A 55,643-nucleotide genomic window follows, 5' to 3' on the forward strand; every position below is an offset into this window, starting at 1 on the left:
TCAACCCCATCTGAATCAAGGCCACTACAACTTTTTTGCAAAGACTTACTAAAACTGACCTTCCTGCTTGCCCTCTTGCCCCTTACAGTCCATTCTGCACACAGCAACCAAAGTCATGTTTTAAAATGAACTCTGGGGGCTCCTGGTGAGCTCAGTTGAAAAGTGTATGACTCTGGATCTTGGGGTCATGAATTTGAGCCCCACATTGGGTGTAGAGCTTACTTAAATAAACAAAACAAAAAAAAACTTAAAAAGATAAGAAATCTTATCGCTTCTGTACAACTTACATGACTCTAAAAGGTCTGGCCCCTGCTTCCCATTTCGTACCTTCTCTCACCCTGCTCTTCCTAATCACCCACAATGATCCAACCAAGTGATCTCTTTTGTTCTTCAAACATGCCTACCACAGGGCCTTTGTACTTGTTCTTTCTGCCCTGAATGCTAATCTCTCAATTCTACCCACAGCTGGTTTTCTCATGCTTCAGGCTTCAGCTCAAATGGCACCTCATACACAGGCCTTCCTAATAATCCCTTCCTAGTGAGGCCTCCTCCTCCTCCATCTTGTTTTTTTTTTTTTTTTTTTTTTAAGATTTTATTTATTAATTAATTTGTTCATGAGAGATACACAAAGAGAGAGGCAGAGACACAGGCAGAGGGAGAAGCAGGCTGCCTGTGGGGAGCCTGATGCAGGACTCGATCCCAGGACCCCAGGATCATGCCCTGAGCCAAAGGCAGACTCTCAACTACTGGGCCACCCAGGCATCCCCTACATCTTGTTTCTGTATTTGTTTACTTGTTTATTGTCTATGTCCTCAAGTAGAAGACACCTTATCTGCTTGTCTACAGTAATCCCAGCACCTAAAATGGCCTGGTATACATTTGACACTCAAGAAACATTTGTTGAATGAGTTACTAAGTACAGCTGACAAGGCCCTGGGGAACCTGTTGCCCCTGCTGGTCTCTGCACCAATTCCAGCTATACTAGCCATCCATGTCTCAAAACATACCACACTCTCTCTCAGGGTCAGTACACATTCTGCCTATACAAACAACCATTCTCTCTGCCTCTAATGTTCCTCTTCACCTCACTGTCTAGTTAATTCAGGGCCCTCCTTAAAAGATCACTCCTTCGGGACGCCTGGATGGCTCAGCGGTTGAGCATCTGCCATCAGCTCCAGGTCCTGATCCCGGGATCCGGGATGGAGTTCCACATTGGGATCCTTGTGGGGAACCTGCTTCTTCCTCTCCCTGTGTCTCTGCCTCTCTCTCTGTCATGAATAAATAAAATCTTAAAAAAAAAAATCATTTCTTCAGTGGTGGTTGGAGGTCTTCTCTGACCCCTTGATTAAAAGATATCCATGTCATTTGTTTCTTCAGCAGCCCGGATACCTTCACACTCATCAGACTTTGCTGGGGTATAAACTCCACTAGGACAAAGTCTGTGTGTCTCTCTGGCTCGCTGCTGTAACCCCAGGGCCTCACCCAGTGCCCAGACCAGCGCAGTCCTTAGTGTTTATTGACTGACTGATGCTAACTGTGGAGACCGGGCACGTTCCCAAAGAGGTCACCGCCACACAGCAGCCCAGGCCAAGGGCCGGATGAATAGAACAATCCACTTGTAAAGGAGTTTGGTGTGAGGATGGCCATGGGTGGGAAAGTGAGGAAGAATTTAGGTAAACAGGGAGGAGACAGGAAGGCTTCCTGGGCATGTGTAAATTCCTCAGCGCAGATATACTGGGCATATTCAGAGTCTAAAAAACAGATCAGAATCACTGGAACTGAGAATTCCTGATTCACATTTTGGAGGTTCCTGAAGGCCAAGTTCAATGATCTTCGGAGAGTCTCCACCAGCTGGTCCCACAGTACCTACAACATATACCAAACAGAACTTGTCATTCTCTTTATATTCTCACATCTCTTCCTCAGAGTTCCCCATCTTGGTTAAAGGTGTTTTCAGAGATTCTTTGTCTTTTACCCCATACACCTCAATCAGTAACAAAAATCTACCGACTCAGCATGCCAGAGTAATCTATAAAATCCAAGTCTGATCAAACGGTTCACCTTGGGGACTCCTCATGGTCTATAGGGTTAAAGCCCATATTACTCAGCACACCTTTAGTCCTGTATGGTCTGACCCGCTAACCTCCTGCTGTTTATCCATCCATTCCCATGTTCCAGCCAATTCCCCAAACTGAGCCATACTCCTGAAGCTTGCTGTTTGGGATGTCTAGTGCCTTCCCAGTCTGCCTTGTCCTAGTTCATGTCCCACTATAAGGCTTTACTGACCAACTCTCTTACATCATTTCATCTGTCCTTCTGGGCACCCCATCCTGTGTTCTCTTTCTCTTTTTAAAAATATTTTATATGAGAGAGAGAGCACACAAACAGGAGCCGGGGTGAGGGGTGGGGGGTGGCAGAAGGAAAGGGAGCAGCAGACTCCCCACTGAACAGGGATCCTCTATCCCAGAACCTTGGGATCATGACCTGAGCAGAAGTCAGACCCTTAAATGACTGAGCCACCCAGGCGCCCTCTTGTTTTTTATCAGTGTTTGGCAATTATTTTCTTACACTTCTGTCTATCCTACAAATTATGAACTTCTTGAGAAAGCACAACTGTCTTATTTCATCTTTGCATCCCAGCACAGGACACTGTAAGAATTCTTACAGCATGTAATAATAACAGCTACAATTTATAAAGCACTTACGCGGAGCTAAGAGCTTCACATGCACTGACCTGTCAGTCCTCACAACAACCTAACGAGATAGGTACTATCATTATACCCGGTGACAACAGAGGAAACTGAGGCAACAGGAGTTCATTTGCTCGAAGTTCATTTGCCAAGTCCACAGATTTAAATTCAAATCTGACTCCTGTTTTTAACCACTTAGGACTATCGCCTCAATGTTTGCTGAAGACCAAACAGTCAACAACAGTCCCCAAGTGTATGATTGAGGACTTTCCTCGTTTAATCCTATCTTCTAGGGGGAGGGGGCTGTCAGACCCCCGTTCCAACACTGCAGACCCAGAGAATAACCGAGATGGAAGCGCCAGTTTGGGCACTGGTCGCGGCTAGGAAAGGCCTTTTCCTCCAGAAGGCAAAGGGGAACTCGGAGGGCGCGCGACCACGGGGAAGTACTACCCCGGGGAGTAGCGCGGGGTCGGAGGGTCTGGCCGGGGCCAGGCAGGCTGTCCGAGAGGTGGGGGGTCCAGCGTGGGTTCCGGAAGCAGGAAAGCCGAGCAGGTGTGGGATCTAAATTAGGCTGAGGGCGGGGAGGGCGCTCGGCTCAGAAGGACAGAGCTCGGCCTCCGCCCTCAGCGGAGGACCCTCATCTCGGGCGTTCGTTGGCTCGCAGGCCTGCAGTGGGCTGAGACCCGCCCAGAAACAGGGGATCGGAGGCTGGGACGAGCCCCTCTGGCTCCATAGATTTTCTGCCTTGAGGTGCTAACAGAGCCCCACTTCAACTCCGGCCTCTTCCGAGAAGTGGCTGCACGCTACGGGGTAAATGCCGGCGTTGGGGCGCCGGGGGGCGGGAGGAGGTGTGTGTGTGGGGGAAGAGCCGGGAGCCCCGAGGGAAGGGCGGGGGATCCTGGGCCGGAAGGCGTCCCAGGCTCGGCTGGAGCCGGCGCTCTCTTTCGACGCCACCCGCTGCCCCCGCCCCGGAGCCGGCCGGGACGGCACAACGTCTCCGCCCCCAGCGCACCGCGCACCTCACCTTGAACGGCGCTCCACCCACCACCATCCTATTGGGCCGGCCGGACCGAGGCGAGACGGCGATTGGCCGAGGTGCCCGCCGAAGGCCCCGCCCATCTCCCCGCCCCCGTCCCCGTCCGCCGGTACTTTGGACGGCGGCGTGGCGCCCCTCCTCCCCGCCCGGTCCCCGCCCCCTGGAGCAAATGCTGCCGAGCTGCGGCCGCGGGGCAGATGCACGCGCTCGGGCCCTTCTAGCAGGCGCGAGCAGTCGCTGGGCGCGCGAAAGCGAAAGAAGGAAGAGGAAGGGAGGGCGGGGGCGGGGTGTTGAAGAGGGGCGGGAGGAGGAAGAGGAGGAGGTTGGAGCGCGCTCGCGCTTGGCCTCGCGCCCGCGCGGAGGGAGGGGGAGAGGGGCGCGCGCGCGCACGCTCGCGTTCTCGCTCGCTCCATCCATCCATCCTCCGGTCGCGGCACGCGCGCGCGCTCCGGGCTCGCGCCGCACCCCCCGCCCGGGAGAGGCGGGCTGGAGTGGGGGGCGGGGGGAGGGGCGCGCGGACGGCGCGCGGACTGCGCGCGGGCGGGGTGAGGTGAGGAGGAGGAGGCGGCGACGGGACGAGAAGGGAGGGGAAGGGGCCATGGCCGCCCGGTGAGGCGGCGAGGCGGGGGGGCGGCCCGACCCCCCGGCCCCGGGCCCTGGGCCCCGGGGAGAGGCGAGGACGGACCGACGGACATGGGGCTCCGGAGCAGCCGCCGCCGCCGCCGCCGCCGGAGGACGCGGCCCTGAGAGGCCGCCGGGCCCCGGCGCGGCCCCCCGGGCGGGGTGAGTACGGGACGGAGACGGGGACGGGGGAGGGGCCTGCGGGGGGCGGGGGGCGGGGCCCGAGGCGGGGCTTGGGCCCCCTCCCCCCAGGTCTGGGTCAGCGCCCCTTCCCCTCCCCCCGGGCCGACGCGGAAACGCCCGGCTTCCCCCGGCTTCCCGGCCCGGCCGGGGCCCCCAGCTCTCCCCCTGTCTGGGTCCCCCCTGGGCGGGGCAGGGCCGGCCGGGGAGGGGGCGCGGGGCCTTTGTTAGGGAGCCAGGCCCCAGCCCCCGGGACAATAGAGACACCCTCCCGGACTCCTCTCCCCGGCCGGCTGGGGCTGTCGGCGGGGGGGAAGGAGAGGGGCCGGGACGCGTCCCACTCTGCCCACTCTCTAGGGGTCGGTCTGTCCCGGACCGGCGCCGGCCTCGGGCGGCTCGGCTCTCCTCCCCCCAGTCGGTATGATGCAGCAGCAGTGCCGCAGGGACGGGGGAAGAGCCGAGGCCCGGCCTCCTACCCTCCCCGGTGCCCCTGGCTCATTTGTCAGTCCCCACCCCACTCTAGGCCGGCAGCTCCTTAAACTCGTACCCACCGTTAAGAGGGGCCCCGGACTGTGGGCGCTGTTTCAGAATCCTTTGGTGGGGATTCCTGGACTTTGGGGCTCTTGGAGAGACTTCCGGGCTGGTCCTGAGGGAGGGAGGGTGGTTATCTAAAAAGAAGAACAGGTAAGGGGAGTGCCCACTCCCGGCATGCCATCCCCACCGGGCTCTACCCCTCCTTCCTGCTCATGATGGCTAGAAATGCTCCTTCAGCTCTAGGCTTCTGTGGGCTCTGTGCCCCTTCTGTAGTCACAGGCTTATTTCAAGGGAAGACACAGTGGGGTGAAGGTTGTAGGGCTCTAGGGCTGTTCCTACTTCTGGTAGCAGTACCCCCCCAAGTGGACATCCTGGCTGAAAGCAGAGGTGACTCTGAGGAGAGCCTAGGGAAGGGGGGGGGGGGTATTTAGGAGTCTGTGCAGTTCTTTGCCACACCCTGTGGGTTTGCTTTGAGGCCTTAGAGTTCCTTCTCCTCCCCCTGCTGCATTGCACCATGGGTATGGAAGAGGGGTTTGAGTTTGGGGGACCTGGGGTGAGCTGCTGCCTCCTATGGACTCAGACTTGGACTGGTAGCAGAGTCCAGGGCCTGAGTTCAGTCCTGGGAAGGACTAGGCCGCCTTTGGGTTTCAGGCCCTGAAGGACCATCCAGACTTAGTGAGCCTAGGCCTTGGGGAAGGGTAGATCCTGATGCCAGCATTAAGCTCTGGGCAGTGGGGTGCAGAGGGGAGGTGGCAGTCTCCAGAGGTGTCTTGGACTCACACCAACATCCCCCCCACCCCCATGTGTGCAGCCGTGTTGCCGCCCGCTGTGCTATGAGCAGTCAGAGCGCCGTCTCCACAAGAGTTTACAAATGAAAATGGAGGAAATGTCTTTGTCTGGCCTGGATAACAGCAAACTAGAGGTGAGGGCTCCCCCACGTGTGCCTCTAGTTCTTTCTCTTGATGTCTCTACGTCGCTATATCTGGCGTTCACACCAAAGAGGAATTTGGGTAGTCAGCCTGGTTCCTTAAAGGGAATAGCCAGCTGAAAAGGCCCAAGGCTCCGGAAGAAGAAAGGATGCGAAGTCAAGATGGGGAAAATGGCAAAGAAAGCATTATTTTTGGCCAGGGCGAGTTGGCAGATTTGGTTGGTGAGAGTTGCTCTCAGTCCAGGGGGCCAAGACTCCTGACCGTGGATGTTCTCCCCTGGGCCCAGGCCATCGCTCAGGAGATATACGCGGACCTGGTCGAGGATTCTTGTTTGGGATTCTGCTTTGAGGTACACCGGGCTGTCAAGTGTGGCTACTTCTTCCTGGACGACACGGACCCTGATAGCATGAAGGATTTTGGTGAGCTTCAGGGTTGAAGGAGAGCCATCCGGCCCCTGTCCCGGGGATACTTGCAAGTTCCTCCTCTGGAAACTGCACCAGACGTAGTACCTGGGGCTCCTGTGAGCCCAGGCAGGGGGTTTCAAGAGGCCATGGGGCCATGGGCGGGAGACAAGAGGTGAGGGTCCCCTGCCTGCCCTGATCGCCACGCCTCTCCTGTCCCCAGAGATCGTGGACCAGCCGGGGTTGGACATCTTTGGACAGGTTTTCAACCAGTGGAAGAGCAAGGAGTGTGTCTGCCCCAATTGCAGCCGTAGTATTGCTGCCTCTCGCTTCGCTCCCCATCTGGAGAAGTGCCTGGGAATGGGCCGGAACAGCAGCCGCATCGCCAACCGCCGGTGAGGGCGTCTCTCTCCGCTAGAACCAGAGATGCTGGTCCCACCTCTTGTAACTTGTGGCATGGTGTAGTCCCCCAGGGGCATTGGTGGGGCACAGAGGGTGGCTCGTGCTTGGCCTCTGTGGTTGGGGGCAGAGAGAGGTGGCTGTCTTGACCCTTTCTCTTCCCTTCCGTTGGTAGGATTGCCAATAGCAACAATATGAACAAGTCAGAGAGTGACCAAGAGGATAATGATGACATCAATGACAACGACTGGTCCTATGGCTCAGAGAAGAAAGGTGTTTGGGGATTTGGGGAAACTGGCTGGGGGGACAGGGGGATGCAGCCCATCAGGGTGAGGCAGACAAGCAAGAATTGGGTATGTAAGGGTCACAGGTCGTTATATTGAATGAGAAGGGGAGAATGTAGCTTTGTGCTTTTCTGTAGGGGTCCTTAGATTGAAGGCTTAAGATGATCCTCTCCTTTCTTTTTTGTCCTACACAGCCAAGAAGAGAAAATCGGACAAGGTGAGAGCCGGGCGAGCATGAGGGCAATTGGGGCAAAGGACGGATACCCTCCCTTATGGGCAGGGAGTCCTCGGGTATCTTGACTCAAGTCTGAGGTCATCGGGTGCCTCTCTGGGTTTCGGGATGAGGGTGTCTGTGGTGGGCAGGAGGGCCACGGAGGCCTTGGTGGGAGTAGGGGAGGAGGAAATACGGGTAGGTGGGCCTCTTACTGGGGAGCAAGAGTAGGAATTTGAGGATGTTTCTTTGTCAAATCTTTTTTCCTTCCCTGGGTTCTCGGCTCCCCCTTATCGTTACCCTTTCCCCAAAGCTGTGGTATCTCCCATTCCAGAACCCCAATTCCCCTCGAAGATCCAAGTCTTTAAAACACAAAAATGGTGAGTGGGGCTTAAACAATGGGGATGATCTTAGCTGTGTCTTTAGGGACTCATTGTTGGAGGGTGGAGGTGGGGGGCTTAGGGGACAGGGGGATGATCGAGGGAGGGCCTGTGATCCTTCTGTCACCCCCACTTCCTCTCTGGTTATTTTCAGGGTTCTCTGTCTGTACCTCTGCATCAAACACCCTTCCCCTTCTTTTTTCTTCTTCAGGGGAACTTAGCAATTCGGATCCTTTTAAGGTGAGTAGGTACTGCCCCTCTCAGGTTCTCTCTTGTTTTCTTTGTTGTGAGTTGAGCGGGATTTGGACAGGTGGGGGGATCAGAATCCTGATGGCCTGAAGCACTAGATGGGATATTGAGATCTTGCATATTCTTGTGATTGCTGGGTCTCAGCCCCTCCCTGATGCACAGGTGGGATGGGAAGAATCACTAGCAAACTGCTGGGTAGTCCCAGGGCCCTCCCATGTAGAGAAGGGTGAGAGGGACTGGTTCCCCACCCCCGTTGGGCCCTTCCCCCTCCCTCTTGGGCTGACCTGTACCTTTGTTTTTCCCCAGTATAACAACTCAACTGGGATCAGCTACGAGACCCTGGGGCCGGACGAGCTGCGTAACCTGCTCACCACGGTGAGAGACCAGGGAAGGGGAAGCCCTTGGGAGTGGGCTGGAGTCGCAGGCAGTGGTCATGTCTCTGGAGGAGGAGTGGTCATGACTATGTGACAGCAGTCAGGGCCACATAGCTCCCTCTCTCTGGAATTAGGTTTTCTGGCCAGCGGTGGTCTGGGACAGGCTGTTCTGGACACCTTGGGGCCGTTGCTGCTCCTGCGATGTAGCATTTGTACAGAAGAGAATGTCTAGGGTCTAGAGTAGGCTCCCCTCCATCCCTCCTTTCAGCTTATATTCCTCTTCCAGCAATGTGGGGTGATTTCTGAACACACCAAGAAGATGTGCACAAGGTGAGCTCAGAACCTAGAAAGGGGGCCAGGGGGCCCTCCTGCACACTCACCCTGGGCTTGGGTCGGGAGTACCCTTGGACTTGAGCAATGGGGCTCCCACCCTTCCCCTCCCTCCTCTGATGGTCAGGCCTTAGGCCACAATCTGGGGGCACTCTGTTTATCCCTTCCCCGTCTGTCTATTCCTCCCACCTCTGCTGAGGGAAGGGGTCTCACCTGAGTTCCTCAGACCCTTCTTGCTTTGTTAGAGTCTTAAGTGGTTGTCTTCCCACTAGGTCCCTGCGCTGCCCCCAGCACACAGATGAGCAGCGGCGAGCCGTGCGGATTTATTTCCTTGGACCCTCAGCGTAAGGGACCCTCCTGGCAGGGTGGTAGGCCAGGGAAAAGTAGGATGATGATGGGTAGCCCTGAACCCCTTCTGTGCTCCCTCTTTTCTTCCAGCGTCCTCCCAGAGGTCGAGAGTTCCCTGGATAATGACAGCTTTGACATGACTGACAGCCAGGCCCTGATCAGCCGGCTTCAGTGGGACGGCTCCTCTGACCTTTCACCCTCTGATTCAGGCTCCTCCAAGACGAGTGAGAATCAGGGATGGGGTCTAGGTAGGTGATACATGCGGGCCCCATAGGCTGTCTGCTCAAAGCTGGGGTTGTGGGGACACCTGTGTTACCTCACACAGCCCAGCCCTCATCCCTGGTGCCTCTTTCTCTTTAGGTACCAACAGCTCCGAGTCACGGAAAACTAAGAAAAAGAAATCCCATCTGAGCCTGGTAGGGACTGCCTCCAGCCTAGGCTCCAACAAGAAGAAGAAGCCAAAGCCACCGGCACCCCCAACGCCCAGCATCTACGATGACATCAACTGACTTGGGTGCAAGGGATAGCCATTGGCTGAGCAGAGCCCTCTCTCCCAACCCCCACCCAGGTGGCAAAGCCTGGCAAATGGACGGCTGCTGGGGGTTTGGGCTTGGGAAGCTTGGTGGGCCAGGCAGGCAGAGGATCCAAATATGCGCCCCTGGGGGGTGTCAGGGTCCTCTGTGATGGAGCATGACCCCTTGGCATGCAGGACTCAGACCTGGACATATTATGCCTTGGACATAAGTTTGGTGGGAGGCAGTTTTCCTATTTATTCTGTGAGTTACTGGATGTCCAGCTAGGCCAGGGGCCTGACCTGGGCACTGTGCCAGGGCACTGCCTGCCCCCCACCCCAGGAACTGGACTAAGCCCTGCCGAGGAGCATTGTGGCTACCCGGGAGGCTGTGGGTTGGCAGCTGAGCCTGGAGGGGGCCTCCCCCAGCTGCCCTCAGCAATGTGAATGGGTCCGGTGCTTGGAGCTGAGGGGCAGGGCTGGGCGTGTCCTGTCTGTGTGCAGAATCCTATCCAACGCCCCCAATCCCAGGGGTAGGCAGGCACAGCAAGCTGTCTGCTGAGGTGGGCGTCCAGAACTGCCACCGCCTTCCCTGCCCCGCACAGGGGCAGCCCTTTCCCCTCAGTCCCCAGGGGCCTCCTTGGCAGCAGGAGCTGTCCTTTTGTTGTTGGGTGCCAGGAAAGGGCCTCCAGCCTCTACAGCTTCAAGGAATGGGCAAGGGGAGGGTAGGAAGAGGGAGCTGTGTATCAAAATGACTCCCCCCCCCCCCCACCCTACCTTTCCTCCCTGACCCAGGGCTGGTGAGGAGTGGGGCCCCAAGGTGAGAGGGAACGGTGCTGCTTTATTTGAAATGTTTTCTTACCTCATTCCCTGCCCCAGGAAGGGGCCCAGCCTCACCCTCCTGGGGTGGCCCCATGTTCCTCCCGCCTACCCTGCCCCACTGCCCTAGCAGGGCAGTCCAAGTTCCCAACTGCTGCTTGCTACCCCCCTCCTTCACCTTGCCCAGCTTCAGTTCCTCTCTCGATGCTCCTGCCTCCAACGCCTGCCCTGTTTCCCCTTCCTTAGCCGCTTTTAAGTTATTTATTCTGTACTTGTGGTTTGGGGCTCTGAGGAAAATCCTAATCTTTTCCCTCTCCCCCTTTGCTAGGAGTTGGGGTGGGAAGAGGCTAGTCTCTGTGCTCTGGGTTGTCAGTGGAGGGGGAAGGGGCATCATGCCTAGGCATCACCCCTCTGTGGGACTACCATGCCAGTGTGCCCACCTGCCTGGTCTACATCCCGAAGAGATGTACTGTTCCACCTCCACATGGGCACCATCACTCCCAAGAGCCAAGCTGGAGGACTACAGTCTGGGCTGGGAGCAGAGCTGACTGACACAGGGATGTTGTTGACCCTGAGCCATGTTCTCTGGCATTTGCTGGATGTGAACCCTGCCCTCTTCCCAGGAGGAGCCATCCCACATTTGGGTAGCTAGTACCCAGGACTGGTCGGACTGATTTGGGTTAGGGACCCTAGAGGGTTAAGGGAACAACAAGAGATAGGGCTGCAGTACCGTCTGGAACCCCAATCACCCCACCCCACCCCCCACCAGGGGGGTTCCGATTGTGGCTGATGCCTGGTTACAAATTGGTTTTTAACCCAAGAATTGTGATTATTTTTTAAAAAGCCAAACAAATTTTGGCAGGAGTTAGAATAAATCCTGGGGCCTGGGCTCCTCTGTTCTTGACCCTCCATAGTCTTCTCCCTCTAAGGGGAAGCCAGAGGGAAAGGAGGATTTCAGCCAGCCTCCAGCCTGCTTCCAAATGAAGTCTTGGGAGTGGCTGAAGGTGAAGGGGGGAAGGTCAAGGGCCATTCTCCCTTCTGAGAGGCAGCTGCAGCTCAGGCCCTACCATACCCTTTCCCCTCTGGCCTCTCCCTTTCCCCCCCCTCTGCTTGGAGGAGGGAGAAGTGGGAAGTAGTTTGGGAACTGGTTTGTCCACATCCACTTCCCCATTGTTCCTTAGCCCACCCTCAGGGCAGAGCCCCCTGCCCAAGCTGGGTAAGTGATGGGCTTGGTCCAGCAGGGACCCTGAGGGAGCAAACCCCTTTCCTTCTGGGGAGAGTGTGCCCCCCTACCATGTAGTTGAACAGGGGCTAGGAGCTCTCCACTCCCCTCTAACAGCAGGCTGTGTGGGTTTCAATTCCCATCCTTCCCACCCCGGCTAGGTGTCGTCCACCCTGTATCCTATCATGTGTCTGAGTGTGTGTGGGGGGGTTCTGTACTAATTTCCATGGCCGGTGGCTTTTCCTTCCATGCATCACTCCCCCCCGCATGCCCAGGGGCCACCCGCCTGGCATTACCGCATGCTGGGGTCATTGGGGGAGGGGGGTGGGGCTCACGCTGTCCTGTGGTCTTGAGATTTTTATTTTTGCATATGTAATCCATCCTGTACAGGTAGCTAACTTTGTAAACGCTGTGTATTTCCCCTGCCCCCATGGCTGCTGGTGTAAATAAACTGCATCTCCCATTGGTAGCCCGGCCTACCCACCCTCATTACCATGTTGATGGGGGCAGAGCAAAGCCATTCTCTTAACATCACAGAAAAGAGGCTTTACAGCCACAAAATGGAACTTTATTTAGTCACAAACACTGACCCTCCATCCAAGAACCCCAGAGGCAAGGGCCTGGGGCCCAGGGCTCCATACCCAGAGCTCGTCCTTGGAGTTGGGCAGGGTAGGACACTGGCTGAGGGCCAGAGCTGTCTCTTGCTTACAGCCTTAGGCCTAGGGTAGCAGCAGCTGTGGCTTGGCCTCTCCCAATGCTGGGGGCTTGGCTTTGTGCCCCAATCCCCTTCCTGACTGAGCTCTATAAAGGACTATTTAAAAAAAAAAAAAATACAAGCAAAGTGCTTTGAAAAAAGGGGAGAACACTGGAAACTATCCAGAACACAGAGAACACCCTATTCCTGCTACAGGGGTGGAGGGAGAAGGTAGAGGCGGCTAGGTGCCTACACAGAAAGCTGACACAACCTTCATTCCTGCTGTGTGACTTTAGTCTCAAAAGATGGATATTCCCTTAAGAAACAGAAAACTACTCCAGGCTCCCTACAGAAGTATGCTGGGGCCATGCTGAGCTGCCCTGGCAGGCAGCCCTGGGTACTGAGGAGCAGACATGCAGGACAATGAAAAGAGCTAGGGCCACAGCTGGGAGGGAATCCTTGGAGCCCTGGCTCCCCGCTGAGCTGGGCCACCAGCTCAGCTCTGAACTTTAGGACCCTAAAAAGTGAAAGATGATGACATCCTTGTTTCTACCTGAGTTGTGCTTGCACAGAGGTGGGATGTCTGTACCCTCGTAGACGTGGAGGGGAGGCCCTGTACCTGCTTCCTATGTCCTAGGGAGGAGGACCCACCACATCCTTTCCACCCTTCCCCTCCCAAGCCCTTGGGCCCAGCTCTGGCCAGGAAAGGGGGAGGCCATTAAGGAGGAAGACCATGCCTTTCATTTCCCCCTATGTCCTTATCGTCCATACATCCCAAATACTAGGAAACTAAAGAAGACCGTGACCCCCACCAGGGAGACAGTGGCAGGTGCTGTGAAGAACTGGCGGTAATTGATACGGAAGTACCAGACCACGCCCAACAGCACCACGAACACAGGCACCATGAGGCTGCCCACACTGACGCCAAGGCTGGGGGGTTCGGTGGCTGAGGAGGGGGCCAAGGAGGCTGAAGGGCCTGGAACAGCTGACCCTGGGGGTGAGCGGTGGCAGTGAATCACACAGTTGTCGGTAATGTTCAGGGAACGCAGTGTGCGGGCTGGGTCCTGCAGCAGACGGCCCTGGTAGATCAGTTTCATCTGGCTCTCTTGTCCAGGAAAGTATTTACTGGAAGGATGAGGGAGAGAGAGAAGGAAAGACAAGGCGAGGAATGAGAAGGCAAGCAGGCCGGGACCAACAAAACAGGACAATGAGGGAAGAACTGAAGGGTGAGTTTCTGAGAAGGATCCCATCCACCCCTAGTGGGGGCTGGACCTGATAGATCCCTGCCACTCCCAGGTGGGTACCAGCCTCCTCTTGGGTGACCAAGGGCTGAGGGCATAGGGTATGAGCAGCCTCCCACTCTCCAGTCCACTCACCTCTTCAGGGCACCCACAGTATCCTCCGGCCTGGCCACGGCCAGCTCCTCGGTGTCATTGAGGAATTTGAGCCGCACACTGATGAGGCCAGGGCTGGGAGGGAGGCAGCTGCTATCCTCAGATCTCAGGGGGGCCTCTGGACTGCTGCTTTCTGGGCCCGCTTGTCTTTTGGGCAGGCCTTGGATGTCAAGCAGATGCTCAAGGCTCGGCTCAATACCACCCCCAGCTCCAGGCTCCCCTGTGGAGTCTCCCCCACCTTCGCCAGCCTCTTCAGCCTTCTCATCATTACTCTCTGATGGATGGGGGAGTTCAGCTGGCTCTGGGGTGACTTGGCCTGCTACTAGATGGTCCACATGCCCCAGGTGGAGGACGGATGAGTCTCCAGCTGACACAATGGTGCCCAGGAGCTGGTTGCTACCGCTGTCTGCTACGTAGGTAGAAAGCCAAGCTAGGACCAAGGCTAGAATCAGCACCACCACACCTGCCACCACAGTCACCTCATTACCCACACCCTCAATGAGGGTGACATCAGAGAGCTCCATGGCCTGGCTGCTGACTGGGTCGACACTGCAGGAACAAAGGGGGGCATAACATCAGCAGGGTATATAGGGTTGCAACCAGGTTCCTAGTTTGTTTAGGTCCTAACTGACCCAGTGCTGAAAGAAAATAGAATTCGGTGTCCTGTAGAAGGGAGAACAAACCGTCCTACCTCTGGACCTCCAACCTAAAGCTAAGGACTTAACCCTTTGCCTCTATTGTGAGACACTAGCTTTCAGGTTCCACATCTTCCCCCTCTCACATTTCAAGCTCCCAGTGAGCACGGATCACCAGGAAAACCTCGTGGCTTTGTTTGGTGACTGCTGCTGCAACTGGCTGTTGTTTTTTTGTAGGTGGGGGAAAATTTTTTTGCTTTTTTGCGCCCTCAGTTCCTCTGGGATTTCTTTTTTCTTTTTTCTTTTTTTTTTTTAATTTTATGATAGTCACAGAGAGAGAGAGAGAGAGAGAGAGAGGCAGAGACACAGGCAGAGGGAGAAGCAGGCTCCATGCACCGGGAGCCCGACGTGGGATTCGATCCCGGGTCTCCAGGATCACGCCCTGGGCCAAAGGCAGCCGCCAAAACGCTGCGCCACCCAGGGATCCCTCCTCTGGGATTTCTATCACTTGGTCTAGCAATGATGCCCCCCTGAGAAGCCTCCAAGGTGGCTTCAGAAAGACCAAAAACTATGAAATGTTTTATTTTAGGGTCTTCTGGAGGCATAGTGCAGCCACTCTTGCCAGAATGTCTCATTTGAACCCTACCTCATTCACGGTCACGTATTCAGGTTCTGATGTCAAGAACCAAAAATTTAATTTTCCGTCAGAAGCATAGACCATCCCAAAAGGACACATCTGTAGGGGCCAGCAGCAGACATTATGCAGCAGGCACTGTTGTCTGCCCACCTCTGAAACTCTTCTGAAAGTCCTAGGGAGCAAAGGAGGACAGGCACGAGAAACACTACCCTCCTGGGTCACCACAGGTTCACAACGGCAAAACCACCACCTAAGTGGAAAGGATCTGGAAAAGATTCCAAAACAGCTCTCACAAACCATATCCCTCTCTCTCCTCATGTACTGTATAGGTTTCCCTTGGCAATTTCTTAGAAAGGCAAGAAGGACCTGGGCTTGCTCCTTAGAGTACCTTCTCTTTCCCTTGGAGAATGTGCGGCTTTCACAGCTGTCCCCAGGCAAATCCAATCCAATGATTATCATTAATAGACTATCCTCACAATACCTATAAAAACCTCATTATACTTATCTACCTGTCCATCTCTCCCTACTAGGCTTCTGGAAGACAAGGATCACCATGTATTTTTTTATGTACCCTAGTGCTCAGTATAATGCTATAGTAGCTGCTAAAAGAATACTTGTGGGACATATCAACATCTCAATAGCTTCCACATCCTTATTTAGAACATGGGCCCTGGAGTAAAAACAAAAAACAAAAAACAAAACCACCAAAAAACAAAAAGCCTAATTATAATCCCAGCCTTGCCTCTTACTAGCTCTGTAACCTCGGACAACTTTCTCAGGGCCTCAGCTTTTTCATCAGTAAAATGGGGTTAAAAATAGTACCTACCTCATAAGGTTGTTTTGACGGTGACGGGAAATCATCGAAGCAAAATACTTAGCACAGTGTCTGGCACATTGCAGTGATTCAATAAATAAATGGTAGCAATTACTTATCGCTTCCACAACTAGCCCCTAATGGTAAGAAGGTTAATGTCACCGACCCTGATTTACAGAAAAGGAAATTGCAGCGAATAGAAGCGAAAACGACTGGCACAGACACACGGCACTTTCGTGGGCAGGGGCCAGGCAGGACCCCAGGTCTCCTGCCTCAGAGGCCTTTGCTGTCTTCTCAGTCTGTGGGCGACCCGGACCGCGCGGTGAGGAGGGGTCCCGACCCTGCCTTTTCTGAGGCGAAGGCTCCGCGTGGGGCGGCCCTATTCCCGCGGGGCTGGAGAGGAGTCCGTGGACCCACCCGAGAGAAAGGCTGCCTGGTCCCTGGCCGCCAAGCTCAATTCTCCCGGCCCGTAAGGGGTAGAGACCCGTGAGGGGGCCACAAACCATCCACACCCCTCAAACTTCGGGGCGGGGCTGGGGGCCTGGGGGCGGGGCTTGAGGGCGCGGGGAGTCATGGGAAATTAAAGGAGGACTGAACCGGTACTGTGCTTGGATAGGGAAGGCGTTCCTCACCTGAAACGGCCAGACTAAGTGTTTTGACTTCGCTAGGACGGCCCATGGACTCACCTTTCCGTAGGGGCCGGGGGAGGGGCTGGTATCCCCGATTCTGTCCAGGGTCCCGTCTCTTCCGGCTTCTCCCGGAAGCTGTTTTAATCAGAGACAGGAAGTCCCGCCTCCGCGCTGTGCACTGATGGCGTAAGTCTACGTAAGGCGGGCTGACGTAAGCGTATTCTTCAATAGGGACAGGTTTCTCAGCGGAAGGAGGGGCGGGGTTATTGTTGGCGGAATCAGCGCCCTTCTGGGGCGGGGCCACGCTCAGTGGGCGGGGCCTAAAGAGCCCCTGAGTGAGGGGCGGGGCCACATGGAGTTGGGGAGGTGCTTGGGAGAAGGCGTGGCTTCGCGTCTGGAAGACCCGCGTGCTGGCAGAGCCGGGCAGAACGTGAGCGGCGCTTGCCTCGTCCCGGCGTGTTCTTCCGGTCTTTCTCCCAGCCTCCCGGGCTGGTTGGGTTTATTATCGCTCTGTAACGCGCCTTGAGCTCCTGGTTAGCGAGATCAGTAGGGACTGGGCTCTCTGACCTCCAAAAGTTCAACTCAGGGCTAGTAAGAAGACGGGGCCATTTAGTCACCATTCGGGTGGTCCAAGATTGCGGCCCCAGGTAGTGTGAGACCTTGGTAAATAAGGCGAGAAAGCATTTCAAAGAAGGCACAGATTCAGCGCAGACTTAAGGCCCAAGAAAAGAAGCCCAGAAAGAAAAAAAAAAGGCTCAGCTCCAAAAACGTAGCCGGATATTGCAATTAAAATTCTTTCGAGGTGGGGATCCCTGGATGGCTCAGCGGTTTAGCACCTGCCTTCGGCCCATGGCGTGATCCTGGAGTCCTGGGATCGAGTCCCGCATCGGGGCTCCCTGCATGGAGCCTGCTTCTCCCTCTGCTTCTCTCTGCCTCTCTCTCTTTCTGTGTCTCTCATGAATAAATAAGGTTTCAGCTCAGGTTATGATCTCAGGGTCATGAGATTGAGTCCCCCCAAGGGGCTTCCAGATTTAGCGGGGAGTCGGCTTGGAACTCTTCCTCTCCCTTTGCCCCTCCCCCTTGCTCTTTCTCTCTCTCCAAAATAAATAAGTCTTAAAAAATTTTTTTCTTCAAAAGACATGTTAGGATTTTGTTGTTTTCTGACGAACTATTTATTGATTGAAGTATAAAAAAGGCAGACGAGGCAAATTCATAAGAGTTCAGTGGTTTTCACCAACACACCAATAGAGCCAGCACTCAGATAAAGAAATAGAAAATGATCCCAAAGCCACCCCCCCCTCATGTTCTCTTCCAGGCACTAATTTACAAAGCATAGACACTATTATGACTTCTGTTACCATAGATGAGTTTTGTTTTTGCACGTTGTATGAATGGAATCAAGCCATCTGACTTATTCTTCTTTCCAAGTCTTATTGTGAAATACACATAAATTTACCACTTTAACCATTTCTAGATGGTTTTTAAAAAAACTTTGAGAGACAGCAAGGGCGTGAAAGAGAGAGCACAAGCACTGGGGAGGGGTAGAGGGAGAAGCAGACTCCCCAGTGAGCAGGGAGCCCAATGTGGGACTTGATCCTAGGACCCTAAGATCATGACCTGAATTGAAGGCAAACGCTCAACCAACTGAGCCCTTTAGGTGTGCTCCGCCCTGCTGTTTTAACCATTTTAAGCGACTAATTCAGTGGCATTAAGTACATTCATAATGTACACCCATCATGGTTATCCATTTGCAATACCCATGCCTCCTTCCCACCTCCAATCTACTTTCTATGAATTTTCCTATTCCAGGTATCCCATATAAGTGGAATCATAAAATATTTGTCCTTTTTCCCAATTTGTATTGTATGATTGGCTTATTTCACTTAACGATGTTTTCAGGGATCATCCATCAAAATGATGGATTTGTATACCCTATCAAAATTTCATTCCTTTTATAGGCTGAATAATATTCCATTGTATGTATATAGTACACTTTCTTCATCCATCTATTAATGGACATTTGTGTTGTTTCCACCTTGCAGCTATTATGCATAGTACTGCTATGAACATTGATGCGCAAGTATCTGTTTGAGTCCTTGCTTTCAACTCTTTTGTCTGGTTTCTTTTGATCAACTGTATGTTTGTAAAATGAAAGGTATTTTTAAATTTCTGCATACATGTATTTTGGGGGCTTAAAATTTAGTGTTTTTTTTTTTTAAAGATTTTATTTTTTTTTATAATAGTCACAGAGAGAGAGAGAAAGAGAGAGGCAGAGACACAGGCAGAGGGAGAAGCAGGCTCCATGCACCGGGATCCCGATGTGGGATTCGATCCTGGGTCTCCAGGATCGCGCCCTGGGCCAAAGGCAGGCGCCAAACCACTGCGCCACCCAGGGATCCCAAAATTTAGTGTTTTTATTTTGAAGAATGCAGGAGGGGTAGAGTACCATAGTACAGTTAAACAGAATTTTGAACAGTAAATAGAGGTTTACCAAGCAAAGTTCCAGAGAGAGTAGCAAGTTCAAGGGCTTTCAATACATGCTTGATGGAATGAATAAACCAAGGAGCCGAACCACTGTTAATGCTTCTGAGAGTTGGGCAGCCCTGGTGGCTCAGTGGTTTAGCACCGCCTTCAGCCCAGGGCCTGATCCTAGAGACCCAGGATCGAGTCCCACATCGGGCTCCCTGCATGGAGCCTGCTTCTCCCTCTGCCTGTTTCTCTGCCTCTCTCTCTCTCTATGTCTATCATGAATAAATAAAATCTTTAAAAAAAATGCTTCTGAGAGTTTATTATGTGCCAGGTACTGTGGTAAGTACTTCACATACATTATCTTATGGAGCCCTATCAAATAGCTCTTATTATACCCATTTTATAGGCTTGAAAACTGAGGCTCATAAAGAATAAATAGTTGTCCAAACTATGCCACTAGTGCTTTAGCTAAAGTTGTCTAGTGCTTGTGCTCGAGCTCATTCTCACACTCTCTTGCTCTTGCTCTCTCTGTATATATATATATTCTTATTCTCAATATTTGGTCCCCTCCTTTTTTTATTCAACTATATGCCATGAAGCTTTTCCTATGTAACTGAATGTTTTTATAGCATCATAGCATAGCTTTAAGGTGCTCAGCAGTATCATCTTCCGTGTTACATCATAATTTTTAAGCTATTATCTCATTTGGATGGACATTTAGATTGTTTTCAGTACTTTGTTTTCAAAGTATTTTCATAGACATCTTTGTGTGTCTTTGATGACAGATTTTTGTACACACTCATGATGTTTTCCCTAGGATAAATTCCTGAAAATGGGATTGCTGGATCAAAGGGTGTTCACATTGTTCAGGTTTTTGATCCATGTCCTCCAGAAGCGTGTACCTACTTCCATTCCCACGGCAGTGTGAGTGGCACCAACTACTGTTTCCCTTCCCAAAAAAACAGGGTGAAAGTGAGAGAAAACAGGGAATAAATGAGGGAGGTTCTGAGAGACGTGACAATCCTTGAAGATGTTATAAGGGGGAAGGAGCAGAGGGAAAGGGGGGAAGTGAAATCTAAGAAGGAAATAAATGACTGAGCAATGACTTCTGAAGCCCAGCAGGGTAGAGCTGATGGCCATGGCTGCCCTGCTGAGGAGCCTACAAATCTGGCTTTTTCACTGCCCCAGGTACTGATCAATCTGTTTGGGATTAGGTACATACACTGTGTTTCCCAAACTGCATGGACTGACTTCTGCCAGAACACTTACCAAACTGCATTGCGGTTTTTGTTTTTAAGATTTACTTATTTATTTGGGGAAGACAGAGGGAGAGGGAGAGAGAATCCTAAGCACACTCCCTGCTGAGCGTGGAGCCTGACATGGGGCTCTGTCTCAGGACCAGAGATCATCACCTGAGCCAAAATTGGGAGGCTTGCCGCACTGTCCCACCCAGGTGCCCCTGCATTGTTGTTTTTAATTTTTTTTTGTCTTACCAAATTTCTTAAAGGCAGGTGCTATGTTTGTTTTTATTCCACTAGCCCCCAAATCAATTCCAGTGCCTGCCTACAGCAGTTACTTGGTAAAGATTTTTTTAATGGATGATGGATGTATTCAGAGAAGTTGAAGGGAAGACATGGGGAATTTGAGAGAGTTCTTCTGTCTGCTGGCCAAATGCGAAGTCTTCGTTTTTTTAAGATTTACTTATTTATTTATTTGACAGAGAGAGAGCGAGAGAGGGAGCAAGCTCACAAGCAGGGGGAGTAGCAGAGGCAGAAGGAGAAGCAGGCTCTTCACTGATCAGGGAGTCCGATGTGAGTCTCGATCCCAGAATCCACAGGCGCCCCCAAAGGTGAGGTCTTAAGATAGCCATGGCCATGAGGAAAATGAATGGAACAGAAAAGGAAGGACTGGCTAGGGATAAGCTGCTGGGATGAAGGGCTGAAAAAATGGAGTTGGTGTAACGTATGGAATTACTATGTTGTACACCTGAAACTAATCACTGTATGTCAATCATACTTCAATAATACAATTTTTTTAAAAAAAGGAAAAAGAGGGGTGCCTCGGTGGCTTGATTGGTTGAGCATCTGCCTTTGGCTCCGGTCATGATCTCCGGGTCCTGGGATGGAGCCCCTCATCAGGCTCTCTGCTCAGCAGGGAGCCTGTTTCTCCCTCTCCCTCTGCCTGCTGCTCCCCCTGCTTCTGCAAGCTCTCTCTCTATCAAATAAATAAATGGAGTCCTTAAAAAAATGAAAAAGAAGGGAGGTTGAGTCTGGCAAAGAATGCATCTTATGAATGTGTACAGCAAAGGACAAGATGTAGTTAAAAGTGTTCTGAAAGAGGGATCACTGGGTGGCACAGCGGTTTGGCGCCTGCCTTTGGCCCAGGGCATGATCCTGGAGACCCGGGATCGAATCCCACGTCGGGCTCCCAGTGCATGGAGCCTGCTTCTCCCTCTGCCTATGTCTCTGCCTCTCTCTCTCTGTGACGATCATAAATAATAAATAAAAATTTATTTTAAAAAAAAAGTGTTTTGAAAGAGAGGCTCTCAGGGTTGGGTATTTGAGGGTGGAGGAATTATGGGAGGAAAACAAGGAAAGAAGCCTGCAGTTGGGACTCTTATCACCACCCAAAGCTGGCCTCTTTTGAAAATAATAGTGATAATAAAAAAATTAACAGTATTTTTAGTTAATTAATTGAGAGAGAGTGCACATGCACACGAGTGGGGGGCGGGCAGAGGGAAAGTGAGAGAGGGAATCTTAGGTAGATTCTACAGTCAACACAGAGCCCAACTGGGGGCTCTATCTCACGACCCTGAGTTCATGACAGTGAAATCAAGAGTCAGACGCTTAACTGACTGAGCCATCCAGGTGCCCCATAACAGAGTATTTTAATGGATCTGACCTCTTTGGACATTTTTAATGATATAGTTCATGAAATGTTTGCTTTTCTTAACCCTGGAACTTAGGTGTGTTTTTTTTTTAACTTAGGCGTTTTTATAACTTTATGTGCAATTGTTTTTTTATTTTTATTTTTTTAAGATTTTATTTATTTATTCATAGAGACAGAGAGAGAGAGAGGCAGAGACACAGGCAGAGGGAGAAGCAGGCTCCATGCAGCGAGCCGGATGTGGGACTCGATCCCGGGTCTCCAGGATCACACCCCGGGCTGCAGGCGGCGCTAAACCGCTGCGCCACCGGGGCTGCCCTGCAATTGTTTTTTTAAATTTTTTTCTTTATGTGCAATTAAGATGGATATAGAATGGTGAATTATCTGTGATCTGAGAATGCTGCCTTAACCCAATGTGTAGATAGTAAATCTGTTTGACTAAAACTGCTCCTTCCCTAACCACTTCATGTCATTCATTCCATGTTTGCCAATCAGATAGACAAAAGTGTGTCTGTTCCTTTGATTTCATTCATTGGATCACTAGTGAGGTTTCCAGTTTTTCATGTTTCATCAATCACTTTGTTTTTTTTTTTTTTTTTTTTTTTTTTTTTAATTTTTATTTATTTATGATAGTCACACAGAGAGAGAGAGAGAGAGAGAGAGAGAGAGAGGCAGAGACATAGGTAGAAGGAGAAGCAGGCTCCATGCACCGGGAGCCCGACGTGGGATTCGATCCCGGGTCTCCAGGATCGCGCCCTGGGCCAAAGGCAGGCGCCAAACCGCTGCGCCACCCAGGGATCCCTCATCAATCACTTTGTAAACTAATTGTTGGGCCTTTTGTGTTTTCTTCCCTTAAAAAATTTTTACCCAGGCTACTCTTAAGGGTGGCCCCACACTTAGACACTCCTGCTGCCCCTGTCTAAGGGTCATGATTAAAGTTACTTCTCATCCTGGGGCCTCTGGGTGGCTCAATCAGTTAAGCATCTGCCTTTGGCTCAGGTCATGATCTCAGGGTCTTGGGAGTGAGCCCTGCCTCTGGCTTCCCACTCAGCAGGGAATCTGCTTCTTCTTCTTTTTTTTTTTTTTTGTTTTTGTTTTTGTTTTTTTTTTTGTTTTTGTTTTTTTTTTGTTTTGTTTTTGTTTTTTTGTATCTCTCCCCACTGCTCGTGCTGTCTCTATCTCTCAAATAAAATCTTAAAAAAAAAAAAATTACTTCACATCATCAAAAAAATTAATTTCACTAGAATCCATAGGTGTCTCTTTGTAAAAAAATTTCAAATATGAGAAAAAAAACTTAAAAAAAATATAGTGGGGGATGCCTGGGTGGCTCAGTGGTTGAGCATCTGCCTTTGGCTTAGGGTGTGATCCAGGATTCCCAGGATCAACTCCCACATCAGGCTTCTTGCATGGAGCCTGCTTCTCCTCCCTCTGCCTGTGTCTCTGCCTCTTTTTCTATGTCTCTTGTGAATAAATAAAATATTTTAAAAAAAAACATAGTGGAATTGAAAGTTTTAAAAAATTTAAAATACGGACCATAAAATGCCCCATTGGCACAGGCCTTCTTCCCTCCCTAGAGGAGAATTCTTGGGCACCTGTCTCTGGGCCTTTTTCTCTTATCTACAATCATGAGGTTTGGCTTTATTGGCTGTACATACTGTATTCCAACCTGTTTCTTTCTCCTTAACAACAGTTTTGGCAATCTTTCCAAGGCCATGTCTGTGATGATCACTTGGCATCCCTCCCCAGCTCCTTCCTGTTGTGGGGACTACCCTTTGTAAGGGCTGCATTGTATTCTAGAATTTGGATTTGTCCACTACCTCCCACTTGTTGTGCTGTTGCAGGCGATGGTGGAGTGAATGTCCCCATGTGTACCAAACTTTTATGTAACCGGGGCGGGGGCAGGGCAGTGTTTAAAGGGTGCTGCTAAATTGCCTACCAAAAAAGCAATTTCCTTTCCCACCAATAGGATGAGCAAGAATTTACATCTTCAGATCTTCATGGGCACTGCCTGTTATCAATCTTTACAACTTCCCTCTATCTACTAGGGAAACTACCTTATTATTTTTTTTAATATTTATTTATCCATGAGAGACACACACAGAGAGAGGCAGAGACATAAACAGAGGGAGAAGCAGGCCCCATGCAAGGAGCCCAATGTGGGACTTGATCCCAGGACCCCAGGATCACGCCCTGAGCCAAAGGCAGATGGTCAACCGCTGAGTCACCCAGGTGTCCCCCTTATTATTGTTTTAATTTGTATTTCTCTGAGTGCTGGTGAGGTTGATTCATTGATTCAGCAAATGTTTGAGTGTCCACTCTCTGCAAAGCCCTGTACAGGCACCAAGTCACCAGTGGCAAATAAAACAGATGCCATTCTGGGGCACCTGGTTGGCTCAGTGGTTGAGCATCTGTCTGCTTTTGGTTCAGGTCGTGATCCCGGGGTCCTTGGATTAAGTCCCACATCAGGCTCCCTGCAGGGAGCCTGCCTGTGTCTCTCATGAATAAATAAATAAAATCTTAAAAAAAAAGATGCCATTCTTGTCCTCACAGATGAAGGAAATTAAATCTTTTAGTTGAGGATTTTCTTTCCCCAGTATTTTATCTTTCACTTGTCTTTACAACTTGGTACTTTTATAACCAAATTTATTTTTTTTTCTGTATCCAGATCAATTCATCTTTTCTGTTATGCTTTCATCATGGAATATCTCCTACCCCAAAATAAATACAGATAATCTCATGTATCTTTTGTTTTTTTTTTTTTTTTAAAGTGGTATGTTGTCATAGTTGTAAATACAACAGAAAAGGTTGAGCTCACTGGAGTCTGCATCCTCCCCCAAGGGAGAGGCACCCAGCTTGGGCCAGGACTAGAGAGGATTTCCCTCTCTTCCTCCCTGCCTTTTGGCTCTGCAAAATTAAAGCAAACATTTCTTCCAGAAAGGAGAGGTTGCTGTTCTGCATAACAAGGAACATTTTCGTGTTGGTGAAATGGAATCTCCGTGGATGCAACCCTCCACAAAGAGAGTAGACTAGCCCAGCTGCAGGAGGCCGACCCTAGGACCCTTTCGCCCGTCTCTACCATGTGACTCCAAATGGTAATGGGGAGTGGACAGCCTATGGTCCCTCAGCTAAAAGGACCCTTCTGAGGTGGTTACTGCAGGCTTGGGGTCTGGCAAGGGCCTTCTGCTGTTCTTATACCCTTTTTTCCTATCACAAGAGTAACAGGTGCTCCATGCAGAAAACTTGAGAACCACAAAACAGTACAAAGGTTGGCGATAAACCTGGAGTGAAGGCTATCTCAGCCACATGTCAACCTAACACATCCACACTTTGGTTAGTGCACAAATCGTTTATTTTCATTCACAAAAACTGGCTTGAAGATGAACGATGGTACTTTTGCCTCTGGGACCAGAGGAGGAAGTGAGAGGGAGGAGGGACAGCTACTGGCTTGTCCTCCTGTCACGGGCCCTTAGAGACCACAGTGTAGTGACTATTGTTGCATCACTGGTGGGGGAGGGGTTGGGAGCGGGGAAGACATGACCATAAATGGGTCCCAAGCATCATGCATTTATTCCTTCCTCAACAACCAGTCTCAGCCACTCTGAGGCAGACACAAACTCTTAACTTAAGTAAATGCAATCCAAGGAAGGCTCTGAGGAGATGGTGCTATTGGGCTGAGTCTGAAGGATCAAATCAGCTTCAAGCAGGACAAAAAAAAAATGTGGGAAGGGTATACCAGGCAGAGGGAACAGCACATGCAGAATGCCTAGAAGCAAAGCAGAGTAGGTCATATCCAGCAACGAGCAAGGCTGGAAAATTTGATGAAGCTAGATTCCAGGAATCTCAGAGGGAGAAGGCGGATCAGAGGGGGATCAGAAGACCAGAGAGCAAAAAAAAAAAAAAAAAAGAAGACCAGAGAGCTTGGCAGAGGCAGGGGGAGAAGATCTGTCTTACTGAATTTAGATTTTAGCCTGAAGATGGTGAGGAGCCTGGGATGCCTGGGTGGCTCAGCGGTTGAGCATCTGCCTTCGGCCCAGGGCGTGATCCTGGAGACCCAGGATCAAGTCCCACATCAGGCTCCCTGCATGGAGCCTGCTTCTCCCTCTGCCTATGTCTCTGCCTGCCTCTTTCTGTGTCTCTCATAAATAAATAAATAAAATCTTTAAAAAAAAAAAAGATGGTGAGGAGCCACTGAAGGGCATGAACAGAGTTGAGATTCCCAAAGGGAGTTCTAGCATTCTTGCAGGACATGGGCTTCAAGACCAATCAGTGAGGTCTTCCCTTCAAGCGACAAAGGCAGTTTGGCCAGAGCCAGTGCAACTAGAGACAGAATCTATCACTCTTTAGAAGGCCAAACAGGCACATAGGTGGCAGGTGAGGGGGGGCAACAAGGATCACTCCCACCTTGCTTGGATAGTGGAGCCATCACTTAAGCAGAGGAGATGGACATGGGTGAAGGTGGAGTCTGCACACCTTCCCATTGGACAGCTGAAGCTCAGGTTGGGCTGGAGGTCAGCAAGTAACTCAAGAAGCCAATGGAGGGATGAGCTGGCCGGGGAGGGCATGCTGAGTGGGGAACAAGAGAGCCAGGGATTGGTCCTCCAGGGTTGTAGGGAGGTGACAGAGGGGGCAGAGCCAGCTCCAGGAGCACCCTGGCATGGAGCTCACTGGATCCGCCCCTCAACACGCAGCAGCAGGTAGTCCCTAAGGACCGGGGGCAGTGGGAGGCGGGCAGTGGCCTGTCGGCAGTGGCTACCCAACTGAGCACGCACAGCCAGCCGGGCCAGGTGCTGCAGCCTCCTCGGCTGGTTCACCATGCTCAGAGCCGAGACGTAGAAGGCTTCATGCTCCTAAGCCAAGAGTGGAACAGGATCAGATACCCAACACTTGACTCTGCCCTTCCATTTGGGACCACCTAGCACTGGGGGCCCCAGGAATTTACAACATGCACCCACCAGGGGGTTTGATGCAATTTGACTCAGATTCAGGGCCCAGAAGCCCTGCAGGGGTCATGGGGGATGGGACCACATTGTAGGGCAGGGTCTTGGCCATGTCTCCACCCACCACTCCAAAGAAGCCGGCACAGTGCCCGCTGTGTCAGAGATACCTGATAAATGTCCACGCTGGTTACAAGTGAGAGAGGCTGGTGGGGTGTGTGAGATTAGAAGTTGTTCTGAGCTGCTAGGGGGCAAGAGACTCCAGGAAGCCCATCCTGGAGGGAATAAGGCCTGGGGCTCATCCTTCCTCTGCATCTCTCCCAGAGCCCAGGAAAGAGCTGCGGCCGGGGTGGACATACCTGCCACAGCTCTGGGAGTACTGCCTCCACCCAAGTATCACAGGTCGGGACGCAAGGGTAGGCATTTAGCAGGACTTCCAGGGCCCGGGGAAAGTTGGCACAGTGTTTCAGCATCTAGGAATCAAAAGACAGTCTTAGGGTCACCATGGCTCTCCCAACCAAGGGCAGAACCAAGTTCAGTCTAAGTCAAAGGTCCACTCACACTCAAATTTGGGAGGCTAAAGGTCTGAGTCTCTCCTCATTCTTTCCCATTCCTCAGTTTGCCGCACCATCTGTGGGTTGCAACCTCTTGGTCCTGGCCAGTTGCCCTGGGAGCCCTTTCCTCCTTAGATATGCTCCCCTATAGCCTTCTGTGGTCCTTCCCAAGATGCGGACAGACCTGTGGCTACAGGACCAGGCTCTCAGTCTCTTCCCCACCCCCACCCCCGCCGGCTTTTCTGGCGGCAGGGCAGTTGCAGCCACAGGCTCCCCGCCCACCGGGGCCTCTGTGCACGGGCCTCCCTGCGCACCTCAGGGCGCACCGGCTGGGCCCCGTAGTCCAGCAGCGCAGCAAAGAGGACCTCGGGCTCCCAGTTGGGGGCGTCCTGGACCGCCTGCAGCGCGCAGTCCATGGGCGTGTGGCCCGCCGCGTTGGGCACCCCCGCGCAGGCCCCGTGGCGCAGCAGCAGCTCGGCCAGGGCCCCGCAGCCGTTGGCACAGGCGTTGTGCAGCGGCGTGTGGCGCTTGCGCCCAGCAGCGCGGGCATCGGCCCCCGCCTCGAGGAGCCTGCGCGCGGCCGCCTGGTGCTGCCGGCCGCCGCCCGGGCCCTCGGCCCCCGCGCACGCCGCGTTCAGCGCCGTCTCGCCCTGGCTGGTGCGCAGGTGCACGTCGGCTCCGCGCTCCAGGTAGAGGGCCACGTGCTCGTCCAGGCCGCGAGCGGCCGCCACGTGCAGGGGTGTCACCTCGCTGTCCTGTGCCGCCACGTTCACGGTCGCTCCGGCCTCCAGCAGCAGCTTGGCACACCTGCGGGCGAGGCGCCAGGCCCGGAGAGACGAATCCTGAGGGCCCGGGCCCAGCCCGCTGTCCTCCCCTTCCCCCTGTCCCCTCACCCCGCTCGCCACCACCCGGGGAGCCTGGCTCCCACGTTAGACTCACAGCAGCCCGCGACAGCAGGGCTGCGAGGCCCGTGATGCCACCAGGAGCGTCCTCAGTTCCCAGATGAAAAACTCAGCCGAGGAAGGTCGCATCCAGCCAAGGACGCACAGCAAGTTAGAGGCTGCTACAGAATTAGTACTCGTTGTCTCCGAAGCTCCCTCCCAGAATGTTTATTTCCTTGGTAAGTTATTTTTTTTTTAAGATTTTTAATTTATTTATTCATGAGAGACACAGAGACAGAGAGAGGCAGAGACATAGGCAGAGGGAGAAGCAGGCTCCATGCAGGGAGCCCGATGCAGGACTCCAGGATCACGCCTTGAAGTCTGACTGAACCACTGAGCCACCCAGGTGTCCCTGACCCTCCTCTGATAGTTCTAATCACTGGCTAATTTTTGTTTCCAAAACCTGACTCTCCAAGCGGATTGGGACCCCAAGGCCCGGTTCTGAATCACTTGCCAGTGGTCTCCTGATGTTTTGATAGCACAAAAACTTTTGAAAAACCCACTACTATGTCCACTATGAATGTTACACCTAGAAAATTGAAGAGTATGAGCTGTAAAGAAAAACAGACGAAGTCCTGATATTTTCTTCCTGCCTCCAAACTTGAAGTCCACCCTTCCAGACCAGTGACACCCACTCAAGCAAAGGAAGGCACTTGGGGATCAGCCTACTCCATTTTCCCCTAGAGAAAACAAACGGAACCAAAGAACAAAAACAAGACTTTAGGGAGCTGGTGTTTCACTTGTCTCCCAGTTCCTAAGAAACTATAAGCCAGGGATCCCCGGGTGGCGCAGCGGTTTAGCGCCTGCCTTTGGCCCAGGGCGCGATCCTGGAGACCCGGGATCGAATCCCAAGTCGGGCTCCCGGTGCATGGAGCCTGCTTCTCCCTCTGCCTGTGTCTCTGCCTCTCTCTCTCTCTCTCTGTGTGACTATCATAAATAATAAATAAAAATTAAAAAAAAAAAAAGAAACTATAAGCCAGAGCATGGGGCGCCTGGATAGCTCAGTGAGTTAAACATCAGATTCTTGATTTCGGCTCAGGTCATGATCTAAGGGTTGTGAGATTGAGCCCTGTGTTGGGCTCTGTGCTGGGTGTGGAGCCTGCTTAAGATTCTCTCCCTCAGACAGCCCCAGTGGCACAGGGGTTTAGTGCTGCTTGCAGCCGGGAGTGTGATCCTGGAGACTGGGGATCGAGTCCCATGTCGGGCTCCCTGCATGGAGCCTGCTTCTCCCTCTGCCTGTGTTTCTGCCTCTCTCTCTCTTTGAATAAATAAATAAAATAATCTTAAAAAAAAAAAAAAAGATTCTCTCCCTCTCCCCCTCCCCGTTTTCCCCCCTTATCTCACGTGCACACATGCTATCTCTCTAAAAAACAAAACCAAAAACTATAGGCCAAAACACTGTTGAGATAAATATGCACATTAACCACTAGGGGTAAACCAAACTTGAAACAAACTTGATTAATGATGCAATTAAACTAACAATAATTTATCATTAAAAAGCCAGAATGGCAGCCACGGGAAGTCCAGAAGCAGATCCAGCAATCCCAACAAAACCTTGATGACCCCGTGTCCCTCCCCAAAATGGCTAGAATTCCTGCTCCCTTCTGGGCATAAGGTCTAGTTGGTGCTTGGCTCCAGTAGGAATTGAGTAGCAGCTAGCCGTCTATAAACTACTGAATTTATATCCTGAGTCAATTCTAATCATGGGCTGATTTTTGTTTCTAAATAACGCTGAAAAACTCACTCAGTGGAGTTTCAGTAAGTTTCTCTTAAAAAGAGAAAGTCTGGGGATGCCTGGGTGGCTCAGCCCTTGACTGTCTGCCTTTGACTCAGGGTGTGATCCCAGAGTCCCAGGATCGAGTTCCGCACTGGGCTTCCTGCATGGAGCCTGCTTCTCCCTCTGCCTGTGTCTGCCTCTCTTTTTCTGTGTCTCTCATGAATAAATAAATAAAATCTTTATTGAAAAAAAAAGGAGGAAAAGTCTGTTGGAAAGTGTACTATGTGCTCCTAAGAATTCAAGAAAGGGCTGGAAAATCAAAATCCCTTTTGTGTCCATCACTGATCTAGATCCAGCTAGGGAGAAGTCCCCAGCATGTGGGCCATGGAGTGTTTTCCACCACTGCCAGCCCCGGCTGTGAACCTGATTTGTGAAAGTATGAAAACCATCGTGTAGGGGGTTCAAAAATCTGTTGATTTTTTTTTTCCTATAGTTGACACACAATGTTACATTAGTTTCAAGTGCAAGACTTTAGTGACTTGACAAGTTTATACATTATGCTGCGTTCCCAAGTGTAACTACCATCTGTCCTGTTAGAGCGCTATTACAATATCATTGACTATATTCATTTTTTTAAAAAGATTTTATCTATTTATTCATGAGAGACACAGAGAGAGGCAGAGACACAGGCAGAGGGAGGAGAAGCAGGCTCCATGTAGGAGCCCAATGCAGGACCCGATCCTGGAACTCTAGGATCATGACTCAAGCCAAAGGCAGACACCCAACTGCTTGAGCCACCCAGGTGTCCCTCATTGACTATATTCCTTATGCTGAGCCTTTTTTTCCCCCATGCCTTACCTGTTCCATAATTGGAAACCTGTATCTCCCACTCCCCTCCACCCCCGCAAAAAACCTGTTGATCTTAAAAATGTGGGAGGAGGGGCTGTGGGGGTAGGGTTTGTTGGGGGAACACTGGGCTACTGTCTTTCTTGATGCCTACGTCAAAACAGGAATTTGGCTACAGAGGAGTCACAGGGGATAGGGGACTGTAGTTGGAACAGGTTTTCCAAAAAGACAACAAGGCTTCTGCCTCCTGGGCTTAGCCTATGTGACCTTGGGCAAGTGCCTAAACCTTTCTGAGCCTGATTTCTCACCAGTAGAATGAGACCTGTCTCCTAGATTGTCATGAGGACATGTGGACGTGAGGTGCTTCTCCCTTTCTCCTGGCTGAGTTAGCTGCACACACACACACACACACACACACACACACACACCTCTCCCCTGGGTACCTACTGCAAGGACTCGGGGACAGTGCAGAGGTGCAAGGGAGTTGTGCCCTCCTCGGACAACACGTTGGCTTTGGCACCAAAGGTCAGCAGCAGCCTCACACAGTCAGACTGGGCCCGGGCGCAGGCCTCATGCAAGGCTGCCCGGCCTCCAACTCGGGCGTCCAGCTCAGCTCCCTGCCGGATCAGGTGGCGGGCACAGTCAGTGTAGCCTCGGGCCGCAGCAATGGTGAGGGGTGCTGTCTGCTTCGTCTTGGGGGTCAATACCCAGAACCCTGGGGAAAGCGAGCAGTGTTGGGGAGTGGTATGTGAGACTCACAGGGCAGACTGTGGTGTACGACTGTGACTGGCCCCGACCATCCCTTAGCACCCCTGGCAAATGATGTGCCAGGCTACCTATGGAGAGGGACTCATGCAAGCCCGAACTGGGAGTGTGAATTGGAACAGCCTTTTATTTATTTTTTTTTTCAATTTTTTTTTTATTTATTTATGATAGTCACAGAGAGAGAGAGAGAGAGAGGCAGAGACACAGGCCGAGGGAGAAGCAAGCTCCATGCACCGGGAGCCCGATGTGGGATTCGATCCCGGGTCTCCAGGATCACGCCCTGGGCCAAAGGCAGGCGCCAAACCGCTGCGCCACCCAGGGATCCCTGGAACAGCCTTTTAGAAGGGTTGTCAATCTGTAACAAAATGTGGCATGTGTCTTATAGAAAAAAAAAGTAATTGCTCTTGAAAACCACGAGGGCAACTAAAGAGAGTTAATCCTGTTAAATAAACCTCTGGGTCTTGGAGCCCCTTGGTTCTTGCTGTTCAGGAGAGTGTTCTGGTATTGGGGGTGGGTTTGAATTATGCGTATGAGGGCCTGGAGCTGAGCTTGGGAGTGACCTAAGAGCAGAGCTGAAAGAGCCTGGTTTGGAGTTCTAGGATATTCCTGGGGCAGAGGGGGAGAGTAGGGTGGGAGGGAAGGGTGGAAGGGGAGAATAAGAGGTGGGGGTGGGGAAAGGAAGAGTGGGGTCAGGGGCTGAGATGTTGGATTTAGTATTGGATCTGAATTGTAGAAAAGGACATAGATGTCTAATATCCAACTCTAAGTTGTTTGCATTATGGTGAAGTAAATTCCTGGGTTTGCCAAATTTTGGGTAAATCATGTTTTGTTTTGTTTTGTTTTTATTAGGATTGAAATTAAGGCCAAGTTCCATTCAGGGGATGATAGGCATGCTGCAGGATGAGAGCATGTTACCCTGGGTAAGGTCACACCTCTAACAGTTAAAGCCAAGCAGGAATCTGGAGTTTGCAGTGACTGTGAGAACATAAGCTTTATGAGGATTGGAATCCCCAGATCCACGGGTGAGGTTTGAGGCAGTCTCTGTCAGTCTTAAAAGTGGGGTGATCTTGGTGGAGGTATTTGGTTTACATGGACAAACCCACTGGTCAAAACAGAACCTAAGGAAATTATCTGGAAGTACACAAAAGATGTTTATCATATTGCTGTTTAAAATAATTTTACTAAATAAATAAATAAATAAATAAATAAATAAATAAATAAATAAAATAATTTTACAAAGAAGGAACCCAATCCACCCAATCTACTTGGGCACTAGTTCTATAAATCATGGCACACTCATACAATATAATTTATGCACCTATTTAAAATATTATGTGGGGACAGGGTGCCTTGGTGGCTCCATCAGGTGTCCCACTCCTGATTTTGGCTCAGGTCATGATCTTGGGGTCCTGAGATCAAGCCCCACATTGGGATCTGCACTCAGTGGGGAGTCTGCTAGAGATTCTCTCCTTCTTCCTCTGCCCCTCCCTACTGCGCATGCACACACTCTCTCTCAAATTAAAAAAATATATATATTATGTGAGGACACCTAGCTGGCTTGGTTGGTAGAGCTTGCAACTCTTGATTCCCGATTTGTGAGTTCAAGTCCTAGGTTGGGTATAGAGATTACTTAAAAGTAAAATCTTGGGCAGCCCAGTTGGCTCAGCGGTTTAGCGCTGCCTTCAATCCAGGGCCTGATCCTGGGGACCCGGGATCGAGTCCCATGTCAGGCTCCCTGCATGGAGCCTGCTTCTCCCTCTGCCTCTCTCTCTCTCTCTCTCATGAATAAATAAATAAAATCTTTTTTAAAAAGTAATATCTTATTTTATTTTTGATTTTTAAATTTAAAAAAATTTTATTTTAAGTAGGCTTCATTCACATGGGGTGGAGCTTGAACTCACAACCCTGAGATCAAGAGTTACATGCTTTATCGACTGAACCAGCCAGGTGCCACTCAAAAAATCTTAATATATATAAGATTGCATTAGAATAAACTGTGTTCCTATGTTATTGATATGTTAATATAACTTTCATTCTGAAAAGACATACAAACCACTAACTATGCCTCATGTCTTCTTAGGAGGGAACTAGAATAGGCTGTGGAAAGCAGCGGTCTAGGCTGTGTTCTAGAGGGAGAGGATGGGACCAAGACGCTCCCCCTGTCCTGACCCCTACCCTCCCCCTCTGCCCCACTGGGTGCTCCCTACCCTGTTCAGCTGACCAGGCCAGCTGGTTGCTCACAGTCTCCACAATCATGTTGGCAGCATCTTCATCTTGGAACAGGGCTTGGACCTGTTGCAGGTCACCAGAGAACAGAGCATTGTGCACGGCTGGGTCTCGGCAGCAGCGGCGTGGCCTGGCGAGCCGGGCCCGGGCACTGGGGGGGCACCTTTGGCTTCGGCACTGCTGGGCCGCCGCCCGCCTCCGGTCCTCCCACTCCAGCCACTCCCGCTGCAGGCGGAGAGCGCGCAGTGTGGAGGAGGTGAAGGGGAAGGTCTCCTCTGCCATGGGGAGGGGCACCGGGGGTCTGGGCAGTGGCAGCTGGGCAGAGGGTGCCCTCAGCCCGACTACCACCCTTGCTCTGAGGAGGCACCCTGCAACCTCACTCGTGACCCGGCAAGAAGAGCAGCTGAGGCTATAAATAGGTCCTTCGCTGGTCTGGTAAACAGGGTTGGCCTGGAGTCATGATCCTGGTGCAGAGAAGGTGTTGGGCCAACCCCCAGCCCGGGGCCGAGGCCAAGCCCTGCCCCTGCCGATACCCTCCCGATGGGACAGCAGAGCCCCAGGGTCAGCATCCTCCCCTTCTCTGGAGTGAGCATCTTGGGTTGGCAAGGTCCGAGGTGAGTGAAGCAGTCAATCTAGGAGATGGACAGGACAGGGAGGAAGCGCCCTGGGGCCACTGGCCTCTCAGATGGCTGGAGGGCAGACCCCCCGCCCAGGAAGTAAGGGCAGGTGGAGACAATCCCAGCAGCTCTTCCAGCGTCTGCAGTCATCACCGTAACTCTGCACATATACACATAGAGCTCTATGATAATGACATTACTTTAACATCCATCTTCACTCTGAGGGCCATACTTCCTGGCTCATTGAGGTCAATAGCTTGGTTTTGACAATAAATCAGTCAGGCTAATGATCACAGTTGAATCACCTCTGAAATAGGTGGTTTTATGTCAGTTTTACTAAAGAGGAACATAAGGCTAAACCTGGTAAAAAAAATCTCACCCGAGGTCATGGCTTGTGAGTGAGCAGAGGAGCCAGGATTCAGACCCCAGCTGGCCAGACGGCATAGATGAGGCACACTGGCTCTTGTTGCTGTGGCCACAGGAGGGCGGACAGGGGGGGAGAGCCTCTCCCTACTCCTTAGTAGGACAGCGTGATCTCTAGAAGCTGACCACGACGAATTTTGCGTCCCCTCACCCTCCAGCTCCTAACGGGGCTCGCCGGCCTGCCTAAGGAAGGCCAAGGGGCTGACCTGGCAACTCTGGAGACTATGACCAAAGAAACCTTCAAGCCACAAACCCATTCACCCTCAGGAGAAAGCAGCTCTGCTTCCAGGAGCCTCTAGGGGGAGGAATGAGGCCATGAAATAGCATTGGCTGTGGCTCTGCTGAGTCCGGGAAGGGGAGGGCGGAGGGTGGAAGGGATACTAGCCCCTGCCTTGGGAGCTCTCCTAGCCGCCCTACCTCACCCAGTGTGTTGGTGGGAGGCCCCTCAGCCCCTGGGGGCCAGCCTAGGCCAGGGTGCCCTGGTCTCTCCACCCCCTGCCCCAGCTACGGGCTCTCCTAGCTCCTCTGGCCTCGCTTCCTCTCCTCCCTGGCTCTGCAGCCACCCCTGCTAGTAACCTCTAACTTCCTCTCCCTGGTCCCTTTACACAAACAAGGTCCAGCCAGACTCCTGGCGTTCCTTTCTCTGCCACAGTCTCTCTGCTCTGCTGCCCAAGTGGAAGGATCTGTCTAAATCGGTTCATTTCCTAGCTTGAAAACTCCGGCTGACTTCCAACATCAGCCCTCTCCAGGGAGGCCCGATCCCTAAGTTCGGCCTCGTGTCACGTGACATCCTCATCCCAACTCCTCAGCCTTCCCTGCCATCCCCTGATCCGTACTCCAGGAGGACCGCATATGTTCTTTGTAAAGGACCTATCCTGTTGTACCGTGGACGCGTCTGCGACACTGGATGTGGGCTCCAGAGCAGGACCTGAATTTATTCAGCTGGGTCTCTGCAGCCCAGCAGGGCCTGGCACACAATAGGTCTTGATGTGGTGTTTAGGAGCGCCTGGCTCGTAGCAGGCTGGCCCCTTATGTGTAGGGCATTGACTGAGGGCCTTGTTCTCTGCCAGAGCAAACACTCATCTGCCTGCCCAAGTGGGTGGCAGCAGCCTGGGCTGCTTCCGGCACTGTCCTTACTCTGCTGCTCACCCACTCTGGCCCCCGCTTCTTGGTGGTATTCCAGGGTGGGGGATCCCAGAGGGAGGAATGAGATCATGCACAGCAAGGTCCTAGAGAGCCTCAGAGAAAGGCACCTCTATAAATGCAGCTGTGATTAACCTGGTTGGAACCCACTTGGTGTTTTAATTGCCCCGCCAACGGCCTGGCTGAGCACCCACAGCTGGGTTCCCAGGGTTGGGAGCTGACAAGGCCGGGTGGGGCCAAGAGGGGCCAACGTGGGGTGGGTGTCCCTTCCCTTTGAGGCACACAGTCGTCATGTGTAGGGTGCAAGGCTGGGTTGACCTCCTCAGCCTGTCTGCAGGCTCCTTGTCTGTCATACAGGCCTGGAGGTACTCTGACTACAACCCAGTCCCCAAAGATATCATGTGTTCTGTCTCCTGTCCTTAGCTTCCTGAGGGCAGAAAAAGGAGGCTTTTACTCCAACCCACACATGAACCCACAGGGAACCTGGTTCTGGTGGTAGGAACAGGGCTAGGTTATTGGATACCACCCCACGTTCTGAGAGCTGAGTCTGTAGGGTGACAAAGCACATAAGAAACCAGGACGCTGGTCAGGACTGTGAGTAGTAGAGACTAGGGCTGAAGGCAGTTGAGTTGGGAATGGTAGTGCAGGCCAGGGGTGTGGGGTGGCTCAGGTGCAGGAAGACCATATAGTGTAGGCACTTTCTGGCTCAGGTCTGAGCTGCATGGGCAGAGTTGGGGAATTAGGAGTGAGTAGGAAAAAAGTACACAATCCGTTCAGGTAGGAAGGTTGCTAGTGAATTAGCCCCTTCTTGCTCCTGGGCTTGGAACACAAAAGCCTTCTAGAACAGGGTCCCACTGCAACCAACATCTAGTTCTTACAGTGTTTGCTCATTTCAGCTTTGAGACTGGGATCCAGGGGATCAGCTTCTCTTTGGGAAGAAAGAGATTAGCGCCTTCCCCAAGAGCAGTACCACCTTAGGGAAGGCTGGGCCTGAGGCGGGGAGACTGGTGGTCAGACTAGGGTCTTTGACCTACACCCCCTCAACCATAAGTTGGGGGATGATTCTTTTCTTCCCTTTATTCCAGAGAAGAAAACAAGGTTGGCAACTTGGTATAATTACACCCCACACATGCCCCTTGTCCAACTCTGGTCTGAAAGGTGGCACAGCAAAGCTATAATGACAAGGAGTTGCTTGGCAACACAGTAAAGTAGTACTGGATTATAACCCAACGCATAAAACCAATACCCATGAGTCCACACTCATATAAATATACGCCTGAATAAGAAACGAGGAGGAAGGGACACCTGGGTGGCTCAGTGGTTGGGCACCTGCCTTTGACTCAGGGCATGATCCTGGAGTCCCGGGATCAAGTCCCACATCGGGCTCCCTACATGGAGCCTGCTTCTCCCTCTGTCTATATCTCTGCCTCTTTCTCTCTCTGTGTGTCTCTCATGAATAAATAGGTAAAATCTTAAAAAAAAAGGGGGGGATGGAATTCCAAATAATCTATATAGATACTCTGCTGTCAGAATATAATGGGACACAGGACATAACCTCTTGTTCCTTAAGTGTGAGCTGCGCCTAGTGAGACTTCCTTCCAAAGAGGACAGTATGAAAAGGGAGAAGAAAATTTACAGTGGAGAAACCTGACAAATGCTACTTCAGCCAGGTCGTCAAGGTCAACATCAACCATTGATGTGTGATGAGCATATGCCTTCCTCTGTAAAACATATAACCTGCTCTCATCTTTCTTTAATGAGACAAGTTCCAATGGAGGACGTCCTATAATATGTCTGACCCATATTCAAAACTGTCAGTCCTAAAACACAAGGAAAGCCTGAGGAACTGCCAGAGCCAAGAGGAGCCTAAGGAGGCATGACACCTAAATGGAACATGGGATCCTGGAACAGGAGAAGGATGACAGGAGAAAAGGTGTACATTCGAATAAAACACAAAATTCTGTAAATGATACGCTGGCTGATGAGTTGTAAGAAGTGTGCATACTAGTGAAAACTGGGTGTGGGGGGGTATATAGAGAAACTCCCTGTATTATCTTTGCAATAATCTTGTAAACCTAAAACTATCTAAAAGTTTATGACCAGAGAGAGAGGAAAATGAGCAGCTTGGCTCTGCCCTGGCCAAAGCACCATGGGCAGGATAGACAGGACAAGGAGCAGTGAGGGTGGAATGTAGAGGGGGAGGCAAGTGAAGCAGGCAGCAGCTTTATTTCAGAACAAGACTCCCCAGCCTGCCCCCCACCTCCTGCCCCCAGGAGCCTGGCACACAGGTGAGCTGGGCAGCTGTAGGCCTCGAGAACCAAAGCAGAGGGAAGTCTGAGTGTGTTCCTCCCCTGACCAGAGGGACAGGTCACCACTGATGTGGTGGGACTCCTCAGCTGTCCAGGGAATAGGGAGTGAAGGGATCAGGGTGCTCTAATGTCCAGGTGAGGCAGGAGAGGGGCGCATCTTCCTGGTTGGCAAGGGGAGAAGCAACAGTTGCATTTCTTCTGTAGGAAGGACTTGGAGGACAGTAGAGCAGAGAAATGCAGAAGGGCCATCCCAGGACTGAGTTCTAGAATGCCAAAGGAAGATCCAGAGTGACAGTAGTGCAAAATCCGAGAGACGAGGGCATTCCTAGGGAAAGCATCCAGGGTGGGGGCAACCATAAAAGTCCTCTGCTTTGTTTATTCTCCCATCATGCTGGGCTTCCTCTCTCCCTTGGACCTGATCAGACACAGCCAGAGCCTTGCCTGGGTGCTGAGAGGCTGACTGCTTAGGGTAAGTGCCCTGCCTTGGGGCAGTCCCAACTGCTGGTCCCACAGAAGAAGTCTTCAGGGAGCTCACTCAGGAGCCCATCCAGGTCATCTGCAGGGGGAGATGGAGAGGGTAGGTAGACTTAGGGATGTTAGAGTCTCCACATGAGAGACTCCCCTTTCAGGGGAGCCTGGACCCAGCCACACTCCCCCTGGGGGGCAGTGGTGACTGTGCTAACGGGCCTGAGGCTGGCCTGACTCCCATCTTTCCTCGGCGCCCCCCCAGGCAGGGACAAAATCCTGGGCCTTTCTGTCAAGAAAGACACTCCCCCTCGGCCTTGGTGATGCCTCTCTTCCTATCCAGAGGCATAGTGCTAGAGCAGATAGGCTTCAGAGGTCCTCTAGTGCAGCCCTCTCATTGGACAGAGGAAGACAAAAGGCTGGGAAAAGCTATTAGATGCATTCAGAATCACTCATTCATTAATCTGGTTTCTCACCAGAATAGTGCGAGACATCAGCCCCTTCCCTGATGGGCTTTCCTGGGCATTTGGAAGGAAGTAACTGTCCCTGACGGTAGTTCTCAGCTGGGTGCTTATGTCTGAGAACTCGGAAATAGAGCTGACCTCAGTAATCCCTGCTGGTACTATTACTGTTAACAATAGTGGCTAACACTCACTGAGCGCATGCTCTGTGCCGGGCACAGGGCCACACCTGCTGTACTCATCTCTTTCAGTCCTCACAATATTCTTTGCAGAGCATGGCTCTTCCTGTTACAATCCCCACTTTATCTGAGAGAACGGAGTTTAAAGAGGTCAAACAAACTGCCCCTGGTGAGCAGACTCCAGCTCCATCTGATGCCAGAGTCACAGCTTCCAGCTAGAAAACTCCTGTGTGATGGATGGACTCAGGCAGCCCACAGAGCCAGTCAGACTAGAAACTACACCTGCAGAGGCTGGCTTCTGTCTGGCAGAGAGCACTCGATTTATGTTGCTGCTGGAAGAAGTCTGTTTGGTGGCATTCAAAATTTAATTAAAGGGACACCTAGATGGCTCAGTGGTTGAGCGTCTGCCTTTGGCCCAGAGCGTGATCCCTGGATCCAGGATCGAGTCCCACATCAGGCTCCTTGCAGGGAGCCTGCTTCTCCCTCAGCCTATGTCTCTGCCTCTCTCTTTGTGTCTTTCATAAATAAATTAAAAAATCATAATAAATTTAAAAATGGGCTGGTCTAATGTGAATTTGGTTAATGTGACACACTCATAATCCCATGAACTTTGGGGCCAGACAAGATTGAATTTATGGAATCAAAAGGTAATCAGACTTGGGCTATGCTAGCTTCACTTGGGTGATGCTGCCTCCTGAGGAACCAGCTAGCCATACCCTAACATGTCTGTATTTGGGCTTCTCAGGTCTGTATCCTAATCCCACCCTAACTACATGGATGTTCGACTCCTTAGCACTGCCTGGAGGGTCTCTGAGCTTAGTCAGGATGGGGAAATCCTCTGCCTCTGTGGTCTGGCCATCAGTCCTCAGAAGACTCAAGGTTGTGGTACAAGGATGGCATCAGTCCATCTTCTCCTTGTGATTAACAGCACGTGGCCTAGAAATGGGGGGAGCCCTGTGGGTCACACTGTATTGGCTTTATGTGGCCCCTATCATACTGTTAATTGGTTCATGGCCCACAGCCCTGCCAAAAAAGACACCACATCTGATTTAAGATTCTGTAAGACCGGGCAGCCCAGGTGGCTCAGCGGTTTACCACCGCCTTCAGCCCAGGGCGAGATCCTGGAGACCCGGGATCGAGTCCCACATCAGGCTCCCTGCATGGAGCCTGCTTCTCCCTCTGCCTGTGTCTCTGCCTCTCTCTCTCTCTCTGTCTCTCATGAATAAATAAATAAAATCTTAAAAAAAAAAAAGATTCTGTAAGACCTAAAGATTCACAGAAGGAGGGAGCAGATGCAGCCACATTCCCTTGGCTGCACTGTCCAAAAGGAAATGGAAGGAGAACCTCCTCTGCTCCTGGGTGGGCTGACTGTCTTACCCGCTTCTGGGAATTCTTCCTCAGGGGATGCCCCTGCCTCTGTGTTCTGTGCTGTTCTGAAGCCTTTTCCAGACTTTGCAGTCTCATGATGGAGGTTGCCAGAGATGCTTCCTGGGTCCTGGGAACAGAGAGCCTGGTTACTAATGCCTGTGGCCCCGGACATCCCTCTGGATAGTTCCATGTCCACCCAGACAACCTCAAAGGAATAGGTGGGTGTTCAGGAAAGACACAGCAGAGGAGTGTGGCAGAGGTCAGTCACCGAGAGGAAGGAGCTGAAATACCAAACATCTAAAATAGCAGATAATTTGGGGCGATTTTCTTTCCTAATTCTGTTGGTATCTGGTGTTTTAGTAAATCTATATATCAGCTGGAGCAGAGAATGAAAGACACCACTCAGAAATATGTCGAAGACTTAGCCTAGGATTAAAAGTGAGCTTTTAGGGGCACCCGGGTAGCTCAGTTGGTCTAGTGTCCAACTCTTGATTTCGGCTCAGGTCATGATCTCAGGGGTTGTGAGATCAAGCCCTGTGCTGGGCTCATGCACTGGGTATGGAGCCTGCTTAAGATTTTCTCTCTCCCTCTGTCCTTCCCCACCCCACCCTTAAAAAAAGAGAGAGAGAAAGAGCGAGAGAGAGAGCATGCTTTTAACAGTCCCCACACTTGCTAACATACAGAAAGGTAATGGAAATTAAACTGTTAACCATGGTTAGCCCTAGGGGATGGGAATGGAGAAGAGTGAGTTTCATGTTTTGCTTTATTCCATACCATTTTGATTTTTGTCAATGAGTATGGATATCTTGAAATTTAAAAGAGAAAGATGATTTTTTGGAAGTGGGTGATTTTGAGAAAATGTGGAAGGTTAAGGGAAAGGTGAGGGAAACGAAAGTAGCATGTCACACCTAAAGGTGTAACTTGAGTAGAAGTCATCAAGTCTAACCCATTCGCTTTATAGATGAAGCAACAGTGGGGGTGGGGACAGGACTTGCCCAAGGTCACGTTACAAATTACCAGCAGAGCAGGGACATGACCCAGGTCTCCTGACCCCCAGGCCAGGCCATGACAACAACTCAGGATCCCAGGAAGGGTAGAGGTGGCCACAGTGGGTGGGGCTGGGGGAGGAGAGACACTGTGTGCCAAGTTAAAGCCTGGCTCTGCCCTCTTTACCCTGGAACCTGGAGTGGAGCTGCCTGGAACCTGTCTCCCTGAGTTCCCAAAGGGGAGTGTCCCCACTTGAGTTCTGCGTGGGTGCCCCCTCACTTAGGGGAGGTGGAGGCCAGGAGGGAAGACACAGAGCAGGGGCTGGCTCACATGACAAGCCATATGCACTGCCACCTGTAGTGGATCTGACCCTTAGTCACCTGCTGAGGGCCACACCGCCTGGGGCACCCACAACTTGGTTAGTTCTCAAGTGACTCCTATCCTCTCCGATGCTTAAGCCTGCCATCAGATCACCAAGAAGCCAGATGCTCTAGGTCCTATTACTGTACCGTCTGGCAGGCGGCTGGACCAGGAACAGGAGGAGATGGCCCTGTCCCCAAAGGCATCTCTTCAACTCAGGGCCACTGCCCCCTTCACACCTCTGCTCCCCAGGGTATAGGAGGAGAAGATACCAGAAGATCCATCCTATCAGCCAGCCCCCACTCCAACCCGCTCCTCTTACCTCGGGGAAGGGCTGCAATGGCTTGAGAAAGTTCCCATCCCCAGAATCTGGGCTGTAAACATGGGCTAGGTTGTTGGGCGTCACATTGAGGTAGTGATTTCGGAGCGAAGGAGAAAACACTCCCACCTGGAGTGGAGGAAGGGGAAGGTGAGTGCCTTCACAGAGCACTAGAAGCTGTCTGATGCTGCCTGGTTCCTGTTGGCCTCTCCCCTGCTGGCCTCTGCACCAGGGTCACACAAACCACTTCTGCCCAGCCCTGGTGCCACAGTAGCCCCGCCTACCACACCATCTTCCCCTCATCCCCATCTACCTTGAAGAATAGGAGCCAGACAGACAACTAGGGGGGCCCTCTCCAGGGCGGGCAGGCCAGAGAGAAGCTCCCCATACCTGCTTTAGCAGAAGCACCGAACCAGGCTTCAGCTCACTCTGACGTGTCTCGAGCAGCAACCTGTGCACCGTGCCCTGCATCTCTCCTGCAAATACCACATGGCCCGTCAGTCTGGGGCAAGGGCAGCAAAGTGGTTTGGGCCCTGACTGGGAAGTGGGCTGCTCACTGCCTCAATTTTCCCATCTCTGGATGGAGAGGATGACTCCTCCTCATCTCAACTCAATGAAGGCCACTCATCAAATGCTCCCAGGGGTCCTTGAACTCCTCACCTGTGGGGTCCTTGAACACCACACTGGCATCCACTGTACTCCGACTCAGGGACTTGATCATCACTGCCATGCTGGGGACCTTGTTCCTGGGAAGCTGCTTCAGGGCTGCCTGGTGACAAGAAAAGGCATCTGATGAACAAGCCACATCCCACCTGTGAGATTCCCAAGTGTGTTGGGACAACCCAAGGGCTGGGGGGAAGGCAGGATGCAGATGTGGTGATGATCTTCCTTTTGTGGAGGGCAAAAAGGCAGTAAAAAGGACTCATTCTGTCTCTCTCTAGTGGACTCCAGGTTGGCAGGTCCCATTTATCCCCCTTGCTTCCTTTCTCCAGCATATGTGTATTTTTTTTAATTAAAGATTTTATTTATTTATTCATGAGAGACACAGAGAGAGGCAGAGACACAGGCAGAGGGAGAAGCAGGCTCCACAGAGTCAGCCCGATGTGGAACTCGATCCTGGAACTCTAGGATTACGCCCTGAGCCAAAGACAGACGCTCAACTGCTGGGCTACCCAGGCATCCCCAGCATATATGTATTTATACAGAGCTCCATCACTGCAGGCCATGGGCATGTGTCCGCACATGACTCTTGACCTCTAGGAAGCTCGTAGGGTAACTGTGGGTATCACACCTCATCTGGGGCCTGGATATCCAGAGACATACCCATAACCCACTTCTTCCAACTGTACCCAACACTGTGGATAGTAGTGAAATGCTAGGTGAGTGGTGGATACAACCAAAAGGACTCCATGCTGCTGCTCAGAGTTAGGCCTGGGGTAAGAGGGAGCAAACGGATAACCCCTTCCCTAAGGTGGAGTAGGATAGCAGCTTGATAAGAGGGATAAAAACAGTCTTTCTTCCGCATCTGAGCACCCAGGATCCTTACCTTCCTCAACACCATGACGATGCTATAGGCACAGAGGAAGCAGGTAGGGTCTCTCTCATCCAAGCCCAGAGCAGATTTCATGGCCAGCCAGGGCCCTCGCCCAAAATCCTCCTCCACTGATGGCTGGGAAGTAGTAACAATCTGGCACCACAGAGCAGATGGGGAGCCTGCATTAATGGATCCACTCTGCTACAGACCTTGACTGAGACAGGATGGAGGGCTGGCAGGGGAGAGCAAATTCCCCGTAGCATGGTGGCCACAGTCCCTCCTCTCCTACATCACAAAATGGTATGAGATCTTGTTGCATAGCCCATCTTTCACTTAGCAGCAATAGCAAAGGTGTATTTTATTTATTTTATTGTTTTATTTTATTTTATTTTATTTTATTTTATTTTATTTTATTTTTTATTTTAGTTGCGTTGAAGAAAAGGCTATCCATGCTGGTCTCTTTATGTAATAGACTCAAGAAGTCTTAGGGCCAGAGAGCCCCCACATACAATGACAAGCTTTCGGAGTGCCTTAGCCATTCTGAGACCAGTCATATTTTATTTGGGATGCCTCTGGCTTAACTATTAACCTTTCTTTTTTTTTTTTAAGATTTAATTTATTTATTCATGAGAGACACAGAGAGAGAGCAGCAGAGACGTAGGCAGAAGAAGCAGGCTCCATGCAGGGAACCCGATGTGGGACTTGATCCTGGGACTACAGGATCACGCCCTGAGCCAAAGGAAGACACTCAACCGCTGAGCCACCCAGGCATCCCAACTATTAACCTTTTTATATTAAAAAATGCTTTGGGGCACCTTGGTGACTCAGTTGGTTAAGCGTCTGCCTTTGGCACAGGTCATGATCTCAGGGTCCTGGGATCAAGCCCATCCATATTGGGCATTCTGCTCAGTGGGGAGTCTGCTTCTACCCCTCCCTCTCCACCGTGCTCATGCTATCTGAAAGAAATAAATTTTTTAAAAAATATTTTATTTATTTGAGAGAGTGGGAGTGAGAGAGTGGCAGAGGGACAGGGAGAGGGAGAAGAAGGCTCCCCACTGAGCAGGGAGCCTGATGTAGGACTGGATCCCAGAACCCTGAGATCACGACCTGAGCTGAAGGCAGATGCTTAACCAATGAGCCACCCATGTGCTCCAATAAATAAAATCTTAAAAAAAAAAAAATGCTTTGGGGCACCTGGGTGGCTTAGTTGGTTGAACATTAGACTCTTGGTTTCAGCTCAGGTCATGATCTCAGGGTCCTGAGATCGAGCCTATGTCAGGCTTCCCACTGAGTACAGTCTACTTGTCTTTCTCCCTCTGCTCCTTCCCCTGCTCATGCTCTCTCTCTCTCTCTTTCTCTCATAACTAAATAAATAATCTTTAAAAAAATGCTTTGTGTCCAAATGAGTATTTGTTGGTTTGGATCTGAAGCAGATTGGTGGGTCTGTAGAACTGTAGTCAAGAGTTTAAAAACTGCTAGAGAGAATTAAAAGCAAAAGTGGGTCTGAGGGCAGAGCAGGTCAACGAGAATCCCAGTGAGTAGGGAAGATGGGTCTCACCCACCAAAAAGGCCTCCCACTGGAGGCCAGGTGAAGGCAGATCCTTCCCAGCTCAATTTCCAGAAACCCAAGAGGAGGGATTCCCGAGATACAATTTCCGAATACTTATTACACTCCCCTCTCCTGAAGGAAGATGGGAGTTAGCTGGGCCTTTCTTAGATGAGAACGAAGACTGGAAACATGGCATGGATCTACATCAGGACAGGCTTCACCTTATGCCAGTAAAATTGCCACCTCCCCAAACTGCCTTCCCCACATGCCTTTGATGCATGACCTTGGTAACAGGCCCAGCAGCACAGTCTGCTTCTCAACTCCTCAACATGCAGGGAATGTCCCTCACTCTTAAATGATGCCCAGGAAGTCAGCATTTGCATAGAAATGGTTACCTCTGTCCGGAATTTAGCCAGAGCACCGTGAGTTGGAGTCTGGGGTGTAGAAACCATGATCTCCTCCAGATTCTTCCCACTGTGCTACAAGGGGAGAGAGAAGAGGGGAGGGCAGGAGCAAGCACAGCAGCTGTTACTTACAAGTACAGCTTCTTGTTTGGGTTACATAATGAGTTCAGGAAACTATCGGGGACAATTAACACATATCACATCTCTCCTAACGAAGTCTCAGGAGCCTTGTTGGCAGCTCAAAAAAGATGCTTTGGGGATTGTTTTGGGAATGTGAGGAAGCTGAAGCTGGCCCAGGAGCAAAACACAGGGCTTCCTGAAGGAGGCAATGACCCGGATAGAGAGGCCGGGCACAGGCACGGGTCAGCTTTCCCCAGGTCCCTTCTCAGGGACCTAGCCCTTCCCTACAGAGACCCAGCCCAGGAGGAATGCAGACGGCGTCGCTGGATTTCCTGGGAAGTGCTAGCAAAGAGCAAGTAACAGGCAGAAATTTTATCTGAACCACCCCTAGAATGCGAGAAAAGGGGTGCACCAATCACAAGGAGACCAGACCCTCGGGGTCCTGCTATCTGTGATCTGATCCGAGACAGTTTCATGGATACTGTCCCTCTACCATTGCTGAAATCTGAACCGTCAATGCAGCACAGCTTCTGCACACTCACCCCACACGCTGGCCACAGCGAACTATTCCATATACCTCGGACAGCATCCTGCCCTTGCACCTCTGCCTTCGCATGTGCTCTTTCCTGTCTTCCCACTGCTGAAAGGTCTCCCTGAGCACAGCCTTCCCATACACACCTGTTAACCTCCTGCCTGTACCTTCAAAGCTTACAGAGCAAGCCCAAGGAACCCAGTGTCTCCGCAGCATCCAGGGACACTCTGCATTTTACGTATAATCGTTCCTTTGCATCTATTTCCACTGTGCTGTGGACAGCTTGGGACAGGAGCTATTTCTATTTTAACCTCTGCATTCTGGGTTCCAAGCAAATTGCCCAACGCATACAAGCCCTTACCAAACCTTATGTGAGTGAATCTTCCTGTCCCAGGGCTAGCAAAACAGTAGGTGCTCAACAAAAGGAAGTCATGAAGTTCTTAAGAGCTTGAAGCGCCCCTCTCACCTGTGGTGTTTCAAGCATTCAGTTCTTCCCACTTCTTTTGACTTCTTCCGTAGCTTTGAAAACCCTCTCTGCACTTCCTTCCCTCCCACCCCCTAGGAGTGAAGATATTCTGGGACTGGATGGCACTGGAACTTTGCTTCTCCCCCTTGCCCCCCACCCCTAATGTCCTGGACAGCTATGGCTTCTGCTGAAGAGATTCTGCCCCTCACCTGGTGAGGCAGGATACCTGCCGGGCCGGGGAAGCGGCGTGTTTTGGTGTGGGCAGGTGGCTGGAGTGTCCGGTTGGCGGCAGTGACCAGCTGCACCAGGTGGTTGGTGACTATGGGAGACTGCAGGACTGCCTGGGGAGGCAGGGAGGAATGGGGGCTCCGTGGGGTGCTGACAGGACACCTGACAGAAGATGCTGGAGCTCGGGGTTGTAAGGTGCTCTGAGGAAATGATCTAGAGATAGTCCTTGAGGGAATAGAACAGATGGAGTTGGGAGTCCGTGGTCCGGGAAAATGAGATTTGCCACATAAGTGGGCATTTGGAGCCTGGAATGAGTGACCAGGGAAATGGTTTTGAAGGCTGCTCTGAATAGGCCCGCTAGCAGATTGGGGAGGCTGTGGTGCTTGAAGAGGGAGGTCCTTCTGACAGGCTTCCCACGGGGGCTGCTGAGCAGGATCTCCTGGGGCCTTTGGGGCGGGAAGGTTGCTTGTGGCACCAGATCTCAAGTGGAGCTGTGGAGTCCTACAGTGAACAACAGTTTCTGGAAGCTCATTGTGGGCTGACATGACACCAGTCATGTGGGTGGCAGGCATGGGCTTCTTTGGGCAAGACCTGCTTGGATCAGCTACCCGGGCCTTTTTAGCCACTGCTGAGTCCTCCTGGCACCAAGTGGGCAAGATTCCTGTGGGCTCACTGTGGACTCCAAGCTCCAGGTCCATGCTTGCCAGGACCTCATCAAAGTCATCTTGTTCAGGCCCCTCAAAGCCACCAGTCACCTGCTGTTGACTCTCAAATGTGAGCAGGGGGTGAGAGGCTGAGGTCTGGGGTCTGGTTGGCTCTTTGAGCCCTTCTGTCAGGGTCACTCGTCTCTGATGGCTAGAAGTCAAGACAGGTCTTAGGGGGGTTGTTCCTATGGAAGGTGGACTCCGGATGGCCCTGGGCACGCTGGAGGTAGGAAGATGGAGTCCCAGGGCTGACAGACCTAAAGCCTCTGAAGGAGCAGTGGGGCATGATGGCAACTGCCCAGAAGACTGTGCCTGTGCAGTGTCCTGTAGCCTGGAAGAGACAGGTCTCAGGCACCCAGCATTCATAGGCCGTGAGCCAGCAAATTGGTTCTCTGCATCCTCCACGGCAGACAAGAAGTCCTACAAAGAAGCAGAGGTGGTGAGTCTTGGCATCTGGAAATCAAGAAATACTCTGCTTTTACAGTTTTAGGCAGGTGTACACGTAAGCGTAGTATGTGTAAGCAAGAAACCAAGGAGTGGAAGGCAATGGTGGAGTCTCTCATCACCTTTGAACTTGTCCATGCATCCGCTTCCAGAATTTTTTTTTTTTTGTAGATTGTATTGATTTTTTTAAGATTTTGTTTTGTTTTGTTTTGTTTAAAGTAATCTCTAGGGCAGCCCTGGTGGCTCAGCCAATTAGTGCTGCCTTTGGCCCAGGGTGTGGTCCTGGGGACCCAGGATCGAGTCCCACATTGGGCTCCCTGCATGGAGATTGCTTATCCCTCTGCCTATGTCTGTGCCTCTCTGTGTGTGTGTGTCTCTCATGAATAAATAAATAAAATCTTTAAAAAATAATAATAATAAAGTAATCTCTACATGCAACATGGGACTTGAACTCACGACCTCAGGATTAGGAGGCACATGCTCCACCACTGAGCCAGCCAGGTGCCCCAGAATATTTCTGGTAGAAGTCTGAGGGTGGTGGGCATCTGGCTGGCTCAGTCAGTGGAGCACACAACTCTTGATCTTGGGGTCGTGAGTTCAAGTCCCATATTGTGTGGAGAGATTACTTAAAATCTTTAGCACTGTATGTAACTAACTGGGCGCCTGGGTGGCTCAGTGGCATCTGACTCTTAATTTAGGCTCAGGTCATGGTCTCAGATTTAAGATCAAGCCCCACGACACGCTCTGTAATTAGAGGGGAGTCTGCTTGAGATTCTTTCTCCTTTTCTCTCAGCCCCTCCCCCTCCTAAAAAATAAACCAATTAGGGACAGCTGGATGGCTCAGCGGTTGGGCGTCAGTCTTTGGCTCAGGGTGTGATCCTGGGATTCCGAGATCAAGTCCCACATCAGGCTCTCTGCATGGAGCCTGCTTCTCCCTCGGCCTGTGTCTCTGCCTCTCTCTGTGTGTCTCTCATAAATGAATAAATAAATTCTTTAAAAAAAATAAACAAATTAATTACTTGAAAAAAAAGTCTTAAAAAAAAAGAAACATTTCAAAGGCTAAGTCTTTAGGTAGATTCTCTCAGGGGGTGAAGGAGCAGTGGGTCAGGGGAGTGGCAGAAGCAAACATACCAGGGCACTAAGGAATCAAAACACCCAAGGTCACACACCCATCTCAAGGAAATAAGTTTTTTGGTGTCCAGCCTGTGCAATAGGAGTCTATCCAGATGGTCATGTTGCCCGTCCTCAACCCCTTCCTCCCCCTTCCAACACACACACACACACACACACACACACACACAGAGCCTTCAGTAAGCCAGAGAGGCCTTAGATCCAGCAAAATAGGCAGAAGTTAAATATAGCTTTTCAGGTAAGTTAAATTAAGTATGGATTCCAGTTGGGAAACAAGGTGAGATTGACACCTCCAAGAGCAACAGACCTGTTCTGAGGGTGTTTTTGAGTCAGAACTGCTGATTTAACTGACAGGAAGGTCCCCTCCACCCCCATCCCCTGCTGCTGCATTGGATTCTCTGGGCCAGAGAAAGATTTTTTTCCTGCTTTATGTATAATCAAGAGAGTAGCACACTTCAGCAGGACTACCATGGAGTTTAGCCATAATAACAATATCAGAATTACAGCAGTAATAAAATCCTGACGATCCTGGAGGCTGATGGATCCCTTTTCTCCGAAAGAGCTCACTCTTAGACATGACGTCACCTGCCTTGGGAAGGGGGAAAGGGACTGAACAGAAACCTGAGGTGTCAGAGTCCTTCACTCTTTTTTTTTTTTTTTTTTTTTTTAAGTAATCTCTATGCTTAACATAGGGCTCAAACTCAAGACCCCAAGATCAAGAATCACAAGCTCCACTGACTGAGCCAGCCAGGTGCCCCAGGAACCTTTATTCTTAATCCCATTGCGGGCCCAGGAGTTCTCCCATCACTTGGTAAGACCCAAGTGGGGGCACTTAGCAGTCACTTTTTCAGCCTGTAATCACACATCTCCAAAGCTGAAAGACAAAGACAAGGACACATCTTCTCAACAAAGCTGGCAATTTTAAATTTTTTGTAGAAACAAAATTCAAGTCCCCAAGTGATAATAAAAACTAACAATTTGAAATTGCCTTGGGTGCCAGGGACTTTGTAAACATTTTACTATAATTCTCTCAATGAATTTTCATGGTGGCCCTAAAACGTATTATTATTCCTTTTATTATTCCTTTTTACAGATGTAGAAATGGAGATTCCGAAGTTAAGTAACTTCACAGAACCAGGACTAGAACCCATATGTGCCCTTGTCACTATGTCTTAGGGCCTCAATGAATGAGACAACCCATAGACCAGTTTTTAAGAGGTCTGAGGAAGGTCTGTTTTCCCTTTCAAATCTTAGGTACCAAATGCCTCAAAGGAAGGGAACGTGGGGCTTGGGCTGCCAGAAGGGTCCCTGGTGCATCACTATACTAGGTACAAATTGGGCATCTCGATAAATTCTTTTTTTTTTTTTTTTAAGGATTTTTATTTATTTATTCATGAGAGACACAGAGAGAGGCAGAGACACAGGCAGAGGGAGAAGCAGGCTTCCTGCCAGGACCCCAATGTGAGACTTGATTCCGGGACTCCAGGATCACAGGAGTCCCCATCTCGACAAATTCTAAACATGATTTTTAAAGCACAACACTGGGAGACAAAAAGTAAGTTGGAACGGCTTGTCATTGATAAAATAAAGCAATTCTATTCTATAAATGTAGTTTATTGTGTATGTATGCTAGATGAATAAGGAGGCCAAGACCTCACCCTGGTTGTTGGTGCTATACTCTTCAGCACGTTAATTTACCTTTTTTGGGTTTTACTCACTTAAATCCTACCTATTTCTTTTCTTTCTTTTTTTTTTTTATGATAGTCACAGAGAGAGAGAGAGAGAGAGGCAGAGACACAGGCAGAGGGAGAAGCAGGCTCCATGCACCGGGAGCCCGACGTGGGATTCGATCCTGGGTCTCCAGGATCGTGCCCTGGGCCAAAGGCAGGCGCTAAACCACTGCACCACCCAGGGATCCCAAATCATACCTATTTCTGAAACGGATTCCAGGTAGCAATTTGGGGCCTCCAGATGAAACTACATCCATTGGATTTGAGCGGGTAGAGAGCTGTGGGGATTGCCAGCTAGTTTAGTGATCCCTGACTATACCCCAAGATTAGAAATAGCCCTCCTGGGCGCATCCCCAGAAATTCCGATTTAATTGGTGTGGGGGAGGGCCTCAGCAGGGGTGATTTTAATATGCCAGCTTCCAATCTGGTCTAATCCCTCATCTTCTGAGAGGGAAGGGAAGAGCATTTGAGGCAAAAGAACATCCTTTCTATTATAGAAGAGAAAACAGAAGGCCAGAGAATGAAGTAATTTGCCCTGGCTCACATAGCCACTTGGTGACCCCAGGCCTCCTGTCATCCACTAACCGTGTTGTCTGGCTCTCCATAAACTTTCTTCCCACCTCAAGTATGCCATCATAAAGGTGAACTGAATCATCCACATGACACAGCTTCCAGGCAAGGGCCCTTGTAATTTAAAGGTATGCCAATTAGGCAGCTCACATCTCTGTTTCTTTTTCTGTCTCTAAAACAGTTAAGAAGGTTGTTTACATGTCTCATTTTCTCTCAGCTCCTCACAGACAAAAAAGCTATACATGTCAAGTAAAAGGAGGCTGGGGCACATTGCTTCAAAATGTTCTGGGTCTGGGTGTTTTCCACTCAAGATCTCCTCTGCTATCTCTGATCACCAACACTTCCTTACCTCATCTTCAAACTCCTCTTCCACAGTAAACAGCTTCTGCAAACTGCATGCCTGAAAGGAAAACAAAGCAATTGAGGCTGGATGAGAAATACTGTTTGCAAGTACATTCTGTCCTCACTCTGCTTCTTTCCAATTCTAACAAGACCATCAGGTGTACTGTTGTTTTTTGGGAGTGCTGAGGGAAGAATAAGGGATGAGGAGGGAAGAGATGGGATTTACTTAATGATTTAGGTGATTTAGAATCCTTTCTAGTAAAAATAATCCACTCAGGTTCATCTGTATTGGCCTTGGAAGAGGGAGGAGGAGGCAAGGGGAAGACTCCCAAAAGGAGCATGGGTCATTCTTTAGACCCAGCCCCATGCACAGGGGCCTAAGGATTCTGCAACATCCCAAAGATTTGGCTTGGAGAACCCATGTCAACCATAAGACAGACTACTATAAATCGAAGCATGCCTAGTACAGTGGCCTTGTTTCTGAGAAAAGTGGTTTCCTTAGCGAATCCAATGTGCCAAAGCCAGCGTCCCAAGAGGGTAGGATCCCCCAGGCCACAGGTCCTTCTTGCTGGGGCCAGCTCTTAGACCTGTGTCACGCCCAGAGCAGCAGGCCGTGCCTAACCCTAGAAGCCGGGACAGCAAGAGCTACCGTCTGACAAACCCATCCCCGGTGTCCAAAGGTCAGAGGGTACGGGCCAGGCGGAGGGGGTGGAGCTCCGGAGGCGCGACGTTTGAGCCACCGGGAGGGATGACCAGCTCTCCAAGAACAGACGGAAGGCAGCACGAGGGAAACAGGCCCCGAGGGAGGTGTGTGGGGCGGACCCTCCCAAGCCCTGACTAGAGTCCAGGTGTCCCGAAGCCACCAAACTAGGATCCGAACCCTAACCCGGGCACGCAGCTCGCACGAGTGAGGGGGGGGCTGCAAGCTGGAAGGCAGTTCCGCTGCCCCGGGGCGCGGCATTACCATGGCGACGGCGGACGGGCTCCGGCCCGTGCGGGGCGGAAGGGGGGACGCCGGGGCCTCGGCTTGTCCCAGGCGGGAGAGTCGGACTCCGGGCTGCGGGGTGTCTTGGTGCGACGCAGGCGGGGGAAGAGAGAGGGTCGCCGGGAAGCCGGGGGCCGGGGCCCGAGGCCGCTTTCGAAGTGGCCGCCACTCCAGCGTCTCCGCCCTCTTAAAGGGGCGGGCCTATTTCTATCCCGCCGACCCAAAGGCCCTTCCTCCGTCGGTCTTCCGCCTCGGCCTTAAAGGGAAACGAGTGGGCTCTCGGGCGCCCCCCAGCGGCTCCTCGGGCCCGGTCGGCTGGTTCAACAGGAGTTCTGGGAGAGCCGATTGGAAATCTTGGGTCCCCAGGCCCGCCCACCCTCCTCTCTTGAGCTAAGCACGCTAGGGACTGGGTCCTAGAGCAGAACTCTCATTCACACTACAACCCGCCCCAACCATCCATCTATCCATATTTGCAAGATATATATTAAGCAACGGTGTTCTAGGTCTTGCTCCTTTTATCCTTCATATTTAAACTTAGATCCCAGATCTTCCTTCTCACCAATCTCTCAAGTAACATCCTTTCCCCATCCAACACTCTATTTCCTTCTCAGCATTTTCCATGATTTATAATTATCGTGGTTTACATCTTTATTTTGTGTCTTCCTCCCTAAAATATGAGCTCCCAGGTTTCAGTACCAAAAAACAAGCAACACAGACAAGCAAACAAAAATGAGCTCCATGAGGGCAGGCACTTTGTCTGGCTTGTTCAACATTTTTGTCCCCAGCACTTAGCACAATGCTCCATAGAATTATTGAATGAATGACACAATGACTGCCCTGTATCTGGCACAGTACTTAACAGTGAGGATAGGGAAATTAAGAAGACTCCTTGTGTCCTCAAATTCACGAGTCAGGGAGACACAGGTCAAAAGATATTTCAGGATAGTTGTGCAGAGAAATGGGCAGGGGCGTCCATCCCTGAGCCAGCCCTCAGTCCTCACTCTGTTTTTCTTCTTGCTTGTCATTATAGGGCTAGTTGGAGTGACACTAGGGCTGCATAGTTTTAAGGACCCAAAAGGCGGGAGAAAGGTAGCTGATTCAAGTTCTTAATGATGTGATCTGAACCAGCCTTGGATCTTCCCCAGGGGCTGGCCTGGCCTCACCTCTGGGTAGCCATCATAGTTTTCTATGGACCAGTTTACCTGTCTGTCCTATGTCAGAATGGAAGCCAGAATGTCAGTGGGAGGGCAGCCCGGGGGGCTCAGTGGTTTAGTGCTGCCTTCAGCCCGGGGTGTGATCCTGGAGACCCTGGATCAAGTCCCATGTTGGGCTCCCTGCATGGAGCCTGCTTCTCCCTCTGCCTGTGTCTCTGCCTCTCTGTCTGTCTGTCTGTCTCATGAATAAATAAATAAAATCTTAAAAAAAAAAAAAAGAAAGAATGTCAGTGGGAGATGGAAGCTGGAGTCCTAACTCTCATCCCCTCACACCCTCTGTGCTTCTTCCAAGCTGGGGTACAAAACCCCAACACTCCCACTTGCAGGCCTTCTCTTCTCAGTGAAATCCCAAGTGCCTCCTTCATCACTTTTTTTCTAAGTTAAATGAATTTGGCAACTACTGCCCCCACCTCCTGTTAGGACCTGGATGGGGGTGGGGGCAGGTGGTTGGAGCAAATGGAAAATGTGGACCTGGGACATTTAATTTTTTTTAAAGATTTTATTTATTTATTCACAAGAGACAAACAGGCAGAGAGAGAATGGCAGAGACACAGGCAGAGGGAGAAGCAGGCTCCATGCAGGATGCCTGACGTGGGATTTGATCTCGGGTCTCCAGGATCAGGCCCTGGGCTGAAGGCGGTGCTAAACTGCTGAGCCACCCGGGCTGCCCGACCTGGGACATTTTACAGAGGAGCTGGCAGGACACAGTGAGGAGGTGATCTGTGATTTTAGAGTTGGGAAGGACTCCCATGCTGAAGGGTCCCCCTTCTCCCAAATCAAATGTCTTCTTCTTCCCAGTGCTGTCATCTGTGGGAAAGACAAGGGCTAAGTCTCCATGGTGATGGGGCCTATGTCCTCTTCTCCCTCCTCTTATTTTTTTTTAAGATTTTATTTATTTATTTGAGAGAGAGAGAGAGAGAGCTCACAAGTGCACACACATGAGTGGGGGGAGGGGCAAAGGGAGAGGGAGAAGCAGACTCCCTGTTGAGCAGGAAGCCTGCCAAGGAGCTTGATCAGAGGACCCTGAGATCATGACCTGAGCCTGAGATTATGAGCTGAGCCAAAGGCAGACACTTAACTAACTGAACCACCCAGGTGCCCTTCCCTCCTTTTAGAAGAGAAGTTAGCGTGAACTCTCAGAACCAGGCTTGCCCAGGCTGAAAGATTCAGGCAGAAAAGAAAGGGATGAATTCTGGGAAAGCGCAAAGTGGGTGCTAGGACTTAGGCTATGGAGGGCCACGGCAGAAGACATCAGATCCCCAGCTATGAAGTGGGGTACAAAGGGGAATGAGTGTAGCGAGGGGGTCATTTAAAAAATATATATTTTATTTATTTGAGGCAGAGAGAGTGTGTACACACAAGGGGTGGTGCAGGGCAGAGGGAGAGGGAGAAGCAGTCTC

The 55,643-nt window shown here is 51.2% G+C and overlaps 4 protein-coding genes across 18 annotated transcripts; 1 reads left to right on the forward strand and 3 right to left on the reverse strand.

The window, feature by feature from the left end:
- Window positions 1-4,323: 4,323 nt before the first annotated feature.
- ATXN7L3 (ataxin 7 like 3) lies at window positions 4,324-11,987 on the forward strand. Of its 6 annotated transcripts, none has more exons than XM_038547120.1 (13): window positions 4,324-4,509; window positions 5,873-5,983; window positions 6,277-6,409; window positions 6,615-6,786; window positions 6,966-7,063; window positions 7,269-7,291; window positions 7,599-7,665; window positions 7,820-7,905; window positions 8,221-8,289; window positions 8,575-8,618; window positions 8,891-8,962; window positions 9,057-9,214; window positions 9,327-11,987. In XM_038547120.1, exons 2-13 carry the CDS (start codon window positions 5,933-5,935, stop codon window positions 9,473-9,475), a joined length of 1,122 nt encoding a protein of 373 aa, XP_038403048.1. In that variant the 5' UTR covers window positions 4,324-4,509; window positions 5,873-5,932; the 3' UTR covers window positions 9,476-11,987. The 6 variants fall into 6 exon arrangements, with proteins under 6 accessions (XP_038403048.1, XP_038403052.1, XP_038403051.1 ...); XM_038547124.1 differs by having other exon boundaries at window positions 7,877-7,905; XM_038547123.1 differs by having other exon boundaries at window positions 7,620-7,665.
- Window positions 11,988-12,054: 67 nt separating this feature from the next.
- On the reverse strand, window positions 12,055-16,526 carry TMUB2 (transmembrane and ubiquitin like domain containing 2). Of its 7 annotated transcripts, none has more exons than XM_038547127.1 (4): window positions 16,379-16,524; window positions 15,705-15,829; window positions 13,589-14,155; window positions 12,055-13,337 (listed from the first exon to the last, which is right to left on the reverse strand). In XM_038547127.1, exons 2-4 carry the CDS (start codon window positions 15,737-15,739, stop codon window positions 12,971-12,973), a joined length of 969 nt encoding a protein of 322 aa, XP_038403055.1. In that variant the 5' UTR covers window positions 15,740-15,829; window positions 16,379-16,524; the 3' UTR covers window positions 12,055-12,970. The 7 variants fall into 7 exon arrangements, with proteins under 7 accessions (XP_038403055.1, XP_038403056.1, XP_038403057.1 ...); XM_038547128.1 differs by having other exon boundaries at window positions 16,325-16,445; XM_038547129.1 differs by lacking the exon at window positions 16,379-16,524 and adding an exon at window positions 14,888-15,050 and having other exon boundaries at window positions 15,705-16,243.
- Window positions 16,527-25,730: 9,204 nt separating this feature from the next.
- On the reverse strand, window positions 25,731-34,308 carry ASB16 (ankyrin repeat and SOCS box containing 16). The gene is made up of 5 exons (XM_038547133.1): window positions 33,641-34,308; window positions 31,116-31,383; window positions 27,479-27,971; window positions 26,970-27,083; window positions 25,731-26,523 (listed from the first exon to the last, which is right to left on the reverse strand). The coding sequence occupies exons 1-5, from the start codon at window positions 33,939-33,941 to the stop codon at window positions 26,338-26,340; spliced, it is 1,362 nt and encodes a 453-aa protein (XP_038403061.1). The 5' UTR covers window positions 33,942-34,308; the 3' UTR covers window positions 25,731-26,337.
- A 3,741-nt stretch (window positions 34,309-38,049) lies between these two features.
- Window positions 38,050-53,222, reverse strand: HROB (homologous recombination factor with OB-fold). Of its 4 annotated transcripts, none has more exons than XM_038547134.1 (10): window positions 53,009-53,222; window positions 52,052-52,102; window positions 47,105-48,247; window positions 45,769-45,852; window positions 43,837-43,977; window positions 42,951-43,059; window positions 42,681-42,766; window positions 42,294-42,419; window positions 40,634-40,751; window positions 38,050-38,707 (listed from the first exon to the last, which is right to left on the reverse strand). In XM_038547134.1, the coding sequence occupies exons 1-10, from the start codon at window positions 53,009-53,011 to the stop codon at window positions 38,616-38,618; spliced, it is 1,953 nt and encodes a 650-aa protein (XP_038403062.1). In that variant the 5' UTR covers window positions 53,012-53,222; the 3' UTR covers window positions 38,050-38,615. The 4 variants fall into 4 exon arrangements, with proteins under 4 accessions (XP_038403062.1, XP_038403063.1, XP_038403065.1 ...); XM_038547135.1 differs by lacking the exon at window positions 53,009-53,222 and adding an exon at window positions 52,505-52,908; XM_038547137.1 differs by lacking the exon at window positions 43,837-43,977.
- Window positions 53,223-55,643: the final 2,421 nt, after the last annotated feature.

This window comes from Canis lupus, chromosome 9, assembly GCF_011100685.1.
Source record: "Canis lupus familiaris isolate Mischka breed German Shepherd chromosome 9, alternate assembly UU_Cfam_GSD_1.0, whole genome shotgun sequence".
Classification (NCBI taxonomy): Eukaryota; Metazoa; Chordata; class Mammalia; order Carnivora; family Canidae; genus Canis; species Canis lupus.

Bases quoted from the DNA above. Each gene is read 5' to 3' on its own strand.
- ASB16 (XM_038547133.1), bottom strand. From the start codon at position 33,941: ATGGCAGAGGAGACCTTCCCCTTCACCTCCTCCACACTGCGCGCTCTC. The intron at 27,972-31,115 runs GTAGGTACCCAG...CCTCGCCCGCAG, and splicing joins ACTGTCCCCGAGTCCTTGCA to GTGTGCCAAGCTGCTGCTGG. The intron at 27,084-27,478 runs GTGCGCAGGGAG...TTTGATTCCTAG, and splicing joins CCCAGCCGGTGCGCCCTGAG to ATGCTGAAACACTGTGCCAA.
- TMUB2 (XM_038547127.1), bottom strand. From the start codon at position 15,739: ATGATTTCCCGTCACCGTCAAAACAACCTTATGAG. The intron at 14,156-15,704 runs GTAGGTACTATT...TTGTTCCTGCAG, and splicing joins CGTCAAAACAACCTTATGAG to TGTCGACCCAGTCAGCAGCC. The intron at 13,338-13,588 runs GTGAGTGGACTG...TCATCCTTCCAG, and splicing joins ACTGTGGGTGCCCTGAAGAG to TAAATACTTTCCTGGACAAG.
- ATXN7L3 (XM_038547120.1), top strand. From the start codon at position 5,933: ATGAAAATGGAGGAAATGTCTTTGTCTGGCCTGGATAACAGCAAACTA. The intron at 7,292-7,598 runs GTGAGAGCCGGG...CTTTCCCCAAAG, and splicing joins AGAAGAGAAAATCGGACAAG to CTGTGGTATCTCCCATTCCA. The intron at 7,666-7,819 runs GTGAGTGGGGCT...GGTTATTTTCAG, and splicing joins GTCTTTAAAACACAAAAATG to GGTTCTCTGTCTGTACCTCT.
- HROB (XM_038547134.1), bottom strand. The intron at 48,248-52,051 runs GTAAGGAAGTGT...GCTTCTTTGTAG, and splicing joins AAGAGGAGTTTGAAGATGAG to GACTTCTTGTCTGCCGTGGA. The intron at 42,420-42,680 runs GTATGGGGAGCT...CCTCCACTCCAG, and splicing joins CGGTGCTTCTGCTAAAGCAG to GTGGGAGTGTTTTCTCCTTC.